Source organism: Nerophis lumbriciformis, linkage group LG06, assembly GCF_033978685.3.
Source record: "Nerophis lumbriciformis linkage group LG06, RoL_Nlum_v2.1, whole genome shotgun sequence".
In the NCBI taxonomy this organism is placed as follows: domain Eukaryota; kingdom Metazoa; phylum Chordata; class Actinopteri; order Syngnathiformes; family Syngnathidae; genus Nerophis; species Nerophis lumbriciformis.
In genome coordinates, this window is record NC_084553.2 from 36,650,410 (window position 1) to 36,722,498 (window position 72,089).

The following is a 72,089-nucleotide window of genomic DNA, read 5'->3' on the forward strand; positions in this document are numbered from 1 at the left end:
TGTTTATATATATATGGGTAATACTTGATTTTCAGGGAATTCTAGCTAAAAATATATATTTATTTTATTATATATATATATATATATATATATATATATATATATATATATATATATATATATATATATATATATATATATATATGTATATATATATATATATATATATATATATATATATATATATATATATATATATATACATATATATATATATATATATATATATATATATATATATATATATATATATATATATATATATATATATATATAAATAAATAAAATAAATACTTGAATTTCAGTGTTCATTTATTTACACATATACACACACATAACACTCATCTACTCATTGTTGAGTTAAGGGTTGAATTGTCCATCCTTGTTCTATTCTCTGTCACTATTTTTCTAACCATGCTGAACACCCTCTCTGATGATGCATTGCTGTGTGGCACGCACAAAAGTGCTTTCATCAAATGCACTAGAGTCTGGAATCTTCCATCTTTCCCTAGCATGGCCCAAAACCCGTCAATCTTTGCTTCCTGAGGAAGATCTTCACTGCCAAGCACTTGGTAGTCCACTATTTCTTCCCGGAGGCTATCCAGGTCCAATCGCAGCTGCGGCTTGAAACTTACAAGCGTATTTCTTCATCTTACTCGTCGTCGGCGTCGCCATGGCTGTATCTTCCTCGTTCTTCTGCTTCGTCTCCTTGTTGTGTGCGCAGTTGTGCACTGCACTCTCTAAAAGCCCTAGATGTTATTGTCACATATGTATGTACAGTAGATGGCAGTATTGTCCTGTTTAAGAGTGTCACAACTTTGTGACAAACTGCTTTACGGTAGACGAAAACGTGACTGCTGTTGTTGTGTGTTGTTACCGCGCTGGGAGGACGTTAATGAAACTGCCTAACAATAAACCCACATAAGAAACCAAGAACTCGCCCTCGATCATTCTACAGTTATAACGTCATTGGGCAGGCACGCTTTTTATATTGTGGGAAAGCGGACTCAGGTCCGCATGGAGCTGGAGGTGGCGTGGCCTCCAGCTCCGCCTGAATTTCGGGAGATTTTCCGGAGAAAATTTGTCCCGGGAGGTTTTTGGGAGGGGCGCTGAATTTCGGGAGTCTCCCGGAAAATCCGGGAGGGTTGGCAAGTATGGCCCAAGGCCTTCCGAATCAACAATGCAGGCGTGATAGCACTGTAAGCGAACGGGGACATACAGGTGATAGACAGTTGCGATAGCCAATCAGATCATGAGTTGTTGTCAGTAAGGCCTTCTAGCTGGCCTCACGTTGAACGTGGCATTTACACGTCCTGTGATTGGATACTCATCGGGACCGTTAGCGGATGAATTTGAGAACACATAGAGTTGAGAGACAGTTGCGATAGCCATTCAGATCACACGTTGTTGACAGTAGCTGTTCTGTTACAACTGGAAGTTGTACATTTTTGTTGTTAAAGTGTGTCATATTTGGGTCCCAAATCAATCTCAAGAAAGTCAGTGACTTCACTATAAAAGTGGGTGACATTGTTATCACCAGGAAAGATGAGGTCAACTACCTAGGTTCCATTCTAGAGGCTAATCTTTCCTGTGATAAAATGGCAACCAAGGTAATCAGAAAGGTCAACCAACGAACAAAATTTCTCTACAGAATCTCCTCTCTGGTCAACAAAAGCACCTTTAAGATTCTGGTGGGAACTCTCGTTCAACCCTTTTTTCGATTACGTTTGCACCTCCTGGTACCCTAGTACCCGATTGTAGCTGAGATAGGCTCCAGGGCCCCCCGCGACCCCGAAGGGAATAAGCGGTAGAAAATGGATGGCAATTGTTGATGACTGAAGTGCTGTTATCAACCAAACCCTCCTCATCCCACCCCCCGGATTGTAAATAAAATAAATAATTCAATGTATATACTCTGATGATTAACTTGTGTGATGACTGTTTTATGATGATAGTATATATTTGTACCATGAATTGATTTACGTGGACCCCGACTTAAACAAGTTGAAAAACTTATTCGGGTGTTACCATTTAGTGGTCAATTGTACGGAATATGTACTTCACTGTGCAACCTACTAATAAAAGTTTCAATCAATCAATCAATCAAAGTCATGCTTGTCATTTAATTAACATTGTTACATGGAGCGGTATAGCTCGGCTGGTAGAGTCGCCGTGCCAGCAACTTGTGGGTTCCAGGTTCGATCCCCGCTTCCGCCATCCTAGTCACTGCTGTTGTGTCCTTGGGCAAGACACTTTACCCACCTGCTCCTAGTGCCACCCACACTGGTTTAAATGTAACTTAGATATTGGGTTTCACTATGTAAAAGCGCTTTGAGTCACTAGAGAAAAGCACTACATAAATATAATCCACTTCATGTGGTCAGGGCAGTTGATATATCTTTGAGAAGTGTGTACTTTTAATCAAACTTTATTGACCGGAAGTTGCAAAAGCCAAGCAGAGAAATTTACGGTACATGTTTTAATTGCCGATGCGTTTTAATTGATTTTCAAATGCGCCCGAAAATGTTGTATACTGTTGATGTGATTCAATGCGCAGTAGGGTGTAAATGTGTTTCTGTATAGTATTTCTCCAGCAATGGTCATGTGGTGACATAAATGATGGTATTTTGAGAGGTAATCATTGAAGTCGGACATCACTGAAGGCCTAGGTGGGAAAGGCACGGCCCGCCACTGCATTTTAAGTTAGCGCTTGTATTGACTTTCACTGTTCAGGTAAAGTGGCCATGAGTGCAGTACTTTATTCTCTGTATATTACAGTAATTGGTTAGGAAGACCACTATTCGTCACAGAAAGGCACCAGTAGAAGTTATTTTAGCACGATGCTAGATGCTATCAGCTTTGCTATTATAAAATAAAGTGAAGACACTTTCTGGATGAGGTTACTTGCACTGTTCATTAAAGTTGTTTTTTCTGTTTGAAAAAGGCTTACATTTATCCGATATAGTGCACTTTTATGGCATCTTCATTTGCCCCTGCAGTGATGTTTTACACATTCACATTCATCAGACAGGCTTGATTAACAGTACGAATATAGCCAAGGGGCTGTTATTAAATTAATGAATCATTATAATCTAATGTGAAGAATTAAGCTTGTCGGGAGGGGAGAAAAAGAGAATAATTCAACCATGTCATGAAGGACTGAATGAAAATTATGGCCACTTGGCAAGCACAGACTATAGGCTTACCAACTTCTCACTGTCTGCTATTGACGTAACGTACTAAACACCCGTAAGGGACAAGCGGTAGAAAATGGTTGGGATGGATATATTTGAGCCTTGTTGTCACACTGCTCGTATTTGGCCAACAGGGGGCTCTTTTTGACCACGCTCAGGCTGCAAAATAACTTTCCATATTTTCCATAAATTCTTGTCACTTGTGTTTAGGACATGTATTATTATCAATTCCTAGATTTCAGAAAAATACTCTAATGAGAAGCAATGGGACGTGTTTAATAGCTCATACTGTATGTGTTTAAAGTCTTTTTCACAGGTTATTCACTGAGTCAGAAATAGGCCCAGTTGTACTGTAACTGTAGCTTGTTTTATAAATAAACACTGGCCAAAGTTCAGGATTTGCAACTCAGTGACTTAAGACTTAGAGGGTAGACTGAGTTAAGGTAAATAATTTGAGTAAAAATGTTGTTAGGAAAATCCAAAAATAAGACTATACTGTCTGCAGTGGTTCTTAAACTTTTTTCATCAAGTACAACTCCAGGAAACACTTGGCTCTCCAAGTACCACCATAATGACCACCATTAAATACAGTAGCATAGTAGCCCTAAGTATTCATTAATAACAAAGCAGATATTTTAGTTAATAAGTATATTTACTATTTTTTGGCCACTGTAACATTGCACACACTTTTAACAGTAACACTGTGTTTGAATATAGGAAAATAAAACACTGTACTTTAATCAAGTAATTATTTGGCATACTAGACTAGATGGAACTAGTACGTGTACCACAGGTAACAAGTGAACGTTATGTGAACGTTAGGAGAACGTAGTGGCATTGTTCTGGGAACGCTAGTTTGTAACGTTCAAAGAACGTGAGGTTGTGGAGTTCTTGCTTGGTTAGCAGAACGTTAGCCATGAACGTTTGGCTGGAACGTTTAGGGAACTGTTTAGGAACATGCTATTTACGTCTGTTTTTGTGCTATATTGTCAGGACTAACACTCAAACAGAAAATTCAACAATAATTCTTTATTAGTGATAATTATAATACAATAGAAATGGAATGCAGTGGTATTTACGTACTGTATTATCATTAAATACTGCCATTAACATTCTCTTAAGAGCATCTGAATTGGATGTCCTGCATGTTTAATACAAAGGTATACAAGGGCCACACTGGGGAAACAAAATAATTATCAATCGATCCATATTCTACCGCTTGTTCCTTTCGGGGTCGCAATATTCTGAGGAATGTGTAACACTGGAATAAACAAACAAAAGACATGCACCTGGGGATAGGCTGATTGGCAGCACTAAATTGGCCCTATTGTGTGAATGTGAGTGTGAATGCTGTCTGTCTATCTGTGTTGGCCCTGTGATGAGGTGGCGACTTGTCCAGGGTGTACCCCGAATGCAGCTGAGATCGGCTCCAGCACTCCACGCGACCCCGAAAGGGACAAGCGGTAGAAAATGGATGGATGGATGGATGAAGTACAGTATATCTTTTTAATTTACAAATAAAATGTCTTTATTTTACAAGAAAATTATGTAATAGTACGATCTTAAACATGTTACTGTGTTAAAATAGGGACCTTATCTTGTCAAGTTACCCTAAAGTATGATCGTGTAAGATTAACAAACAAAAAGATCATCTGTTTTGGCACATCATCACCATTATCAGATGTAAATGGGTTATACTTGTGAAGCGCTTTTATACCTTCAAGGTACTCAAAGCGCTTCGACACTATTGGCTCCCGATGGGACTGGTTAGCGCCGTGCATGGCAGCTCCCGCCATCAGTGTGTGAATGGGTGAATGTGGAAAATAGTGTCAAAGCGCTTTGAGTTCCTTAAAAAAAAGGTAGAAAAGCGCTATACAAGTACGACCCATTTACCATTACCATTTACTATTTCCACATTCACACACTGATGGCAGTAGCTGCCATGCAAGGCCCCAACCACAACCCATCTGGAGCAAGGGTGAAGTGTCTTGCTCAAGGACACAACAGACGTGACTAGGATGGCAGAAGCTGCTGGCACGGCCGCTCTACCAACCGAGCATCGCCGTCCAATGTTTGCGTTTGTTTGTGAGAAAGAACTACATCAGTGGTTCTCAAAGTTGGAGGCGGGTGCATTGCCATGTCAGCAGCTTCAGAAAAATAAAGAAATACATGTTTTTTGTGTGTATATTATACACTGCAAATTAGTTGCCACTTGCCAAGATTAAACATTTTATTTATAGAAATTCCCCAATTTTAAGAGCTATTTACTTATTTTTGGTCATAATCATAATACTTTTAGCATGTATAATTACATTTTGTCTATTGTAGTTTAAAAATTAAAAAATTAAAAAAATTATTATTCAAATAATAAGAGGCTTTTCCCCACTTAGAACATTTTGTTTAAAGATTTTGCAACATAGGCAGTACGGTGGTTAAGGGGTTGGTGCATGTGCATATGAAAGTCCTGGGTTCGATCCCCGGGCTCGGGCTCGGGCTCTTTCTGTGTGGAGTTTGCATGTTCTCCCCATGATTGTGTGGGTTCCCTCCGGTACTCAGGCTTCCTCCCACCTCCAAAGACATGCACCTGGGGATAGGTTGATGGTTGGCAATACTAAATTGGCCATAGTGTGTGAATGTGAGTGTGAATGTTGTCTGTCTATCTGCGTTGGCCCTGCGATGAGGTGGTGACCCCGCCTTCCGCCCAAATACAGTTGGAATGGGCTCCAGTACCCCCCGCAACCCTGTAAGGGACAAGCAGTCGAAAATGGATGTAGTTTGCAATATCCAGAGAATGCTTAATTTAAGAATTGCAAATTGAATAATGCTTGTTTTCAGAAGAAAAAATACTTATTTTTATCTTAAAAGTCCTGCTAATTTATACATTTACAAATCTGAATTTAGGATGTTTGACTAAAAAAAAAAAAACTAGCTGCATGGACAGATAATTTCACAAGTTTTTAGTATTTTTTTCCCCCTAAAATCTAGTCTTTATATCTCATATTTTGTCAGCTCTTCTTTGCAGTGCATATATATATATATATATATACAAATATATATATACAAATATATATATATATTTATATATATACAAACCCCGTTTCCATATGAGTTGGGAAATTGTGTTAGATGTAAATATAAATGGAATACAATGATTTGCAAATCCTTTTCAACCCATATTCAATTGAATGCACTACAAAGACAAGATATTTAATGTTCAAACTCATAAACTTTTTTTTTTTTTTGCAAATAATAATTAACTTTAGAAATTCATGGCTGCAACACGTGCCAACGTAGTTGGGAAAGGGCATGTTCACCACTGTGTTACATCACCTTTTCTTTTAACAATACTCAATAAACGATTGGGAACTGAGGAAACTAATTGTTGAAGCTTTGAAAGTGGAATTCTTTCCAAATTCTTGTTTTATGTAGAGCTTCAGTCGTTCAACAGTCCGAGGTCTCCGCTGTCGTATTTTACGCTTCATAATGCGCCACACATTTTCGATGGGAGACAGGTCTGGACTGCAGGCGGGCCAGGAAAGTACCCACACTCTTTTTTTACGAAGCCACGCTGTTGTAACACGTTCTGAATGTGGCTTGGCATTGTCTTGCTGAAATAAGCAGGGGTGTCCATGAAAAAGACGGCGCTTAGATGGCAGCATATGTTGTTCCGTAACCTGTATGTACCTTTCAGCATTAATGGTGCCTTCACAGATGTGCAAGTTACCCATGCCTTGGGCACTAATGCACCCCCATACCATCACAGATGCTGGCTTTTGAACTTTGCGTCGATAACAGTCTGGATGGTTCGCTTCCCCTTTGGTCCGGATGACACGATGTCGAATATTTCCAAAAACTATTTAAAATGTGGACTCGTCAGACCACAGCAATTGCACTTTGAGAAAAGTTGTTCTTAAACTGTTTGACTATTTGCTTACGCAGTTGTGGACAAAGGGGTGTACCTCGCCCCATCCTTTCTTGTGAAAGACTAAGCATTTTTTGGGAAGCTGTTTTTATACCCAATCATAGCACCCACCTGTTCCCAATTAGCCTGCACACCTGTGGGATGTTCCAAATAAGTGTTCGATGAGCATTCCTCAACTTTATCAGTATGTATTGCCACCTTTCCCAACTTCTTTGTCACGTGTTGCTGGCATCAAATTCTAAAGTTAATGATTATTTGCAAAAAAAAAAATGTTTATCAGTTTGAACATCAAATATGTTGTCTTTGTAGCATATTCAACTGAATATGGGTTGAAAATGATTTGCAAATCATTGTATTCCGTTTATATTTACATCTAACACAATTTCCCAACTCATATGGAAACGGGGTTTGTATATATATATATATATATATATATATATACATATATACACACACATAATTTAAATTTAATTTCATTTTAGTTTTTAAAGTTAACGTTAAAGTTAAAGTACCAATGATTGTCACACACACACTAGGTGTGGCAAAATTATTCTCTGCATTTGACCCATCACCCTTGATCACCCCCTGGGAGGTGAGGGGAGCAGTGGACAGCAGCGGTGGCCGAGCCCGGTAATCATTTTTGGTGATTTAACCCCCAATTCCAACCCTTGATGCTTAGTGCCAAGCAGGGAGGTAATGGGTCCCATTTTTATAGTCTTTGGTATGACTCGGCCGGGGTTTGAACTCACAACCTACCTATCTCAGGGCGGACACTCTAACCACTTCCTGTCACAATGCCAGCTTTCATTCATCCTTATCATCGTGTGTTTAAATAACATGCCATGAATTAGGACGTGATCTAATAGCCTCCCCCGGGCAGGGGTGTCCTAATAGCAGCCTGAGAGGCATTTGCATCACGTAGCTCATTTATATTGATTAACGGCGCATTGTCGTAATAAAATATACAAAAAACAGCTACAATAGGAAAAATACAGCAAAAAGGCACAATGTAAAGAGAAAGAGATGGAAATGTTATTATTATTTAATAGTAATGCAAAACTTTATTTAAAGTTTTGTAAAGGTTTTTAAATATGTACTGTGCAATCGTTTTTGTAGCCTTTCTACCAAAAACATATATTATCGAAGCAGCAAAGATTGGAAACCTTTGGTATTGGTCAAACTGTGTTGATCAAATACAGTATTTGACTGGTTATAGCAGCCTTGAGTCTTGAAGGATCTTAGTTATATATAGGCACCTCTGTCTCCTTTTAAGGCCTCAGGGAGCGGCAGGTGGGGGTCCGTTGGAGACATTGGTGGTTTTGTTGGCCTGCTACTTGGTTTAGGCTGACTCCCCCTGTGGATTTGAGCTGACAACCGAAGTCGCTGCAAAGGAAATCTCAAGGGGTGAGCGAAAGCTTTGTCAAAACTTTGATAATAATCCTTTTTCTCACAAGTTTTCCACGTATTTGGATTAGATCAATGTGTGTTGAAATAAATGTACACATGAGTGTTTGCTGGATAATAAAATAAGAGCAATGTATGATTTGTGGATGTGTGTCTGGGAGGAGACATTCAATAGCAAAGTTAAAGATAATGAAATGCCATTTAAACTTCATGTCACTGTCTTAATTGCATACGTAATGTTTTATACAGGGTAGGAATTTTACAGGTTTGTACAGTTATAGCTGGTTTACTGAGGTCTACTGTTACAGCTGAACGGCTCAGGTGTCTTCTGACGTTTGTACTCTTACAGTGTTGGCCTTACTCAGTTGAATTACTGACAGGGCGAGAACATAATCTACGGTTCAGTTTATTTTTATGAAAGTACCAGTAGTTTATCTGTTTGTGTTCTATATTTTATTTGTGATGAGCAGGTGAAGCGTTCAGTTTTATTTTTTTCAATTTTCAGAGCAAAATTGAACTATTGGAGGGTATTGTATAGCTAAGATTTTGAGGTTATGGTGCTGTTTATCTGATTGACAGTTTTGGGGTGCTCGACGCTTACTTAAACACGTATTGGGTCTGCAAGCCCGGGTGAATGCTTCAGAGGTGTGGGAATAGGATCATCTGTTTCAGAGACAGGGTTGTTTACAGACACTGTGTGGATTTTGGTTTGTAATGCTTCTTAGATGTTCACTAGTGTTGATTATGTATTTTCAAATAGCCCATGTTTTTCAACTATCTTTTGATTAAGGCAACATATCGACATCCAAAGTCCATAATTGTTAAAGGGGAACTGCACTTTTTTATTTTCTGCCCATCATCTGCAATCCCTATGTGAGACAAGAAAACACATCCTAAATAGTGAAAAAAAACAACTGCTAGTACGAGTTAGCTAACAATGCAGAGAATGGGATTATTATACTCTGCATGAAGCTCTCCAAAAAAAAATGTTCCATTTACATGTCGCCACCTGCATATTAACCAAGCTATAGTGACGTTGTTATTGTAGGAGCTAACAGCAAGGAACTACTTTTCTGGCGTTGTGACACATCGCCTTCCTCACACTGCTCCTCCGACCACTAGCGAGTATCCAGCTACTAGCTAGCCTGAGCTGCTAAGAACATTGGCTGCGACCCGCCTTAAAATAAGAAGAAGGATCTTGAGCTGCTTTTGCATTGCCTTTGTAAAAGTTAATGCAAAATAATAAAACATGCATCTCAATTGTATAGTAGAAGTTTGTGGCGCCAAGCTGGGAAGTTAGTTAATCCACACAATAATGGCTCTCAACAAATGGAACGTATATCAAGACCACAGCAACATCGCTAGGATTCATTTCATTTATCTGAGAAGTGAGTATTAGTCGGAATTTACCACCTTGAAGCGAGCACAAGAGCTGAAAGATACAACCATCCCACCAGTCGGGCATTCCAGTGAGAACAGACATTAAGTCACTGTTTTATGTTCTTATTTGAAACTTTTATTGCATACCAACAGTGTTTGTGAAAGTACTTTGTAAAATTAATATGCCCAGGAAAGAAGTTTTGGTAATGTTTAAAATGACCAAAATACAGTAAATGTTACATGTTATCATGAATGTCCTTGTTACTACATTACATGTATACTAACAGCATATATATCAAACTGTTTTGGAGGTTTCTGGATGGTTTTAGAGGGCTTTATAGGCGGAATAGATCATATTTCTAATACCTGCGTTGTATATAGTTTTTCACTATTGAGTATGCACAGAAAAGGTAAAGAAGTGTTGTTATCTCACGAAAGGAATGTGGATGATGGGCAAAATAAATAAATAATGCAGTTCCCCTTTAAGTGAGTGTCATAGCACTGCAACTTCTAGTACTGAATTTAGTTTTGAAAAACAGAAACACGCACAAATATATAAATAGAAAACTGCACCCCTGTCTTTGTTTATTTGTGTGAACACGTGCATCTAGTGTCACCTTGTCATAGCAAAGGGTGTCAACGGGAACGTCATGTCTCCATGTGTCTATATGTGTGAGGCAAATTCCATGTTGTTGACAGTCGCAACTCAACAATGGCCACTTTTTTAGGTACACCTACACGGTATAGTCTCTTCTCTTCCACAATTCCCCATTGTAATGTTTAGATGTGGTATGGCTTATCGCAGGTAATGGTCCGTTGTCTGTTGTAATCATGTATGTGTGTGTTGCTGGTCCAACAGGTCAGTATCTGCAGTGTCACCATGTCGGGGTGGATCAAACGAGGAAATTACAACCATAAGTACCACCATAAACAGAGCCAATATGTGGTCAAAGAGTACAGCAGGTACTGGATAAGAGCTGATACTAATATAGTGTGTTGATGATTTTAATGTTGATGCTGGTGTTATTACTAATAGCTGTGTTTATACAATAGTCAGCTTGGTTGTAAACTGTTAACCTATAAAACTGTTGTTACTGAAAACCTGAAAATGCAGCCATACTGCCCTGCAAGGGCAGTTCACATTTCCTGACAATTTTAGCCCAATCTAAAAAACAGATTAACTCATTCTAACTGTGTTTCCAAGTATTTTCCCAGCTGAGATTAAATAAAGTCTTAAATTGGATGTTATAGCTCGTGACAAGCGACACAAGGCCACATTAGGATACTGCCTTCTGTTAAGACAGCAGTCAAAACACCAGAGCGTAACCCAGTTAAAAAAAACTCCCTGCTTTTTGTAGAGAAGGGTTGTTGTGTCTATTCTGACAGCTTGCATTAAGAAAAAAGTGAGATCAAGTGTGGTTCTGAGCTGACTGAGCTCACGGCTGTCCATCTACAGTCATGTAGTTTCACAGAATAAATGTGGGTGACATTTTCTGCCACATCAATTCTCTGCCTGCAACTGCTGTTTTTTTTCTCTTGTTGGTGATATGCTGTGGTCTTCACTTACCTCTTAAAAAAATAATATTTTTTGTCAATTTTTTGATTTCTTTTTAAAGTTCTTGCAAATACACAGCATGGCAGTACTAACATTGATATATGCCTCACATAGAGCTAGTGTTCTTATGTCTAATTCATTTCCTTCAAGTTCATGTGAAAGTTATGATCTGTCCTTACTGGTTAACAGGAAAATGACACACTGCATATGTATTGAATTATCTTTCTACTGTACCTTCTACTTTCAAACAATATGAATAACAACTGTTATTGACACATACAGTAGACAACACCAAAATGTCAAAGACCACTTTCAAGGCAGAAAGTACCACATTTTACATATTCACTGACACACATCTACAGTATACCGTCACTATTTATTGGCACATTAAGGAACATTGATGGGGAAAGAATCATATTGCACTGTTAGCCAAATAAATACTACAGGATGACCCAAAAAACACAGCCCATAAAAATGTTATTAAACCCTAAAAATGTTGTTAAACCCTACAATGAAGAACACATTTACTGACCTTTAACTCCAGTCTGTGTATGATTATTCCTCCACATTTCAGTTATCTTGTTGGCTTTGTATAAAAGTAATGTTTTTTCATAAATATGCCCTAAATATGCTGTGTTCGAGGCAAACTTGAATACCTCGTGCAAACGTATTGATTACTCTAAAACATTGTTCTTTAGGGTTTTAGAATTTAAATTTTGCAGAGTCCCATACTATCTGAACTTCTGAACCAAGTCAACAATTCCACATGAGAAAATTAGCTTGCACTGCATCAGGGATATTCAACTAAATTGTTTTGGGGGCCACATTTATAGAAAGCTATAAGAACCAAGGAGGGCTAGACTTTTCCCTTCACTATTTTTTTTATTTTGTATATTCCAGAGAACTTGTAGACGTTTTATGTAGGTCTATTTAATTTGTCAGACTTACAGGAGCGCTCTCCTGCATTAAAAGACCTTCTGCAAAAAGCTAGTCAAAGATCATCTCTATGACAGCACTGTAGTGTTTTTAAGAATCTACTGCCAAAATCTGAGTTTCTCACAAGTTTTTTGAACCGAACTCAGGGGCCACCAGTTGTATTGCTCAAATGATGAAAGAGAGAGTACCTAAATTGGAACCACGAGGAACACTACTAGTATAACTAAAGAAGTTGAAGAAATGACTATTGGCTGCATCTGAAGTAAACAAGCTACAGCAATACCTTAGTTACATAAATCACATTGTGAGAAAAAAAATAACTGCCAAAAAGGAGAGGACTTAAAGGGGTGCCTCGAGAAACGCCTCAGTTATGTAAATCACAAGTTTGGACTCCAGTGTTTTATGTTTGGTAGCAAGATTAAAATGTCAATGCAAGGATCTACCAATTTGTTTACTATAGTCCAAGTTCCTCTACAACAGTGGTTCTTAACCTGGGTTCGATCGAACCCTAGGGGTTCGGTGAGTCGGCCTCAGGGGTTCGGCGGAGCCTCCGCCACGGATGTAAAGACACATCCGACTTATCGTGTAAATAAAAACTTCTTCCTATCGGCGTATTATGGATACCCCCAAACAATGTTCCCTCTAATTTTCCATCTGATTTGCAGGTTTTTTGATTAATTGATTTAAACTTTTACTAGTAGATTGCAAAGGAAGAGAATACATTATATGAAACAGTGCAGTTTACACAGTACAGTACATATTCTGTACAATTGACCACTAAATGGTAACACCCGAATAAGTTTTTCAACTTGTTTAAGTCGGGGTCCACTTTAATCAATTCATGGTAATGTGTGTAAGGTGTGTAATTTTTTGTGAGTTCATGCACTGTGTTGGTTTTGTTCTTTGAACAAGGTGATGTTCATGCACGGTTCATTTTGTGCACCAGTAAAAAAACATATTACTTTTTCTTGAATTTGAAAAAAAAAACATTTAAATTTTCACTAAAGAAGGGTTCGGTGAATGCACATATGAAACTGGTGGGGTTCGGTACCTCCAACAAGGTTAAGAACCACTGCTCTATAACAAGAGCACTTTTTAAGAGTTTGCTGCTAACATGTGCGTCTCCCAAGTTTTGAACAAGGCCTGGTCTGGTGTCATTCTTGTGCCGGTTTTGGCCCCTTGGCTGCTAGTCGAATAACCCTGCAAAGTGTATGATTAGTTGGAGAAATAAAATGTATTTTCCTTGGTTGACCAAGACATGTTGGGGAAGACTATGCTTCCAATATTTTATGCGCAAGGTTAACTCGTATACCCTGTACAAGAAAATAAGAACAATTAAAATCAACAGATTTAATTACCGGTATTAGATTTGTGGATTCTGTTTATCGTGGTCACCCTGGAGAGCTGCATGTGCACAAAAATGTAATTGGTTTCCCACCACCACAAAAAGTTTTCAGAAACATCTGCTTACTTGTTGGCAAACAAAAACCACAACAGAGTTTATATACGATGACACGAGGTGCTTTTGTTTTGTCAATTAGAAGCTATCCATGCACACTACTGGCGATGCTTAGCCATTTTCCCAGCCTGTCATTCACTGTATTTTTTTTTTTACATTAACTCAGACTCAGTGTCTTGGCTCCTATGTTGATGTGCAACATTACTGGCTTCCTATGTGTCATCACTATTGCTAATTCTCCATGGCAACATCTTTGATTGCCATCACAGACAGCCAGCTTTCAGGATCATCCCAATTCCCAAGACTGCGGCGCTCTCTTCTATATTTAAGTAGTGGCATCGGCAGCAACAATACTTCTGCTGAAGGGCATAACAACAGTCTAGACACCTCATAAGACAAACACAGTTTCCCGTTTTTGTCTCTGTTGGAAACACTCTGGAGTTTAGCTCCCTGTCATTGTTATTTAAGACTCAGTGACAGCATTCAGCAAAGAAAAAGTCAGCAAGTAAACAAAATGTATGTTTAGCCCACCTCAGTCAGTCATGTAACAACATATAGTCGTTTATTATAAATTGCATTGAACTATTTCTCCCAATTAGCTGGGTTTTTTTTGTTCTAAATTAGTCGGACTAATTGATGCATTCTCTTTGTGCACATAATGCTAGAGCATGATGTACAATTTAAAGCAAAGTGCAATCACAATTAACAGTTTTCCCACCTTGTAGAGGGGGTTGGAGTTAAGCTGTTGATATATTATTGCACAAGGTCATGTTCATCCTGGGAAGCGTCTTTGAAAGGGTCCTACATCCTTAGTATTGGCCATGTTCACATTCCTTTTTCTCCTATTTTGGGGTTTTAGCAAGAGTTGAAAGATGGGGTCACTTCATTTTAAAGGGGAACTGCACTTTTGTGCCTAAAATTCACAATCCATATGTGAGACAGGCACACATATAGTGAGAAGGGGATTCATATGGTCCCATTAGTCACGGTTTACCCGACACATGAAAGGCAACAAATTGGGGTTGCACTATCCACTTTATCCACCAGATGACAGTAGAGTGTTGAATATCTTAAAATGTGTTTTGTGGCAATTACAACTTTAAACCACAGCGTCAGTTGCTATGTGGAGTGCCGCTTTTCATCGTTTTCAGCAGACTGCATTGCCAAATGATTAACCCCCCCTCATCCTTTCATACAATATCCACCCAGCATTGGGGCCATATGTGTCCCTTCCCTACTGTATGTTTTTCTTTTTTTTATGCATTCTAACTCATAAATAAATTGAGCCAATGGAGTTGAGTGTGAATGTTGTCTGTCTATCTGTGTTGGTCCTGCGATGAGGTGGCGACTTGTCCAGGGTGTACCCCGCCTTCCGCCCAAATGCAGCTGAGATAGGCTCCAGCACCCCCCGTGACCCCAAAAGAGACAAGCGGTAGAAAATGGATGGATGGATGGAGTTGTTCTAAAAAACATCTAAAAGCCTCCATCAACTTTTATATCAATGGTAAATGGTCTGTACTTGTATAGCGCTTTGTTATACCTGGAATGATACACAAAGCGCACATTCATGATACCAAGTAATAGTTTGGTCATTTTAGGCATACAGCGGCGTATTAATTTCACAGACGCATCACAACTTTTACTTTTCTTTTCAACAACAAACACTACTTCTAATCATGACAGACTTCATGGGAGCCAACAAAGACGACTTTGGGACAAATGATGATCAGATCCCTATATTTTTTTAGCCTGAATATAGCGAGGATGAGCTCCAAGTTTTAGAAGCTGTGTGTTAAAAGGATCCAGCTTTAGTGAAACACAAGCATCATATAACACCATAGCTAAGTGTTAAACAAGAAAAACTAATTACGAACATAATATAGCAATCACTTACTGTAAAGTGTCCGCTTTCAGGGGGAAGTCGACTGATGGGACGTGCATATCTTTCCAATGAGATAGTAAAAAAAAGGGCCGCTTACAAGCGTTTTAAGTATTTTTCTCGCCAACTCTGGGTCTAGGTTGATTGTCAAGGCTTACAAACTTCTCGGTTAATGGCCACAACCTATGGCCCAAAAAGGTTTAGCTAAAGATTTTAAGAAACTACTCCTATGCAACATTTTGTAAAAAGTAAAAGAACAATTAAATAGTGTTACATATTTTACTAAGGCTAAATTATTTTGCCCTTTGCAATAGCAGGATAATACAAACATATTTCAAAGCTTTTTATTTGACAAGTATTATATTTGATGCAGATACAAATTAAATTATTAATACAGGAAATGTAATTTTGTAATTCTGATTGTTTGGAACTTTAAAATCGATTTTGAATGCCCTCAGTGCTTCATTCAGAACAAGCAAAACAGCATTGATTCAAGATAATTGTATTTAAAAAAAAATATCTTTATGAGCATCAGTTGACTTTAGAATCTTTTTATTCAACAATATTTTAACTTATATTGATTTTAGTCCCTGAAATAAAATACCTTAGAAATTAAAGAAAGATCGTGCAGCAATGGGAAGTCATCAAGTATTGCGCGGCAAGTGATAAATCTGTTTTTGAACTGACTAATGTTCTATCTACTGTTTAGTTCTGAGGAGGTGTTGGACAGATATGAATATAAAACACGAGCCCACATCCAGGAAGTGGTAAGAATCGATTCCAACTTTTAACTGATTTGAAGAAATAAATAAAATAAAAAATTCCACCAACTAAGAATTGTGTTAACCTTACTTATGTTTGATTTCCCATCTAGTTAAATATGAAAATGCCGCGCAAATACGTGCGAGAGGAGCCAACGATCAGAGGACCAACTTTCCTGGTCAGACTCAGGTCTCACACCGTGTTTGAAAACACTCCAATCAATCTCTTTTGCACTGTGGAAGGCTACCCTCTGCCTATTGTGAAATGGTGAGTAACTAAAAACAGTTACATCATAATGCTATGATAACATCTTGCCTCAGTTGTAGCGTGCCATTGTACTCTACTTCTTACTGTAATTCAGGTATAAAGACGATGTGATCCTGGACATGTCTTCTGGGAAGTATCTGGTTCAAGCAAAAGGTGGTGTCCACTCCCTGGAGATTCAAAGGTGCACTAAACACAGAAAGTGTAATGAAATTGTTAGGATCACTGAAAACTATTGGCGTCAATTCATCCCCAATTTGTACAACCCATTCATTTCAATGCGGACCCTATTCTGCACCCAGTGCACAAAGCAGGGTCCATAAAGGCATACTTGGATTCGTTTGGTGTAAAAAAAAACTTGAGAGCCCTGACCTGAACCCCATCAAACACCTTTGTTTGGGTGAATGGGATGTCAGTAAGGCTGCTGTAGCTTTACTGTGTAGGTGGCTCACTACTTACTTACTTATATACCTAAATTAACATCAGTATTTTTGGATTTAATTTAAATCTTTTATTGATTGACTTTTTGATGACTTTTTGATGATTACATCAGGACTGCAAAGTAAGTGACGTGTATCTTCGCCCTCATCTCTTGGGAAGCACAGCTGTTCAAATGCTGACCTCAGTGTAATGTGATACCCCAACATTCCAAATTCCTTCAGCCATATTTCTCTCTCTCTCTGTCTCTTTCTCTCTCCTTGCATCCAATCATCTTATCGACCAACTATGTTTATACTATAACCCACAGAAAATTAGACACTTTTAAAACATGTGGGAATTACATGATTTTGTTGGGCATACTGAACGTTTCAACCATAATCTATAGGAGAATGGCAAAAATAACTATACCTAAGGACTCTGCCCCACGTGTTTATTCAAGCGTTTAAGACACTTGTTAGAGTTCTGATGCTGGTGTTTGATACAAGATAGCGGAAAAAGAAGAATATATCAATCAATCAATCAATCAATGTTTATTTATATAGCCCTAAATCACAAGTGTCTCAAAGGGCTGCACAAGCCACTGTCCCTTACGTATCACTTTGGTATACCCATTTTGATTCTCTGATTTATATGGGTTTGTTTGCAAAAATATACTGAGAGTGGCATGTCATGTTCTCTTTTGCCATTTGAGTGTTGGTTTGCTGGCACAGGGGTTAGTGCATTTGCCTCACAATACTACTACTGAGTAGTCCTGAATTCAATCCCGGGCTCAGGATCTTTCTGTGTGGAGTTTGCATGTTCTGCCTGTGACTGCGTGGGTTCCCTCCGGTTACCCCGGCTTCCTTCTGCCTCCAAAGACATGCACCTTGGGATAGGTTGACTGGCAACATTAAATTGGCCCAAGTGTGTGAATGTGAGTGTGAATGTTGTCTCTCTATCTGTGTTGGCCGTGCGATGAGGTGGCGACTTGTCCAGGGTGTACACCGCCTTCCGCCCGAATGCAGCTGAGATAGGCTCCAGCACCCCCCCCGCGACCCCGAAAGGGACAAGCGGTAGAAAATGGATGGATGGATGGGTTTTACTTGTTTTCTTTTTGCAGATGTACTACTGATGATACAGCTCAGTACACAGTTGTGGCTGGTAATATGCATGGACAAGCCTCCAGTCAGGCCTCCGTTATTGTGAAGAGTAAGTTCACATTACTTGTTTTACAAGACTTGGCTGAAATAAGTCAATTCTGTTATTTATTTGTATTTGTTTTCATTCTTATAGGATACAAACATGAGGAGTTTTGTCCATATGGATGGGTACCTTACAATGGTACAACCGAATTTCAAATACTGGTCAGTGGTCACAAGTTGAATTGTCTTTTTGATAACCATTTTTTTTATTTACCTGACTTTTACAGCGTCCATGATTCCTCAAATCCATTACACTAAAATCAACATTACCTTTGAGGAGAAGTTTGGCCCTGTGTTTGCCTCTGAGGGAGAGTCCGCCACTCTGACTGCAACAATGAACCTGGAACCCAACCTGGCCAACCTGCAACCTGAGGCACAGTGGTACAGAGATGGTAATAGGCTACCATTGATGGTGTTTCATTACTTTTTTAGTATAATAATGAAATATTGTCTTTGTAGAGCAATGCAGTGTGATTGCATCGTTCTTTCTCCCCGTCCAGACACTCGTTTGTTTGATTCTAAATGGGTGAAGATTGAAACAGGTAGAGGAGTCAGCACCTTGAGTCTTCCTATCCTCTACAAAGATGACGAGGGCTTATACACACTACGCATGGTCACAAAAGGAGGCACTGCAGAACACAGCGCATTCGTCTCTGTTGCAGGTGAGGAATGGTGGACTAATCCTAAATGCAAATCTTAGCAAGACATTCAGGACCTGATCTACTAAATGTCTGCATATTAAAACACGTGCAAACTTGATAGCGCACGCAAAAATGATCCACAAAGCTCATTCGAAGAGGATTGCGCTCTCTATTTTGTATATGCAGAATACATTCTGATTATTAGAATGCCTACAACACTGGGGATGAGGAGATGCAGATATAAAAATGCAGAGCTTGCAATCTGATATATAAAACCTAAAATGGTTTTGCGGCTGCTGTTTTTTTGTTTATTTAGCACGTTAAAAGGGGAACTGCACTTTTTGACAAATGTTGCCTATCGTTCACAATCATTATGAGAGACAAGAACACACATGGCTTTTTGATAATAAATTCTTGCAGGATGCTGGTAATTGGATTCACCATTGTCACCTTCAAAGCTGTCTAAAAACAACTTCAAAACCGCCCATCAACGTTTTATATGCACAATGAGAGTATATACTGTATATACAGTAAAATGTAATAACAGATACGTTCAGAACAATATTTTATTTGTTCAATATTTACCATATTTTGTTAATTTGATGTATTACCGGTATTTATATCCACAGCACATTTATTTATATTCCTATAGCAACGTACTTCTGACTTCTGGCAACAAATGTGGGATTCTACTAACGGAAACAAACACTTGTGGGTTTTCTAATCCTGACAGACTTGGTAATAGACAACAAAGATGGCTATTTTTGGACAAATGAAAATTCACAACCATATCTTTTCGACTTTGAATATGCAGAGGATGAACTGCTGGCTATAGAAGCTAGCACTAAGAGGGAGTAAAACTTTAGAGCAGACGGAAGCCGAGAATATGAGGTTGGCATGACTTGGCGGTAAATGTGGCGTTTGGAGCCGAGCTATGACAGAAGTGGTGTGCTTAAACAAAATAAACCAAAACAAAACCTCCCTGGCCAGCTGGATCAGACACAAACTACTGTCCATCGAGTGAGTCACTATATTATTGATCATGCAGCACTTCATGCTTGTTCTTACAACTACAGTATATACACTGTTGAGCTAGCTGTGTACAAATAAACCATTCAATGTGGGCTAATACTTTACAGATACTGTGATATGATTGTTCATGTTTTTCCGTCAGTACAGATTGGTGTCCTATCGCATTGTGTTGTGCATTACAAACTCAAAATCCCTTCAGCTGCTGACACAGTAATTAGCTTACCTCTTGCCGTAGCTAGCTTATGGCTAATACTGTAGCGTGCCTTTGCTAGGAGATGTGTTAGTACGCTAGAAATAGAGTTACTCAGTGTTCGCTTTTACAATAACAATGTTGCTACAGCTTGGTTACCATACAGGTTACGGAACATAAATTAAGTATTGTTGCATTGGTGCATTTTTAAATTCATTTAGAGGCAGAATGGATTGCTCCCATTAGCTGCGTTGTTAGCCACCTAGAACAATTATTAAAAATTCAGAATGCAAAAAAACCCCCAAAAACTTTTGTCTTCTTATTTCTCATAAGGATTGTAAACTATTGGCAACATTCCAAACTTTAAAGTTACGTGCACACTGGCAGAGTTGCGTACGAATGGCTGTGTGAAAGGAGTGGATCGCGCTGCAGAGATGGACGGATGGATCGATGGAACTTTATTGCCATTGCACTTGAAAAGTACTACAAAATTACATTTTCAGTACAAATATTGCTAAGAACAGATATACAGTTACAGAGTGGACAAAAAGAGAACACTGATTGAGTTGCTATATGGGCGGCAGGAGGGGACAAGGGGGACAAAAAAGCAAGTCCCAAACTAAACTTGAGACTTGCAACGAGGGCAGAGGGGTGGGCATCTGGCCAAAAGCTGCCAGCCATTTGGGGCGCTGCTCCGTTTTCCGGAGTGGCTGCCAGCCACTTGGGGCGCTGTCCTGATATAATGATTCCGAATAGGTACATATCTTCAACGTCCTCGACTGCAAGGGTCGCCAGGCACGTGTCACTCTGCTTATTCCAAGAGTCCATCGTGTGTCCAGCAATAACCGTTCTGTCGGGACAGGCATGTTTCCCCGAGATCTCGTCAATTTTGTGGAGAGATCACTTGATCAATTGCAAAACGAGGCTACAAGAAAGTTAAGAGGGGAAGGGACACCGGACGATGGAGAGAAAATCCTCTGTCTGTGTGCCTGTCAACAACCGTCACTAATAAAAATATTAGACATATCGTTTATTCAGCAATGGCATTGTATAATTTCATAGCTGCTGGGTGACTTAAGCAGCCGATTAAAATGACAATTTAATTGATTACATTTTGTGTCCATTGGAATTCATTTTTAATTGTGTTAGGTTTTCCATGTAGTATAAACAACTTTTTGCCATATGCATTTTCTTTTGAGCTGGTACGTCTGGAGTGATCCAGATGCATAATCGTCACAACACTGCGGCACCTACCAGACTGCATCTTTAACGTGCTGAAATAGATTCTGCATTTCAATATAGTCCAGAAAAGGTGACCCAGATTATATTTGTGTGCTTCATGTTGAACAACATAACAAAACAGCACACTTGGAACATTTGAAGCAATAAGTGTGGGGGGAAATTAGTGTTTCCATGATGACAGCACACGCAACATTCTCATTTAAATAGGGGGGTCTGCACCACTTTTGTACTTGTTATCAGTTGTACATGCAATCTTAGTAGATCACCAACACACCATGGCCACTAGCAATTTTAAAGTTTGCACATGGTTTTTAGCACTTCTTTGGGATCTTAGTCGATCAGGCCCTTAGTTTCCATAAAGACATGCATGGAGAAGTACAGTATGTTGTTGAAGAACTTGAGAGTGCTGAATTACAATACATTTTTCAGTGCACTTTATTGATTAGATATGGTTTACCTACGTACAACAACCAAAGCAGTGTTACCTTGTCACGTCCTGTATAGACGGTCCTCCCCCAGTCGTTGGTGCGCCTGGTGCACCAATGGACATGAAGATCCACGATGCCAACAGGGACTACGTCATTGTGTCATGGAAGCCCCCAAATACCACTACAGAGGGTCCAATATTGGGATACTTTGTGGACAAGTAAGAGTTACAAATAAGTACCATAAAACAAATAAATTGATCCATTAGACCTAATTGTCTTTAATTATTAATGGTAAAAACTCAACCATTTTCCTTTCTCTTTTCAATGTACTTAATATAAATATTGTACCTCACTACAGTATCTCATCTACAGTATGTCATTCCCTTATATTAATATTATTAATGCCTTTTTCTCACTTACCTTTGCAGATGCGAGGTTGGAACAGAAAACTGGACTCAGTGCAACGATCAACCCATTAAGATCTGTAAATACCCCGTGTCCGGCCTGTTTGAGGGACACTCCTACTACTTCAGGGTCAGAGCCGTCAACTCCCGCGGAGTCAGCAAACCATCCCGCATGTCTGAGCCCATCGCTGCATTGGACCCGACCGAGTTTGAAAGGCTGCATAGTGGGTTGCACGTGTGACGTCAATCATTTATACTTTTAATGACAAGTCAGGAATTTAATTAATTATACAATTTTTTTAATAGTAAGATACAAAGAATAACAGCTTTTTTTCCATATGAAGAAATGATAATTTATTACAATCTGTCATGTCTTCTCCGCAGCCAGAAAATTCGGAGGAAGGCTGAATGTTGTGTCTTACCACGATGATGTTGAAGGTGTGTTTTATTGCCTTTATTGCCTTTATTGCTTTCTTGTACAATATCGGTCTGCAGATTCGAAGCGTAACTATTTTAAATGTATTTTTGTGTAATTACAGTATATTCTATATCTGTTTGTGTACAGCTGACGGAAAACCTCCGTGTTCTCCATCCGGAATTTATGCGTCAGAAACTGACAGGACGTACATTGTTCTGAGCTGGAAAGCCCCTTCATATTCCAACAAGGCCCCCATGTGGTATTACATAGAAAAGGTGAGGCAATCCCCCTTTCGTGTATAGAAGACTTAAAATTATCCGCATTGTCAACACACACCACAAGCTTGTTCACTTGTGCAATAAAGACATGCCATTTAATTGATGCAATTGCTCCTCTCAAAAGTTATAAATGACGTTCATTTTGGGTGTTTTGATGTATTGACTGCACCCAACTTAACTTACAAAAATATACCTTGTGTATGTTAACTAAAACTCTGTTGGTAGGAGCATGTCTCTTCTCTGAGAAACCTGGATGAGGGATGAACATAATGGAAATCTTGTTAGAATTATAACAAATTAACAAAAAACAATATGACTCAAAATCTTTCGGTTCACAGAATTACATTCATCAATATAATAAGAGGTTATACCTCAAGATGTATAGTATCCTTTTATTGACAATAATTTGAAATAAATATTACAAATTGTCATTGTGACACATGGAATGGCTTTTGACTTAAGCTGCCATGACCGTCACATGTAAGATACAGTTCTCAAGAGTGCTTACTACAGCTGAGAGGTTTGTGTTTTCATAAAGTGTGTCTCTGTGTCACAGAGCATGGCAGACAGTGAGGCCTGGCAACGTGTTAACACTCAGGTCCCAATTCGATCCCCCCGCTATGCTGTCTTTGACCTGGCAGAGGGTAAACAGTACAAGTTCAGAGTCTTGTCCGCCAATATGTATGGGACCAGCGAGCCATCAGAACCAAGTCAACCTATTGAAACACAAGAACTTAAAGGTCTGTCTTATTTCCCCTCCACATATAGTCACTCAAAAGTCTTCTTAAGCTGTCTGGTTTTCGGTCATTTTAACTGTTGAAATTCAGTTTTTTTGTTCATTCTTTGGCTTCAGGTGTGCCTTCAGCTCCCGGCCAGGTGATTTCAACCCGAGAAACAGACACCTCTGTCCTCATCCAATGGGCTCCTCCAAAAGAACCCAACAATCTGATTGGCTACTACATCGACCAGTGTGTGAAGGGGTCTAAAGACTGGACCTCAGCCAACCATAAACCACACAAGAGCACAAAGTATGTTTCCAACACTATGGACACAGTACGTATGCATATTCAGAGCATACTTAATGTCTCTCTTCGCAGGTTTGTGGTAAGCGGTCTGACAACAGGGGAAACCTACGTGTTCCGTGTCCAGGCTATCAATGAGATTGGCCTCAGTGAGGAATCCCAAGAGTCTGCACCTCTAACAGTAAAGGCTGCCCTTAGTCAGTATTTTTTCCTTTTGTCATTATAGTTAATAATTGTATTTAATAGGGTTGTTACTTTAAAATTATCTCATCTTCTGTTTAGCCGCGCCATCTGCTCCTTATGCGATTTCTGTGGTCAGCTGTGACGGACATTCAATGGTCCTGAGCTGGAAGAAGCCCCTTCTCTCTGGCGGTACACCGATTAAGGAATATTATATTGATAAGAGACCCAGCGGAACAAGCTTGTGGAGGGAGATCAATATCCCACCAGTCGCAGAAAGACTTTACAAGGTAAATGTGGTAGAACATGGTAAGCCCTTGCTTGAGAATGTCTTTCCCATCTTATAGGATACAGTCGTCCCATGCTACATCACGCTTCAAATATAGCAGCTTCACAGTCACTGCCTACATAAAAAAATAAAAAATTAAGCATATACCGTATTTTTCGGAATATAAATTGCACCGGAGTATACGTCGCACCTGCCGAAAATGCATAATAAATTAGGAAAAAAACATATATAAGTCGCACTGGAGCCCGGACAAACTATGAAAAAAACTGCGACTTTTAGTCCGAAAAATACGGTACTAAATGTTTTGGCCTAAATTAAGTTATACTTTAAGTTTAATGTATGTAATAAATGTATTAAATTGCAGCAATTGTCTTATTTTCTAAGCAGGACTTTCGTTTTCCTGGTAAAGTGTCAAACATGCTAACAACAACAGGTGGCTAATCCAGTCACTATTTTCATTGCGACAGTCTCAAATTAACCAACTTTTGGCGGAACAACTTTTTGATGGACTTCATCTTTAAATCCTGTCTCATCAATAACATATCCCCACATTGGTGAGACTTTCACGCAAGAGATATCAAAAGGGTTACCAATCGTTCCTTGAAAAACAGAATCATCCTGTATTAAGACAAAACAGTACCCAATCTGTATTTAGATAAGGGACACACTTTGTCTTGTATTTTTGTTCGAGCAAGAATATACAATACATTGTAAAATAATATCACCGCATTGCATCGAATGACAAAAGCTTTAAAACATTTTGCCACAGGATAAGTCACACTTCAGGCTAGCTGTGACTGCTAGCTGTCAGCTAACAATAGCTGTCTGGGAAAAGTGTAGATGAAGTTTCTTTTGATTCAAGATGTACTTCATCTTTGACGTCAATGAAAAAGCTTTGATGTGAGCTATGTGCTAACAAGACGGAATACTAACAAGTAACAACAAAGCTAACGATCGCAGCTGGAACTGTTGACCAAGTTTTTGCAGAACAACACATGCCCGTGGTTTCAGCACACGGAAGCCCAGTTCTAACTTAGAGGAATTACCCAGGATGTGACTAATGGTATTTCCACGTCGTCGCTGTTTTAGTGGTCTGGGGACGGCCATAGCAAGACGCTTTGAAGATCCTCTGGGCCACTGGTGAGCAGTGTTCGGAGAATTAATTTTTAAAAAGTAATTTATTAAAGTTACTTGTTACTTTCCCAAAAAAGTATTTGAATTACTAATGAAAATATTATTTAATAGATATCATTAATTACTAGGGAAATTTATTAACGCGTTACTTTTTTTAACTTTCATATATCTGGTGTATGCAGTTGATAGATGTTTCATGAGAGAAGAGTGCTTGAGTGTGTGCCTTTAAAAGGTGGTGGATGTTGCCAAGTGAAGTGTGACATCAGCGAGGATGCACTCATTGGCTGTTTTAACTCAGCTTTGGTAGTCTGCGTACTGGAAGGAGATTGTTGATGGCAACACCTGTGGAATGTTTTTACTGATAGTTATTAAAGCGCTTTAACTTAAATGGCTGTGTCTATCCTCTTCCACAAACAGGGTATTATAGGGTAATTACTGTTGATGATTGTCAATTTGTTGAATGTTCATTATTACTCCTAAGTTATAGTGACGTGTGTGTGTGTGTGTGTGTGTGTGTGTGTGTGTGTGTGTGTGTGTGTGTGTGTGTGTGCGTGTGTGTGTGTGTGTGTGTGTGTGTGTGTGTGTGTATGCATGCGGTGGCTGCCGCTTGCACTAGTAAAGAGCTACTTCCTGAAGTGAACTTGCTGGGATTCTAAAGCTGTCTTGACTACATCAAAAGTAGCGTGCCGGGTTACAGCCAACGTATCGATCACGGCGTTGTAATGTACATCAAATCATTTAATTAGATTACTTATTACTAATTGACGGCGTTACTGTAGTAATGTTATTATATAATGTCGTTTTCCCAAACACTGCTAGTGAGTTCTATAATATACAGTAGAACACACTCAAGGCTAGGAATGTATATCGTTAGGTTTTTATCGATATTCCTTATTGATTTCGGTATTTATCGGTGCTCTTATCATACTCTATAAATTTGTGGAAATAAAGATGTTAGGGAAAAAATGCATTTTAATTAGCATTTATAGGATGGATGGATTAACACGAGGTAGCAGGGAAACATTTCATCAACACCTGTTTTTTTAAGTCTGAACAAGTCAACAATGTTTGCAGTGCAAGGTGAATTGCAGTTGTAATGACATCTTCTTGTAAAGACTACACTGATGGAATGCGTTAGTGGATCGCCAGAGGAAGATTGATAAAACACGGTCATGACTCAAACTGACAGAGTGCGCGACTTTGAGGAACTTTTGGGGAGGAAATATCGTTGCATTACCACCTTTTGTTTGGTGTTGCTTCTGTATTTGTCATTATTCAAAGCTAATTTTATAGTGGAGTAGCGGCAGCTGAACTGAATGTAGCTGCGTGTCATAATTCCGTCAGTCAGATGGAACAAACAATACCGATAGCAGTATCATTAGTCCGGAATCTTCACCAAATTAGGAACCTGTACCAAAAATACCCGTACTCAAGGCTACTACTATATTGGATAAAACAAGTGAAAAGGTGACTATTTGGGTGTTATTTCATGTTTAGAGGGCTCTAGTAATGTTTTTGTTGTTAATGCTCTTACTATAAAAATAGTCAATGTATTAATAGTGATCCTACTTTGCGGAATTTAATTTATCGTTGTCATGTCCGGTACCAATTAACCGAGATAAACGAGGGATGACTGTAATTGCATTTTGCACCATATTGACAGTGGTACTGCTCTCACTTACAGGTGGAGGACCTGACACAAGGAGAAGTTTATCAGTTCCAGGTTTATGCAGCCAACCTTGTTGGCCTGGGACCAGCGTCCAAATCCTCAGCCGACATCACTTGCGAAGCATGGACTATGCCTGAGCCAGGTTTGTTGCTGAACTATACTATTCCAAACATGTCTATTGTGAGAATAATGAACATTTTACTACAGGCCCCGCATATGATCTGTCTACTTGCGAGGTTAGAGATGATTCGTTGGTACTTGAGTGGCAAAAGCCAGTCTACACTGGTTCTGGACCCATCAATGGTTATTATGTGGAATATGCTAAGCGTGGCACTAATGAATGGACCGCAGCCAATGATGAAGCCACCAGTCAATGCTTCCTCAAGGTGAGAATACCTTTTGATGTATTGAGGTAGCAATACTTATCCATTTATGAGATATTTGTTGCATTATTATTGTTATTGTATTATATATTTTACACAATTTTCATCAGACATTACCTTTTATAATCAGTCTAATAACTAAACGTTGGTGCTTGTAATGACCTATCAGGGTTTCTTTTGTCAGCCCCTGATATATATAGTTTTTAATTGTGTGTAATATTGTTTTCAAAGTGTTGTGCAATGTTTTATGTGTGTCAAGTCTATTGCTGGGACATCTACCTGTGCGACACTGACATCTGCTGAACAAAGTTGGCAATTACATGTTGGTTTTGACACTATTTTCATGTAATGATAGTAGGAAATAGTTCAGTTTATTAACTTAAAGTGTACATTATGTGTGTTAACAAAAATGCATATATATAAACATTACTCACCACTTGTCATCAACATTTGGTCTCCTAGGTAACAGGGCTGGAGGAGGGCTGCACTTATGACCTCAGGGTGCGTGCTGTCAATGATGCAGGTGTAGGCATGGCCTCGATGCCTTCTGAACCCGTCACTGCTAAAGCTGTGCCAGGTAACAACTAAAAATGCTGCAATAGAGCAGAACGGGGTTGGTTGTCACATTTTTTAATCCAGGGTAAATTGCTCATTATCAAAAACATCTTGTCTCATCTTATCGACATGAAATCAAGTCTAAGGTGTTATAATGAGATACTGTATGTATTCTCTTATTTTTCAACTGACTGTAACAAAGAGATAATTCACTATCAAAGACACTTCAACCTCATCACGGGTATGGTTGTCACCACACTATGGGATTGGCTGCCACAATGCTATTTTAATGGGAAACATCTTTTAAAAAAAGCAAGAGGGCAGAACAAAATTTGAGAGTTTAATTGCATTGACAAAACAAATGTGTAACTTAATAGGGCTATTTGCTACTTAGATGGCGCTAACTTTCCAAAGTGTTATAAGCATTATATTTCGTCGTCTTCCAGCTTTTAGCACGTAATGACATCAACTATGCTCTATGTAACGCACAAAATAATTGTGTGTGTTGTCAGCTAGTGATAGCGATTTGATAGCTTTAGCTGCTAACGTTGACTGAGAAATATTATATTTTTTTGGTTTGCAAAATTTTACTTTTAGCAAGCTGCAAACAGCCTATGTATTGGGTCTTAATCCAAAATGAGCAAGTAACATGAACAGGAAAGACCAGTTTGGGCCAGCTACTGTATTTGTGTATTTGTGATATCAATGAATTTTGATTACACATGACAACCAACCCCAAAGCCCCAAAGAGAATGTGACGACCAATCCCAACTGGATTTTTTTTTGTGAGTATCAAGGCTAACAAGTAGTAAGCTAGTTAATAACAATCTAAACTAAAGGTGTCAAACTCAATCTGTGTCAGATAATTTTTTGTAGCTCGCTATAGCCTGAAAATAATGTGTCAATAAAGCACTTAGTTTTTATTGCTAAATGTATTTATTATTTTAATTTTGACCTAAAAAACTGACTGTATGCAATTGGATATCTTCTAAACTTATATATTATCTGCCTGTGCAACAAGAGATTCCAAACATTTTTTTGCTATCTGCTAGTCAACTTCTCTTATGATTTCAAAGCAAGTAATTGATCAGTTTGTTAGTAAAATAAATACAATAATCAAATGCATTAGCAATTTTAAGACAATATAATGAGGCAATTATGTGTTTATATTAATTTATATGTACTGTTACATTTACTCAAGGCAGCTAAAAGTGTGACGTGGTCCTGTATGAAAACAAGTTTGACACCCCTGATTTATATTATTGCTTTCACACTTTTTAAGAATATATTTTTTGTTATAAACTCATTGTGTAAAATCTATAATATTTACAATTTCACATGAACAACACAAAAAGTCCTCTCATCTCAAGTGCAGCTGCCATTCTCAAGAGCAAGATGTTTTTTAACCTTTTTAACCTGGGGGTCCATCTTTTCCAGTACAGAGTAGTCTGGGGCCCACTCAAATATTTACAATGAATCAGTAATCTTACTCTTGATTTGAATCATATTCAACAATTATATCCAACCTACTTAAAGTTGAGCATGATCAACCTCGTCAAATGATATGAAACCATGTGTTAATCACAAATAATTTTATCAAGACTTAGGTCAGGCTGATTACAAACATAAATACTAATCAAATATACTGCAAAAGAAGTGACTTACAATCACTTACAATTATGTAGTACTAAAATACATAGACTCTAATTTAATTAATCTTTAATGATAATAATATATGTTTCTTAAATAAACTAAACTAAAATGGAAGTGCAAATAAAAATGTATGTTCACCACTTTAGTCATAATTGTTGACTTTTAAAAACTTCTCCATGACTTAAGATCGAGACTTCTTTTTTGTGTTTGCTATTGTCATTACTGCCACAAGAGGTGGAAGAGTGTATTACAACTGAGTACCACTGCGACCCAAAGAGACAACAGCTGAGAAACAGATATTTTTTGGCGGTCCTATATGGGTTAAGAATATGGTAAGGGACACTGTTTTAAAGAAAGCTATGTAGGTGAACTCTGATCCTAATTTATGAAACTGCAATACCGCAATTTGAGAGACAGAGAAATAATGAGTGTGACAACCTACCTCGTTCTCCCTTATAGGTAAATGTTTAAGTTCAGAAAAAGAGGTGAACAACTACATTAAAAAGCCACTAAAATGTCGAAATAACGAAGTCACAGGACAATGCAGTCAACGCAGCAATGGTTGTTTGTTTGTGTGTGATCCAGGCTCCCAGGAGGTGTCCTGCTGTGTGGATGAGAAGACGGGCGACATTGTTTTCACATTTGAGTCTTGCCAAATGAATGCAGGCTCTCAGTTTGTCTGGAAGAAAGATTATGAAGAAATCACAGATTTCTCTAAAGGGGTTTCGATTAAGACCGAAGGCAACAAGTAAGATCACACACACAGACACAAACTCTCTGATATCCGAAATGTGACTCAACCCTCTTTTTCGCTGTCTTTGTCTCTCTAATACTTTGCTTTGTAGAACCAAGCTTATCTTTAAGAATGCGGATAAAGAAGACTTTGGGACATTCTCTGTCTCTGTCACCAACACAGAAGGCGTTTCATCCAGTTTTGCGGTTGACCCTGATGGTACGCTTCATGGTTTAGTGCTGCTTAGCATGCAAGATATACCCCATACAAATACAATATTTATACTATACAGCAGGGAAGGGAATCATAAGGCCCCATTCCTGGTTAGATCTCGCTTGAGAGGAAGCGGGGTTATTTATTTTGCAATGTAGTCTGCTGAAAATGATGGAAAGCGCCACCCTTCATAGCAACTGACGCTGTAGTCAAAGTTGGAAATGTCACAAAGCACATTTTAGGATATTCAACACTCTACTGCCATCTGACAGCTAAAGTGGATTATGCACCCTCCCACCCCCCATTCGTCACGTTTCATGTCAGGTAAACCGTGACAAATGGGGCCATATGAATCTCCTTTTTACTGTAGCATCATACATTACTATATAATGCAAATATTGTTTATCTATTTTACCAATTAAAGTATAGTGTTACTTGGGCTTTTGAGTGCCCCACCTCACAAGTTTTTTGGATACAATCTGTCTCTCTGCTAATTGTTATGCCATAAATTTCGATAAAAAATTCAGGTTACGAGCCTCCTCAATGCTAGTTGGCGTAGCAAATGTCGCAATGAACACGGCGAAATCTAAAACAAAAAAAATGATCCGCTTTCTCACTCACTCGCAGGGGCATCTAAGTGGGGGCTCATGTACTTTGGTAAAGTTTGAAGATTGTTTTTTCTGCTATTTAAATATGTAAATTGTAAAAAATATATATATAATATATATATATATAGCCGTGCAAGTTCAATAATCTGGTTGCTAGCATCAAATTAAGAATTGTGTAACTAACCTTTACCTCCTACCAAAAAATACGAAATGTTTCAATCCACCTCGATAGCAGCGAATTTAGCTTCTAACAAGTCATAGGATTTATGGCTCTTTGAAATGATCTCACGAGGATTTATGGCTCTTTGAAAGGATCTTGAAAAACAATTTTTCAAAGAGCCGCTCATAATTCTATGTGTAACAGATACTCTCTACTTTACACTTGAAGTAAAAAAAAAAAACCTTGACACATTTATAATCATATTTAAGTGAATAATGATTATTTAAAGTCATATTGTTGGCAGTCTTTTTTATCTCTTTTTATCTAGATATGTTTTAGATATGTTAATCCCATCTTTAAAACAGAATATCATTTAGCTTTAGCAGAGATGCTAACACTCTCTTTCACAAACTATAAATTGTTGTGCTTTCTTCAACCATTGCTTCAGTTCTGCTTGTTGTTACATTTTTTAATTAGTTTACAATAGAGAGGCTTCTTGTGTATTTAGTTAGTTTAACCATTGTGTTTTCCAATATGAAAAAGCTGTGAATGAATTCATATACTTACAATTCATTCTGGCCCTTTGATTTTCTTCATGTTTTTTGTATTTTTTTGTCCATACAGATGTGAAATGGTCATAAGTTATATTCATTATGGTCTCAAAAAAAGTCTAAAATTTGACATGGTTTAACCTGCAGAGACCCTGTAAAAAGTCAAAAACCTAATAGGTCCCCTGTGACGTTTTACCCAAGTGTGACGTCTGCGGATATCTCCATTTATGGTAGGAGTTCACCCGAAGTGCTCTGCTCAAGTCCACCATTGTAGCCCGATGCTGTAGTCAAGCTACTTCTTTTCCGCTATCCCCTTGTTGATGGGCAGACTGGCTCGTACATGCGCATGGATTCTTAGCTTTTGCCATTTCTAATACAAAGTAGTATATAGTTCAAATGTATATCTGTTAGTAGACTTGATATGGAAGCGCTACACAAAATTTAGGAGGAAACGACCAGATTTAAAGAAAAAATGCTAAAAACTATTGCAATTAACTAGCTGCATGGACAGATCATTTTACTTGATAAGAAATTCTAAATTGAGATTTGTATATCTCGAAATTAGCAGGATGTTTAAATTAGAAATAAATATTTTATTCTGAAAATAAGCATTATTCAACTTGGAATTCTTAAATTATGCATCCTCGAGAGATTGTATAATATATAAACACGGTTTTCAATGTGGGGGGGAAACCAACATTTCTTATAGTATTTGAATATTTATTTTCTCAGTTTTAGCATTTTAAACTAGAATAGAAAACAATATAATTATTAATGCTAAAATTAAGATTAGTCAATGGCTAAAAATAAGTAAATAGCTCTTAAAAGTAGGGGAATTTCTAGAAATAACATTTTAAATATTGACAAGTGGCAGATAACTTGCAGTGTAAAAACTACAACGAAGTGGAGGCACATAAATAAGACTAACAAAATGTCGGAAAGCGGATGAAAAACATAATATTTGCAAAATTTTGACCAAAAAAAACACCATTGCATGTTATGTAGAGAACGTTTCTTAAATGTATAAAACATCACAATATAACCCCTGTAAAGTTTTTACCTGTGTTTAAAAAAGCTGTTTTTAAACAAATCCATACATTTTTTTTATAAAAGATACAGGACAGCACTCCAATTAGAGTGTGCACAAGCAACAAATCTATTCGATTATTTGTTGTTCAATGCACGTAAATATACCAAGTGTGTGTATAGGGCGGCGACGTTGGGTTTAGGGTGGTATGGGGGCCTTTTAGGAAGTCTTGTATATGGGGACCCAGAATTTGGTGCTACAGCCCTGCTCAATAGCATTAAATAATAATTACCACGGCATGTTTTTCCAACCATGGGAACAAAGTAAGTGAGTGTAAAGAACAGTGCTGAGAAGAAGAAGCGGATGATAATCATTGCATTTAAGAAAAAAACATGGCTGAGGTCTGCATGTTGCTGACTTGGCAAAGCATTGCTAGAGTAGCACTGCTACTGAAGCAAAAGGAGTCAGAAAAAGGCTATTATATCGCCACCTAAGGGCGTTAAAATCATTTCTAAATGATAAGCAGTAAATAAAAATACACACACTGAAATATATACACACACATTAATGAACTGTACAATTAGTTCTAAAGTGTGAACATATGTTGTATGTTTCAGAGATGGCAAAGCTGTTGGTACTCAGCTACGACGTCAGACACCCAAGTAGGTTCCTTTTGACCAACTCCCTCAATCTTTTACTCCCCCTGTCTCTCTTCATTACTTGTCCTATGCACTTCTTTCTCTTTCACCCCTTCTCTACTTTTGTGTTTCACTTTGAAAACAATTCTGTTTTTTGGATCCAAACACACCTTACCTGCTTTTGCATCACCTGCCTAACCACCCTACACTCCTGCGCCCCAACTGACTGCCCTCCCTTTGTCTCCTCTCCTGTGAATGCTGAGAAATGCTGTCCTCAGGCCCAAGTGCCGGAGAAAGAAATGAAAAGAGGACTATAATGCTTTTTCTGTACCTCTTTTAAACGTTTTCCTCTTTTTTTCTAGTCATCCCACTGAAGTCGGAGCTGGCCTACAAAATTTTGGAGAGAGGCAGAATGAAGTTCTGGCTTCAGGCTGAAGAAATTTCCCCCAACGTCACCTACAAATTCTTTGTTAATAACAAGGAAATGTCGGGAGCTAGTGTAAGATGTAGCTTTAGTTTAAGAGAATCGTTTAAAAAAAATGCCCCTTGACGATGCACAATGTGGATGACTCAGTAAGCTGTGCAAAAGAAGGATGTACTCTGAGATCAATAGTTCCAACAACGTTTCATAAGATTATTGCAGCCTTTTACAAGCATTCTGGATGTAACACAAATAACCTTGGTTCCTATGTTCTGCAAAATAAAAGCACATTCTCTCTTTGCAGCCCAACAAGTTGGGCCATGACGTGTCTACAGGCGTCATTGAATACACCATGGACCATTTCACTGAAGACAATGAAGGGACGTACACCTGCCAGATTACTGATGGAGGTGGCACAGCACAGAGCTCTCTGGTTCTGATTGGAGATGGTAAGAGAAGCCTGATGACGCACTGCATGTGACATTGATTCTTTCACATGCCTATTTCAATGTTAAGTACAGTTTGCAAAAGCACTTCAACGCTTTGTCAAAGAGGGTACAGAACAGAACATATCACAGTGTGTTTGTGTGTGTGTGTGTGTGTGTGTGTGTGTGTGTGTGTGTGTGTGTGTGTGTGTGTGTGTTTGTGTGTGTGTGTGTTTGTAACTAAACTTGATATTGCTACATAGACCAAAAATGTGTTGGATGGATCTTTATTGTCATTGCACAAGTGCAACCACATTTTCTTATGCAATTTATTTTTTAACTGACTTTATCACCGGAACTTGGTTCAACTTGTATGCAACATAGGGCTGGGCAGTTAATCAAAACAATGATAAAAAAGGAAATGTAGACCTTTAATCCAATGAAAAACTGTCATGCCGATTATTTAGTTTTTTCCCAAAAGGAATTTAGTTGTTATCTTTGTGAGCACACTTTGGCTTTACTAAAGATGATGTCAAACAAACAGTAGTAAGCAAAGTTTTGTTGCCAAATATAAACACTGCATGTCACAAAAAAGAGACGGATTACATATAAATTCCCGACAAGTATTGCCATAGAGCAGTTGTCTTTAACTAAATCATTTACAAGTATGGAAAGGATTGTGAAAAGAACTATAGTAACAATTACCTTTTTAATAAGGCGAACATTATCCAGATTTCTGCACACAGTAGTATTTAAATGTGTTGTTTTGAAAGAAATATTTGGTTTTTGTTTCCGTTTTAAAGGGGAACTGCATTTATTTGTTATTTTTTTGCATTCTTACTTGTAATAATCAGCTCGTTCTATGTGGCTCGCAATGCAGCTAATGGGTTAACTCGATTTTGCCTCTAAATCACTTTAAAAATGCATCTAAAAACTGCCAACAATACTTAATTTGGGGACGGCGTGGCGCCGTTGGAAGAATGGCTGTGTCAGCAACCTGAGGGTTCCTGGTTCGATCCCCACCTTCTACCAACTTCGTCATGTCCGTTGTGTTCTTGAGCAAGACACTTCACCCTTGCTCCTGATGGGTCGTGGTTAGGGCCTTGCATGGCAGCTCCCGCCATCAGTGTGTGAATGTGTGTGTGAACGGGTGAATGTGGAATTAGTGTCAAAGCGCTTTGAGTACCTTGAAGGTAGAAAAGCGCTATACAAGTATAACCCATTTACCATTTAATTTACGTTCCGTAACCTGTACAGTATAGTTACCAAGCTGCAGCTACATTGTTATTGAAAGAGCGAACACTGAAGAACTCTTTTTCTAGCGTAGTAACACAGTGCCAAGCAACGGCATGCTACGGCATTAGCTGTAAGCTAGCTACGGCAAGAGGTAAGATACTGTAGCTACAGCGTCAACAGATGGTTGTAATGCACAACACAATGCAATAGGACTCCAATCTGTACTGACTAAAAAACATCCATCCATCCATCCATTTTCTACCGCTTATTCCCTTTTGGGGTCGCGGGGGGCGCTGGAGCCTATCTCAGCTACAATCGGGCGGAAGGCGGGGTACACCCTGGACAAGACGCCACCTCATCGCAGGGCCAACACAGATAGACAGACAACATTCACACTCACATCCACACACTAGGGCCAATTTAGTGTTGCCAATCAACCTATCCCCAGGTGCATGTCTTTGGAGGTGGGAGGAAGCCGGAGTACCGGAGGGAACCCACGCAGTCACGGGGAGAACATGCAAACTCCACACAGAAAGATCCCAAGCCCGGGATTGAACCCAAGACTACTCAGAACCTTCGTATTGTGAGGCAGATGCACTAACCCCTCTGCCACCGTGACATGAATAATCATATTACACAGAGGTGTACGTTGCGACAAATTTACCTGCAAATGCGAGTAAATATAGACTGTGGGACTGGGAAAATAAAAACCTGTCGCACCTGTCAAATGTTTTTGTCGCACAACGAACATTCTACACATTTTAAACAAAAAAAGCTTCTCCAATGCTCTATATTCATCTGCAAAAAACAATAGCAATAATAAAAGCCCATTTAATAGAAACAAAAACAGTGTGTGTATCCAAAATAGATACAGAGCAGGAAGAAGCAAAGACTTAGATTGTCCCCCATCACTCAGATAATCTGATTATTAATCATCAATACAATATGTAATCATCTGATGCTTGACAGTATTAGGTACTTTAACAGGATACATATCGTATCATATTTAATTTAATTCACATATATTCAGAATAACATCCCACCCAATATAAACCATCAAACAATTATTTGAGAGTTGAGTAATTGTGCTTCAACCGGAATCAAAGTAGAAGCTTCAATGAATCGTGAGTTAGATGTTTGCCAAAATTGCCCAGCCCTAATACTACTTATGCAATTTGAGGATGCGGGTACCGGTATGCTTAGTGGTTGTCCATTACCATACAATTCAGGTTTTAATTGTACATGCGCATGCTTGATACAAAACACAACAACATTTTGACAAGAGAACTATCCCATTTTCTGGACAATAAGAGACTGATATTTACCCAAGCTTTCAACCTTTGTAGTTTAAACAAAGGTGCGGCTAATCAATGGATTTTTCTTCGCTAACGGCTAAATCATGGAATGAATTAAGCAAATAAATCAAACAATGTCCTAAAACGATCCACTTTAAGAAACTGTTTACACTTAGTGTTTACAAAGTACAAGGAAGAAAAATCCTGATAAACATCTTGAACCTTGTTAAAAAAGGAGAAAATGTTGTCCGTTTCACTGCTGTGTTACAGGCACCGTTTGGAAACAATAAACATTTACAAACTCTTTCTATCTAATTTCACAACGTACCAGTAGGCACTGGTACATCTGCGGTTTATAGTCTAGTATGGCTTATATACTGGTGCAGCTTATAGTTCAGAATATACACTAAGCCAAACTAAATAAATAGTTTATAAGGAGAGCAATGTGGTACAAACACATGCTTGATTTTATAATTCTTGGAAAATGTCCACTCACTCAAAAAGGATGCACAGTATAGGGAAACATTTGCAGACCTGTTTAAATTATTCTCTGTGTGTACAGCTTTCAAGGCAGCGCTGGCTGAGGCTGAATATCAGAGGAGAGAATACATCAGAGTCAAAGAGGGTAAGAAACACTTAGCCCTGTACTTCACTTAAATAAGCCTTTAGTTTACACAAAAGAAACACATACTTCAAATTAGAAGTAACTTAAATACTCCTCATCATCCTCGCACCGTGCATTGTACATATTACACAGAGTCAGATTCAAGGGCAACAGTTTTTACCTATTGTAAAAGAAAACCCTCTCAATATGATGCTAAACCTATACAATATAATGATTGAGCATCATTATCCTTGTAAAATCAGCATTTTTGATACCACTCTTGTACTGGATGGCATTTGATGGTGGAGTACACCAGTGTACAATATAGGCGGCCACACTTTCCATATCAGAGACAAGTTTTGCATTAAAAGATGCTAAATCACCTTTAAATTATTCATATTTATTCCGGTATGCCTGCAGTTGAGGCTATAAAGGGCCACAAGTAGTTAAACATAATTATGTTTCATCTCTGTGTTTTTGTGTCCCATTGCGTCACAACAGGCCCCCACTTCAGCGAGTTCCTGTCCCTTCACGTGGGAGATGACTGCTCAGTCACACTGGCGTGCAAGGTATACTCAGCCAAACTCAATTATTGAACATTTGCACTTGAAACAAACACAAGGCTCACTTGTGGATCCCCATGTAGCCATTCCTCTCAGAGTTGGTGCAGGGAATAATAGTCTTTAACGATCAGGTCCAAGGAGAGACTTCACAAAATTAGGCCTGATTTCCTTTTTGCCTTTGTGAATAATATAGAAAAACAAATGAACATACAATATATTATTATATGTATGTATATATGTATAGGTTATAGCTTTACAGATAATAGTTACTATACATATATATATATATATATATATATATATATATATATATATATATATATATATATATATATATATATATATATATAGGTGGGTAGTAACACGCTACATTTACTCCGTTACATTTATTTAAGTAACTTTTTGGATAAATTATACTTGTCAGAGTAGTTTTAGTGTAACATACTTTTTACTTTACTTGAGTATTTTTAAGAAGAAAAAACACAACTTTTATTAGTTTACATTGAATTTCCTTCTGATCGTTACATTTATTTATAGAACAATTATTTATAATTATTGATTAAGGCTTACAATATACAGTATACTGTATGTATATATATGTATATATATACACATGTATATATACACTTGTATATATATATATATATATATATATATATATATATATGTCTTAATAAGGTTATCCAAAAAATAGTGCTCGATACCGTAGTAGAGCGCAATATATGTATGTGTGGGAAAAAAATCACAAGACTATTTCATCTCTACAGGCCTGTTTCATGAGGGGGGGTTCCCTCAATCATCAGGAGATTTTAATGGGAGCATTCACATACCATGGTTTATATAGGGCACAGAGTGGGTGGGTACAGGCTGGCGTAGGGGCGTGGTGATTGGCTCATGTGTTACCTAGGAGGTGTTTCCGTCTGTGGCGGCATGCTGTTACAATTTCACTGCGCTTGTTGAGGGATGACAGGTCTGGACGGTAAATAATAAACAGTTTCTCTTTCAAGCATAGGTTGCATCTTTTATTACCACTATTGTAAGGTGTGCTGGATGCAAGAATTTGCCATGTTATTGAATATTCAACATTATTGTCTTTGAGGTCCCAAATGTGTTTGCTGAGTTCTGTGGTATTCCGCAGGTTTTGGTTCCTGAAAGAAGCCTTGTGATTGTTCCATCTGGTTTTGAATTCTCCCTCGGTTAATCCTACATATGTGTCGGATGTGTTAATGTCCTTGCGTGTTACCTTAGATTGGTAGACAACTGATGTTTGTAAGCACCCCCCGTTGAGAGGGCAATCAGGTTTCTTTCGTAGCTGTTATTTCTCAGGTTGAAAGTGACGTCAAGGAAGTTGACGGTTTGCTTGTTGGCTTCAATCGTGATCCGTAGGCCGTTCTCTTTGAAAATTTAGCATATGAGCTTCTTGGTATTCTCGCTGCTCCTTGGCGAGGCGCGACACACTGCCAGTCCTTCATCACGGTAAATACCAAGGTTCAGATTGAGGCTAGCGAGCTGGGAGAGGAGGAAACTCCTAACAGCTACCAACCATTCACGAAACCCAACACAACACTCCAATACGTGCACCATGACAGCAACCACCCACCCACCACCACGAAAAGAATACCTACCGGAATTAATAAAAGGCTATCGATGCTGTCATCTAGCAAAGCTGAATTTGACCAAGCAACCCCTTGTGAGTAACTTCTGATGTATCAAGTAATTCTTTTTTATTGGTTCTTGGATTACAATTGTAGTTGGTGTGTGTGTGAATGTGTCTGTGTGTGCGTGTTTTGGGTGTGCGTGTGTGTGAGTGTGTGTGTGTAAAACATAATTTTACACTTTACTTCAACATGGTTTCTCTAGTTGGAAGTATAACTCCTGTAAGCTGAAATGTGAAGATTCTACTGACACACATGACAGCACATGATATAATTGTATTTTTACTATAGTTTAAAAGTAATCATTGAATTTTTTTTTTGCTGCCCAGTCTGACATCATGTCACTTTTTACAGTCAGTATGTTTATATGTATTAAATTAGTCTGATTTGTTAAATAATTCAGTTTCTTCTATTTTCACAGCTACGTGTGAAGTTCTAGTTTCCGTGCTCTTATCTCTAATGTGACTGATGGCCATACCCACTGTGCCTCTGGTACAGTCGGGGGTAATTGTGGTCATTTCAGCTTGTTTAGTTATGTGGAAATGTAAATACAGTCAAAGAAGATAATGCTACATGCTAATAAGCTAGCACTAGTAACTTTAAAGCTATGGATCTAACAGATAAGTACACATTTCCACTGCTTTTTGAAGTTGTTGGTAATGGTTTAATGTGTTTAAATAATACTTGTGGTTATTAGGATCATCAGAGACATACAAAAAGATTGTTATTTTAGTCAACTATTTTAGGAGGTTTCTGTTCAGCAGTTCTCTCAAACTGCAGGGATGTGTTGGCGTCATGTCACATAATTAAAATGTCTTATTTGGAAACATTCTGATACTTATTAAACAAGTAAGTAGGTCTCTTTTTTATCATATACTTTAAATATACTGACCTATTTTGGCTTCCTACAGCTGTACTTTGTGCTTGTTTGATTGGTGAAATGGAATCAAACGTCACTGCTCGAAGCAGGGTCGCTGACATAAGAAAATGTCTTTGCAAGCCTTCATCGATAAATACAAACACTTGTGATATAAATAAATGTAACGATCGGAAATTTTAATGTAACGTAGTAAAAGTAGGGTTTCTTTTACTAAAAAATACTCAAGTAAAAGTAAAAAGTATGTTACATTAAAACTATTCTGACAAGTAAAAATTCATCCAAAAAGTAGAGTAAGTGTAGCCCAATTTTAACATGCTTTGAAAAAGAAAAACATTTTGTACGAAAAAAAATGCAATAAAACGTACTATAGACAACTACAGCAGTTTTATGACATAATGTAATATTCATGTTAAGTATTTGCCTTGGAGAATGGACTTCTACGATATTTCCTTCAGGCTGCTTCTTCGTCAAACACACCATCAGTGGCTTTTCCATATTTTCATTGTCGTTTACATATTATTTCAATGTTCTTGACTGGCGTTATTTACTCACTCTGCTTCAGTATGGTGTAGACTAGCAGTGATACGCTCAAATTGCTTTGCCAAGTTGACTACACACTTTGTTCTGTTATTTAGGATTTCTTTCTTTAATTGAATGAATACCATCCACTTCTCCTTTACATTCGCTTTCTTCCTTACCAAGGTTAGAAAAACAAAATTATGTCGCTCTTTGAGCATAAGCGCATGCCATCGAGTAAGACCAGATGTTTTAGTCAGATCTTATGGAGTTCACTGTGGCATTTGCTATGCCAACTAATGACAGAGTTGCTTGTAACTCAAATTGTTGCTTGCAACTTAAAGCATAGCAATTAGCCATGAGACAGCTCGTATCTCAAAACACTCTTAGTACTCTTTAGTTGAGGTACCACTGTAGATTGAAAGAAATATTTGCAAATGAGAATCAACTCATGGGAACGCATACTTTACCATTAGATGTCATCCTGCAAATAATGTGGTTATTGTGTGTGATTAGTTAAGAAGCACTACATTATTTAGGGTGACTAACTGCAGGTTATAACTTTAGGGTGACAGGGCGGCCTTTGTCATCCCTTTGAGTGTGAAAGTAACTGCCCGAAGTGACTCTTAATGAACACCCACATGCACTGAACCTAAACACACTTAGCAATGAGTTATACAGCCTGAGGTTGCCTACATTAAAAGCATTAGAGCAAGATTTACTTTTGACATTTAAATGTACCCACAAAACATTTGGAATGGAGGTATAACACTTTTAGCTTTGAAGCTAAAGAAAGATGAAGTCGACACCATCAAAAGTGCCTTAGAGACATACCTGCCAACCTTGAAACCTTCGAATTCGGGAGATTGGGGGGGCGGGGGTGTTGAGGTGTGGGGGGCGGGGTTGAGGGGCGGGGTTTGGTGGTAGCGGTGCTGTATATTGTAGCCCGGAAGCGTTAGGGATGCAAGGGATTCTGGGTATTTGTTCTGTTGTGTTTATGTTGTGTTACGGTGCAGATGTTCTCCCGAAATGTGTTTGTCTTTCTTGTTTGGTGTGGGTTCACAGTGCGGCGCATATTTGTAACAGTGTTAAAGTTGTTTATACGGCCACTCTCAGTGTGACCTGTATGGCTGTTGATCAAGTATGTCTTGCAGTCACTTTCGAGTGTATGCAGAAGCCGCATACAACATATGATTGGACCGGCACGCTGTTTGTATGGTGAAAAAGCGGACGCGTCGACAGGTTGCAGAGGACGCTAAAGGCAGTGCCATCACGGCATGCCCTTAATATTGTTGTCCGGGTGAAAATCGGGAGAAATTCGGGAGAATGGTTGCCCGGGAGATTTTCGGGAGGGGCACTGAAATTCGGGAGTCTCTCGGAAAAATCGGGAGGGTTGGCAAGTATGCTTAGAGAGGTAGATTAAAGGAGGCAGTACAGACAGTTAGACTCAGACCTCTGATTGAGAAGCCTATTTAATGCCTAATTTCCTTTGTTGTTTATTGACAACAAAGAACATACTAGTGAGCTGAGCATATTCCCATTCAAACCAGCTATAACCAAACAAACTAAATCCAGCATTTACATTCTTGGTGGTCACGATATAACACAACACTGATTACAAAAGCACTGAAGAAGCTTGGATGCAGAAATAATAATGCAGTAATTTCACCAGCTGGGGAAAGCTCACTCAATTCTCCACTAGTTTGTAATTGTACAGTACCTAGATAAATTGTTTCAACACCTACAACAAATTTGGTTATTGTCATGCACAAAACCTTAATTGCTCTCCTGCTGTTCATTTTGCGTTCTCATTGATCTTATGGTTGCAAATTAGTTAGTCATGAATTATTTACGCACTCTGATGTTTTTTTGCCATGCGGTACTTTAAATGTTGTGTGTTGCTATTTTGTTTTTCATTTTAGGTTGCTAACTTGAAGAAAGAATCTGAGTTCCATTGGTTTAGAGAAAACGCAGAAATAATCCCCGATGTAAAACCTGACTTGGTATCAGGAGTCTGTAAACTGGCCATTAAGCTGGTGAGTACAGTTTTGTACAGTTGTCTATTCATAAGTGGGTAGGTCTACAATGCTACAGACATATATGCAAATAGAAGTTTTCCCAGTGTGCACAAACATCTAAAATGTCATTTTTGCAACATTTGACAATTAGTTAATGTGTCAAAAAATGTAAGCCATATAATCATTTCCTACTTCTGTTGTCCAGTTTTCTCTGAAAACAACAGGAATTTACAAAGCCACCATCAGTGATGATAGAGGAAAGGACATGAGCCAAATTGACATTTCTGGAAAAGGTAAACAAACTGAATTATTCACTGCATTTATTAATAAGGGCAAAATGAAGATCAACTCACACAATAAATGTATGCACTAATATGGAGCTAGCTCATTAAAAAAAGGGTGAAGAACAGAGCATATTTTAGGTAGGAACACTGCATCTGTGGCTATGCCATTCACTTTAAATCCCCATCCAATTTCAAATCCTGTAACCTTTAACTGCTGTATAAAAATAGCAAGATGTGACAGCTTGTTCACCCACAGGCCTGGAAGCATTTCTCAGAAAATATGATATAGTTATCTATTTTTTCTCATATAAGTTTAGGGTTAAAATCATGGTTAAAGACTAATTCTGTAATGTCACCAGCCATTTCATTAGGTACACTTAGGTACACAACACACAATTCATCATCAAACACACTCTTTTTTTGACAGTTTTAGATACAGAACTGCATCATTGTGATAAGTCCTTGCAATACTTATTTCATTCAGCTACACAAGAGCCCACATTTCAGATTCATTTGTATTGCTTTGTGCAAGCGAACCTAATGAAGTGTCCAGTGGGTGGACATTCCTGACCTCTGTGTGCTGCTGTATTTAAATGATTAAATTGTATTTACTAATGTCTGCAGTTCATCTATCGCTATGGTTCAAGATACCATTTAACATGAATAACAACAAATTGACTTCCTAATAGCCAATTAACCACATGGCACATGATTCTCAATTGCAAATCAACACATTAAGTTTAATTGTTTTCATCCTTTTAAGCAGCAGCCAGACGGCAGCTTTGTGACTTTACACCATCTTCATTTGTGTGTCTTATTTTTCTAGTTTTTGAAGAGACCATAAACCAGATCACCCGACTGGCTGGTAGGTGTCTTGCCTTTCTACACACATAAAAAGTTGTGTTATACTTTGTACCTTTTTTGACCCTACAAAAGCTACAAATTGTTATATTCGAGTTCAATAATTACCCTTTTGTAGCGCAGAAATGTAAAGGAAGAAAAAGAAAAATGCTTCATCCAAAATACTTTCTTAAAGGGGAACATTATCACAATTTCAGAATTGTTAAAACCATTAAAAATCAATTCCCAGTGGCTTATTATATTTTTCGAAGTTTTTTTCAAAATTTTACCCATCACGCAATATCCCTAAAAAAAGCTTCAAAGTGCCTGATTTTAACCACCCGTCCATTTTCCTGTGACGTCACATAGTGAAGCCAACACAAACAAACATGGCGGAAAGAACAGCAAGCTATAGCAACATTAGCTCGGATTCAGACTCGGATTTCAGCGGCTTAAGCGATTCAACAGATTACGAATGTATTGAAACAGATGGTTGTAGTGTGGAGGCAGGTAGCGAAAACGAAATTGAAGAAGAAACTGAAGCTATTGAGCCATATCGGTTTGAACCGTATGCAAGCGAAACCGACAAAAACGACACGACAGCCAGCGACACGGGAGAAAGCGAGGACGAATTCGGCGATCGCCTTCTAACCAACGATTGGTATGTGTTTGTTTGGCATTAAAGGAAACTAACAACTATGAACTAGGTTTACAGCATATGAAATACATTTGGCAACAACATGCACTTTGAGAGTGCAGACAGCCCAATTTTCATCAATTAATATATTCGGTAGACTTACCCTCATCCGCGCTCTTTTCTTGAAAGCTGATCTGTCCAGTTTTGGAGTTGATGTCAGCAGGCCAGGGAAGCTAGGGTCGATGTGAGCCAAGACATCCAGGGGGTTTAGCTCGCTCGTCTGCGGGAACAAACTGCCGCCATTGCTTGCCGTGCTACCGAGGTCCTTTGTCCCTGAATTGCTCACACACTCCGGCAGATTCAATGGGGGTCTGGCGGCAGATTTCTTTGACTTTATCGTTGGAAATGCATCTGCTTTGAGTGTCGCAGGATATCCACACATTCTTGCCATCTCTGTCGTAGCATAGCTTTCGTCGGTAAAGTGTGCGGAACAAACGTCCAATTTCTTGCCACTTTCGCATCTTTGGGCCACTGGTGCAACTTGAATCCGTCCCTGTTCGTGTTGTTACACCCTCCGACAACACACCGACGAGGCATGACGTCTTCAAGGTACGGAAAACAGTCGAAAAAAACAGAAAATAATAGAGCTGATTTGACTCGGTGTTTGAGAAAATGGCGGATTGCTTCTTGATGTGACGTCACGTTGTGACGTCATCGCTCCGAGAGCGAATATTAGAAAGGCGTTTAATTCGCCAAAATTCACCCATTTAGAGTTCGGAAATCGGTTAAAAAAATATATGGTCTTTTTTTCTGCAACATCAAGGTATATATTGACGCTTACATAGGTCTGGTGATAATGTTCCCCTTTAAAAATGATGATTCTCTTTTAGTCTCTTCATGCATGTAGGCTAGAATTGAATTGCACTTCCTTTTATGTTGGGGGAAAGTGCAAAGTGGCTCTCACCAGTGCAAAAGTGGCTGTGTGATTTTCAAAAATGACCTCTACAACCCTCCCTCACCTCCATCCCTCCCCAGGAGCAACTGCACAGGAGTTGGTGATCCACTGCACAGCCACTGGCATTCAGCTGCAATGTGCCATGAAGTATTATACCTCAGAGATGAACATCACTTGGTACTACGGGTAAGGCATTGTTTCAGTGCGAGCCTCTCACCGCTTTAAACCCATGACTGCAATCACTGCTACTGCCATGGCAGGAATAATGAAAGTAGAGTTGCTGATAACAAAACACGAGTTGTTTGTTTTTTCTCTGAAGTCGAGGCAAAAACAATACACTTTGGGAGGGCTGTTGCAAACACTTTCATTATCCCTGTTATTGCAGTAAAATTGGTCTGTTTTGTGACAAAAATCACCCCCTGTCATTTTCTATGAAGAAGCGAGGACATTTGTGCACTTAAAAGCACTCCACGGGGCCCTAGAGAATGTGAAATGTGGACACGGGTGGAAATGGTGTACAAGAGCAGGCAGGGAGCGGATGGAAAGAATAAAGAAGAAAGAAGGCAGAAGGGTGACAAGGGTTAGTGGAGGCTTTTCAGGTTATTTAATTATTCAGAGAACACAAATTACGGAGATGAGATTTGTAACCTATGCTCGCGCCTTCTGTGAGTGCACATGAGAGAGAGTGACAGATCGCAAGAGAGGGAGAAATTGCTATCCCTAAGCGTAACATTAGGCTGGCATGTAAACATGGTTTTCCATTACGTCTGAAGTAGACTGCACACACTCACATATAAACAATAATTACATACAGACTCGCACAACCCTAACCTCTCTCCCTTTTGCTTGTGTCTCCACAGTGAGAAGAAACTCTCCCCCAGTGACAAGATTGTAATAGGAGGAACCCCTGCTATGGCAACAATGGAGGTATTAGCTTTTTCTTCTCTACATTTAGGTGCATTCTTCCGTGGGTGATTTGCATGGGAGTGCATGTGCAAAGGTTAGAGCCCGATGACCTCTAGGTGAATGAAACAAATCATCTCCACCTCATACTTTTTAGGTTTCATTAAAATAAATTATTGAAACTCCATCTTCTATTTTTTTTTTTTACCTTGTACCATAAAGTGTCATCATCATAATTACCTGCAGAATGAATAAAACATGAGTCCTAGTCATACAGGTAAAATGAAACAGACGGACACTGATGAAATGATGTGGCTTAATGGACTTATTGATGCTTAGGTGGTTGAACCAACCGACAAGGACAAAGGGAAGTACTCCATCGTGATAACCGACCCTGAAGACTCACACAAGCGCACACTGGATCTTAGTGGTGATGGTCAGTCCTCTTGTTTATCATTTTCATCATCATTAGTCTTCAGTGCTGCCCACGCTGGTGTATACAAGTGAATGAATGCTTGGCGGTAGTGGTTGGCGCAAACTGGCAGCCTCTTTACCGTCAGTGTACCCCCGGGTAGCTGTGGCGACAGATGTAGCTTACCATTACCAGAATGAATAAAGGGTTATCAGCGTAAAGGGCTTTGGGTGTCCAGAAAGGCACTGTCGACTATTTGTTACCATTATTATTGTTATCAAACAAGGTCCACTTCACACAGTCTATATCAGCAAGCCATCCTCAAGAGCACCAAACAAAACCAACCAAGCGTTCTGCAGGCTGCTCAAGGTTGGAAGTAGACCTTGAAAAAAAGTTAGGGTTTTCCTCTAAGATAGTGACAACGACACTCTGGCCAGGCATAATCCTGTGGTTTCTAACAACAAAGCTGGATTGAGTCATGGACCTGACAGCGCCATAAGAAGATGGAGCTTTTTAGAGGAAGAACAACACATTTTCTGACTTAGTTGCAGAATCATCTGAGAAATGCTGGCTGAAATCATTTTTCAAGCAGAAGTGGAATGCCGGGGGTTTGTTGCTACATCTACCAAAGCCGTATCAAGAAGTGCTGCCAAAAAAAGCAGCAATTGGCTCTGAAAAAGGAGGAATGATTGCAGTGAGGCATACACCTAGCTTAGGGATAACGACCCCACTGCCACGCAAAGTCCATCGAGGTACATATGAGGGCATATCAGGGAAATACTTTGGATGCCGGGTATACCATTGCACTCTCTGGAGACATTAAAATTTCAATGAAATAGGTTGCCCGTTTAATAACCTCAATGAGATACAGTATCTTTCGATATGACCGAAAAATACAATCCCCATTTTTTTTCACGAAAAGTTTGACTTACGATTCTTTTACCTATTTTTTAAAGAAACTAATAAATATGATAAAAATATAATTCAAAACTATGTTTTCTTTTATTTGATCATAAACTAGTAGTTTGAATGGAGACAATCAATGGCATAAACTTACAGGATACATAGCATGAACATCCTACTCATTTTTATAAAGTTGGTATTTTTAGCAAATATTCAAATTGCGCCTTTGTATGTAATTTTTGTTTTTTAAATAAATAAGAAACGTGCTCTATGAGGCAAAACATCTGTCTTGAATAAAATACTTCTGTAAACAGAAAGGTAGCATTTCACATTGCACACTAATGAATAAACTCCAATATTGAGGTCAATAAAGTGTGAACTTTAATCTTCCGTCCTGAATAAAATTATACTTTAAACAAAATTATAGCATTGTACATTTTTTGCAAATAATAAAGTCCAATATCGAGATGGCTCTATACTTTTAGTGGATTAACACAGACTTTTCCACTGTATGGGCGCCACATATGATTTATCTATTTGGTGATGGTTCTCTTGTGCTCTTTTTTACTAAACTTAGGAGTTTGTTCATGCCTATGGGGGCGGTATAGCTCGGTTGGTAGAGCGGCCGTGCCAGCAACTTGAGGGTTGCAGGTTCGATCCCCGCTTCCGCCATCCTAGTCACTGCTGTTGTGTCCTTGGGCAAGACACTTTACCCACCTGCTCCCAGTGCCACCCACACTGGTTTAAATGTAACTTACATATTGGGTTTCACTATGTAAAGCGCTTTGAGTCACTAGAGAAAAGTGCTATATAAATATAATTCACTTCACTTCACTTATGTTGTTACAGTCTTGTTCGCCTTGTACCAAGTAGCATGTTTCCACTTGGCTGGATGCCTCTTTTTCATATGCTGGAATACGTTTGTGTTGCTGCCTTTTTTAAACAACCTCTGCAGCGTCTAGTCACTTGTTACAAGCTTGTTGCCGTAAATCCAAGCCACTGACGACACAGTGTTTTTCTGTGGAGAAAACTTTCTGCTCTTTTTCGTGTTAACATTTGCCATGTTGTTGCTATTGTGTGTGAATCACCACTGACGAAATCTTCCAAAAACTTTAATTTATCGATGAAATCAATTTATTCCCCAGGCCTAAGAGTACTAACCTCCCTTTCACCACTCAACTACGATGGCTAACATTCAGAATGCCAACTATCCAAAGGGATTAATATATCTAGTGCAGTGGTTCTTAACCTTGTTGGAGGTACCGAACCCCACCAGTTTCATATGCGCATTCACCGAACCCTTCTTTAGTGAAAAATAAAATGTTTTTTTTTTTTCAAATTCAAGACAAAGTTATATGTTTTTGGTAACACTTTAGTATGGGAAACATATTCTAAGTAACAAAGACTGAATTTAGAGTTTTTTGGACACTAGGGGAACATATTCTAAGTAACAAAGACTTAATTTTGAGTTATTTGGTTAGGGTTAGGGTTAGGGCCAGGGTTAGAGGGTTAGGGTTATAATAAGGCCATGCCGAATAAGGCATTAATAAGTACTTAATAATGACTAGTTAAGAGCCAATATGTTACTAATTTGCATGTTAATAAGCAACTAATTAATGGTGAATATGTTCCCATACTAAAGTGTTACCATGTTTTTTTACTGGTGCACAAAATGAACTGTGCATGAACCGTAATACGTCGATAGGGAAAAGTTTTTATTTACACGATGAGTCGGGTGTGTCTTTACTTCCGCTGAACCCCTGAGCCCGACTCACCGAACCCCTAGGGTTCGATCGAACCCAGGTTAAGAACCACTGATCTAGTACTATTTTTCTCTAACTTAGTTCGAACTTTAAAGCAAAATCAATCACGCTTGAATAAATTGTTGTTGTGTTAAATTAATGTAATTAATAACAAATTAATCTGGGAAAGTCTGAAATTGTCACCAAAAACATTTTAATTTCTATTGATGAAACCTTTTTTTTGAAAGAGTCTGCAACAAAAGCTATTGTTGAATTTGTTTGAAGTAAAGTTATGTTTGTTTTTTGTTTTACAGTTTATGACAAAGCATACGCTGAGTTCCAGAGACTCAAGTAAGTCAATGTTTTCAAATTAGATCCATATCAGCATAGTTTAAACATCTTTGACATTGTGTGTTATCTGGACTAAAATACATTTCCTTTATTTGTTAGGGCGGAGGCTTATGCTGATAAGCGTGAGTGTGCATCCTTCATTCTGTTTTTACAACAAATACAGTTTAATGTACACAATACCTTTTGGGGGTATATTGTGCATTACGCTGGAAAATATGCACTTTTTGGAATTATCGATGATTTGCTGCAGATCGTGGTAAGGTGATTGGTGGGCTGCCTGACGTCGTCACCATTATGGAAAAGAAGGTAAACACCTGAGTGGTTGTGATAGGTTGTTGTTGTGCAGTGTGAACATGTGTGTGCCTCTTGTAGACTCTGAGCTTAACGTGCACAGTGTGCGGGGACCCCAAACCTCAGGTCACTTGGCTAAAGAACGGAGTGGAGGTTGAGCGGGACGATCAGGTAATACAATATAAAGAAATACAAACATCTCTCTGGAATAAAACCAGCACCTTTATATGCCCTTGTTTCAGATCTCCTTAATAATTAAAACACTTTGTTGCTGCTTACTGGACATGCAGCATGACACACAGTCTGGTCGTTTTGTTCTATCTAGCATCCATCTGTGCATCCTTTAAAGGCCTACTGAAACCCACTACTACCGACCACGCAGTCTGATAGTTTATATATTAATGATGAAATCTTAACATTGCAACACATGCCAATACGGCCGGGTTAGTTTACTAAAGTGCAATTTTAAATTTTGCGCAAAATATCCTGCTGAAAACGTCTCGGTATGATGACGTTAGCGCATGACGTCACGGATTGTGGAGGGCATTTTGGGACTGTATGGTGGCCAGCTATTAAGTCGTCTGTTTTCATCGCAAAATTCCACAGTATTCTGGACATCTGTGTTGGTGAATCTTTTGCAATTTGTTCAATGAACAATGGAGACAGCAAAGAAGAAAGCTACAGGTGGGAAGCGGTGTATTGCGGGCGGCTGCAGCAACACAAACACAGCCGGTGTTTCATTGTTTACATTCCCGAAAGATGACAGTCAAGCTTTACCATTGGCCTGTGGAGAACTAGGACAACAGAGACTCTTACCAGGAGGTCTTTGAGTTGGATACGCAGACACGGTACCGTGAGTACGCATGCAGCTGCGGCTTCCAAACATTTGATCGCTTGCCCGTACGTGCGTGCCGCTATGTGCATGTCACGTACGTAACTTTGGGGACTTTAGGGAAATATATGTGCTGTATGAACTTTGGGGACGTGAACGGTACTTTGGGCTGTGGGATTGAGTGTGTTGTGCAGGTGTTTGAGTTGTATTGGCGGGTTATATGGACGGGAGAGGTGTTTGTTATGCGGGATTAATTTGTGGCACATTAAATATAAGCCTGGTTGTGTTGTGGCTAATAGAGTATACATGTCTTGTGTTTATTTACTGTTTTAGTCATTCCCAGCTGAATATCAGGTCCCACAAGCCCCTCACAGCATCTTCCCTATCTGAATCGCTCCCACTGCCCTCTAGTCCTGCACTCTCACTTTCCTCATCCACAAATCTTTCATCCTCGCTCAAATTAATGGGGAAATTGTTGCTTTCTCGGTCCGAATCGCTCTCGCTGCTGGTGGCCATGATTGTAAACAATGTGCGGATGTGAGGAGCTCCACAACCTGTGACGTCACGCTACTCGTCTGCTACTTCTGGTATAGGCAAGACTTTTTTATCAGCGACCAAAAGTTGCGAACTTTATCGTCGATGTTCTCTACTAAATCCTTTCAGCAAACATATGGCAATATCGCGAAATGATCAAGTATGACACATAGAATAGACCTGCTATCCCCGTTTAAATAAGAAAATCGCATTTCAGTAGGCCTTTAAAATCATAGCTTGGATCTCCACACTTAAGGTGCTGAAGTCAATACAACCAGACAAATAAAAAATAATCCCTCTCTTTCCATACTTTAATGGCCTACTTGCCAGCCTGCATCTACAAATGTGACAGTGTGTCCCTAGTCAGTCAGAGGGGGTTCCTGCTATTACATCATCAGCATTGCCGTGGAGCTTGGATGCTTTGAAGTGTTTAAGTCAGAGAAATGGCACAGGAGTAGTTCCGCAAGGAATACGTATTGAAAGTTGGCTCTCGTCTTTATTTATTCCCTCACCTGGTAACAATGTGTGTCTAAAACAAGAACTTCCTTGTCCTTGGTGATGTGTTTGCCAAACCTCAGGGTGCCTCACCGCAACACAGCTACCACCACCACCACCAAGGCTTTTGAAGCTGATAAAAGAAACACAAATAAACATGTATGTACTTCATACAGTACATAGGACAGATGAATAGTATAATGTATAGAATACCATATTTTCCGGCACATAGGGCGCACCGGATTATACGACGCACTGCTGATTAATACGCTTGACTATCACACTATAGTGTGATAGTCAAGACTGATAGTCATATTCATTCACCACAGGGAAGAACATGTCCTATTTTGGGTTCATTTAATAGTTAAAACAAATTCATACAGTATAATAAATCCCAGATTTCAAGACATCATTATTATCTCATCTAAATGCAGTTTTCTTTCCAACGATATCATCTCCGTAGCTTGTGATGTCATTATGAGTTGGATGACTGGTTTACTGATTTCTGCTGAGAAATGTGTAACTATGAAATAATTGTAATGCATAATATTCTATTTTGTGTCAGTTGCTTCCATGTGATATATATCAACACTTTCCACACAATCAATAGAAACCGGTTAGGAATTTAAGGGGTTAATTGCAATATAATACCACTGTGGTGTATATTAGCATACTTTTTTAGCAGTAGCTCATTTGACCACAGACAATAATGGTTAATCAATACTTATACGGTATATTGATAGTTAACAAAATGTTTACTTTGCGCTAATGCCATTTAAACATTTTTATACAGTATAACACTTTTTAATGTATTGTATATATTTGATCCAGAATAAAGAGCCACCGTTGACACTTTCTTTTCATGTTCCAGTACGTGATCTCTGTGGACCAGGGAAAGTTCGCCAGTCTTACAATCAAAGGTGTGACCATGGAGGATTCTGGAAAATTCTCAATGATTATCCAGAACAAATTTGGAGGGGAGTCTGTGGATGTTGTGGTGAGTTTTAGCACTAAACCCATATTTTCTATGAAGAATAATGATAAAATAACGCTGTGGTACAAATGTTTTCTGATTGTATTCGTAAATAATGGTCTCTCGTACTTCAGGTCAGCGTGTATCGTCAAGGTGACAAAATCCCAGAGGCAAAACCGACCGTGACGACTAAAACAATAATCCCGCCCAAACTGCCCATTGAGCTCCCTGAAACCAAGACCTCGCCAGCCCCAAGCCCCGCCCGCCCCGCCCGCCCCGCTCATAGCCCCACCCCTCCCAGGGCAGCCCCGGGAAGAGGTGTGAAGAGTCCCACCCCAACTCGGAGGAAGTTGTAAAAGATTAAGAAAGAAACCATAACAACAAACTGGTGCTCATTTTTTGTGCACTTGTATTAATGTCTTTAGATATCAAATGGAGCAAATTCTGTGACATTAATTTAGAGTGTTGGGAAATTCATGGTAATTGAATAATTCTTATAAATGTATCACAAAAGCAGACGTATAATAGAACATTAGAAAAAAAAATGCCAGCGTGGGATGTTTGAATTTGGGGAACCAAAATATAGTAAATTATTGAAATCGAAAATGTGTGTGATTTGATTAGAATGAAGCAGAATAAAAGTGAAACTTGAAAACCAATTTGATGTGTTTAAATTAACACTGCAAGCAGCACTGTCGCAAGTTTTGTAATAGTCAAAGCACTGTATTTTCATTTTGTACAATCTACCAAAGGGTAAAAAAATATGTATATATACAAATGATTTGAGATGCTTTGCATATCTTAATCTCCCTCTCACACCGCTTTGAAGACGTAGCCAAGGGGAGAGAGGATGGTCCACGTTGTCCACAGGGAGGGCCTGCTGTGGAAATGATCAATGCCTTGGCCCTCTCTCAGTCACAACACATGTTTTATACAACCAATCATCATTTATACATTTCAGGATGTAAATGCATAACTTTCTTTCCAGTATGTCAATATGAGCGTTCATACTTTCTCACATAGTCATGTCCTTGCTCTAATGTTCTCTCTGAATATGTCAACACACATGAAGAAATAGGCATCCTCTTCAAGCCATGCAATTATCAACAGCAAATACATCACCACAATGCCATATTGACCTTTTGCATCATCATAAAAGAAGACACACTGGAGAACATATGTGCGATTGGAGCACACAAATAAATATCTACTGAACACTTCATTAGGTACATCTAATGAAAGCCATCCAATCTTTTCTGCTTTGACAAAACAATGATGCTCAGTTATTTTTTATTTCCATTCGTCCATTTTCTACCGCTTGTTCCTATCGGGGTCGCTGGTGGTGCTGGAGTCTATCTTAGCTGCATTCGGGTGGAAGGCGGGTTACACCCTGGACAAGACGTTGCCACCTCATCATTTTATTTTTATTTCAACTTTATTTAACCAGGAAAGTTCCATTGACATAAAACAACCTCTTTTTCAAGGGAGTCCTGGCCAAGAGGCAGCAAAAGATACCGTTACATAAAAATACATGTCATACACATAAAGAAAAACAGTTACAATTTAAAAACGTCATCTTAAGTGCTCTCAATCTGAAGGGGTATGAGAAGTGAGAGGTATTGTGTCAGAACAGCATTATTGTTGTGCTATAGTTGCATGGAATGGCAATTTCTTTCACCAAGTACTTCCTCAGAAAAAACTTGGCTCTCCAAGTACCACCTCAAAATTCAAATACAGTAGTGTAATAGAATATAATATAATAGAATATATATTATAGGCCTAAGTAATCACGCAAAAACAAGGCAAATGTTTTTTTCAACAAATATATTCAATAGTTTATGCCAGTGTAACATTACACACAGTCTGAACAGTAAAACTGTGTTTTAATATAGGAAAATAACACTGTACTTTGGCGTACCACTAGATGAAGCCCACGTACCACTAGTAGTACACATACCACCGTTTGAGAACCAAAGGCATAGCAGATTTAAATGCAATCAATAATGATCTTGCTTTTATTTGCTAAAACATATTAGAACTACAATATTGCACTTTTTTGCAAGAAAATTCAAAAGAAAAAAGAATATGGACAAAAAGATCAACTTGTCGGTGTCACATGGTGAAACAGTATCGCACTTACGATTACAGTAAACACCCAATGAAATTCTTCTGATGTCTCCATGCTACAAGAAAGCATACATATCTTACTTATACTTTTAGAATACTTGTATGTATTTGCATGTTATCCCAAGGTTGCTATGATTTGCTGTGATGTATCAACAAGTATTTAGATACATTCATGTTACTATAAATGCTATTATCCAGTGTCTGGTGCTGTGTGTCTTAGGTTGCGTGGCATACAACCCTAATCAGGTCGAAAAACATTTACCGTATTTTTCGGACTATAAGGCGCACTTAAAATCCTTTCATTTTCTCAAAGCTCAAGAGTGCGCCTCATAACCCGGTGCGCCTAATGTACGGCATAATTCTGGTTGTGCTTACCGACCTCGAAGCAATTTTATTTGGTACATGGTGTAATGATAAGTGTGACCAGTAGATGGCAGTCATACATAGGAGATACATGTAAACTGCAAGATGACGCCAGTAAACAACACCAAAACTTTAAATGTTCCATTGAGAATATAGAACATTACACACGGCGCTCAAAAATCTGTCAAAATGTTTTTAGTACGACTTTGGTAAGCTATCGCTTGATGGATTGTCGGCACATTAAACATACAAGTATAATTATCTGAGTTCCAACACCATATTCAAACTGGCACAGAGGTTTCTACAGCAGCAAAACGCTTCCTCATTATCCACCAATCACTCTCACGGCAAAGTGCCTTCATCAACATCGCATCACAACAAGCAGGTCGTTACGCTATAACTTAATTTTGCTCAATCAACACACAACTTCTGCATGTAGGATTATGTATGTATAATTAGCTATCAGTTATCAATTTCTGCTTGAGCTGCGCATATTGTAAGCCCTATAAGTACTATTGTTTTTTAAAGTATAATCATTTTGCACATAATATCACACAATTTGTTGTGGATTTGTATTTCATATTGGTGAATTTAGTAGTTAGTGATAATTATCAGAGGTGATGATGATGATTGTTTACATGGCTAAAGATTGTAGGCAAGTGAAAGACTCCTTCAACATGGATGCACGGTCAGGGAGCCACAAGTACATTTCCATAGTCCTTGTTACACACATGCAGGAGTTGTATAAATCCCAGGAGGGTGCGTGTCTTGCCAGAACACCGGTTCAAATTAGAGCGCAATCTGCAATGAACGTGTAGTCTATCCAAAGTGCGAAGCAACTTCTGAAATACTAATCCTCACTGCTTTGGCGGAAATTAACTACGGTTCATCAAGGTAACATTATCACTGGAGGACTAGAGGAAAAGGAATGGCTAAGTATGCTAGACACACACACAAACCAAGCAGGACAACACAAGAAGCTAACCGCTAAAGCTTCAATGTAACGTAGGGTTGATCGTTCCTGTATGGCAGTGGTCCACAATCCCCGGGCCACGGCCCGGTACCGGTCCGTGAATCGATTGGTACCGGGTCGCACAAGACATAGTTAGTTATTTCCGTTGTATTTATTATCTGAGCCAAAACGATCTTTTATTTTAAAAAGTCTTTTATTTTTAAAAATGACCGGATTCTCTCGGTTATACTCTAGAAAGAGGTTCCGCAGCCTCCGAAGCAGAACCTCCAGGTTCTGTAACAGCTTCTTCCCTCAGGCAGTAAGACTCTTGAACGCATCATGATTAAATTATCCCCTCAACTCCCCCCAAAATAGATTAACTTGCTGGAATAAAAAAGACAATATAACATACATCCATGAACGTGGACGCATGTGAAAAAGTGCAATATATTTATCTGTATAGTAATCTATTTATTTATTTATGTATATTTATATATATTTATTTATTTTATATATATATTTTTATACTATTTATATATATTTATTTATTTATATATGCACCTTATTGCTTTTTTATCCTGCACTACCATGAGCTTATGTAACGAAATTTCGTTCTTATCTGTGCTGTAAAGTTCAAATTTGAATGACAATAAAAAGGAAGTCTAAGTCTAATATCTTGGTCACTTGAGCGGCAACATTTAACCCAGCTAGCAAAATGAGTAAAAAAAAAAGACGTCTTTGGAAAGTTTCTTTGTGAAGGGGAAAAGGCACAGTGAAGAGAGAGAAGAACAGCCTACGACTTCCAACTAAAAGAAAGCTTTTAACAGACAATACCATGAGTCCTACTTGAAATATGGATTTATCGCAACAGGTGATTCCCACGCTCCAAGCCCGATCATACTTGCCAACCTTGAGACCTCCGAATTCGGGAGATGGGGGGGGGGGGTTTGGGGGCAAGGTTGGGTGGGCGGGGGGGTGTTGGGGCGTGGTTGGGGGGCGTGGTTGCGAGGGCGGGATTGGGGGGGGGCGGGGTTGAGATGCAGGAGATCGCAAACTTAAAAGTGTGTTGGAGACAACAACTCTGCCGGTGTTCTGGATTAAAGTCATGGCAGAATACCCCGAGATCGCCACCACAGCACTGAAAACCCTGTTGCCATTTCCGACATCCTATCTGTGTGACGCGGGATTTTCTGCAGTGACAGCCACCAAAACAAAACAGCGGAGCATACTGGACATAAGCAACACACTTCGGGTGTCTTTGTCTCCCATTACCCCCAGTTGGGACCGTTTCGTTGCAGAGAAACAAGCTCAGGGCTCCCATTGATTGAGTTAAAATTATCATGCCGGTCTGTGGTAAAATTGTCAAGCCTTGACCGGTCCGCAGATATAAAAAGGTTGGGGACCACTGCTGTATGGTATATTAATGATACTAAAGTGATTAGGTCGTTGTTTTTCTTGTTCTTAATATTACTAAATATTTTCGGGGGATGTTTTTGTTTACAAACTTGGGTAACAAGTCTCTGTATACAAGAAGGCTTTGAGGGGAAAACCCAAATGATTAAAATGCAAGTCAAGTGTAACGGTACAGTGGAGAAGAAGACGGCACAGAGGCAGGGACGTCGTTAGTTTGCAGCGTGTTTATTGAAATATATAAATGAAGTGTGTGATTAATCCAAATTTATACGGTGTGACTATGTGTAGCGATTATATGAGGAGTGTTACCAGGTGGTGTTGAAGGTACGTGTTCAGATCTGTGCGGAAGTCCAGAAAAGGCAAGGTAGGCTCCGAGGTCCAGGGACAGGCAGGAGGTCAGGGGCTGGAGCGAGGCGTCGTTGTCCGGGGGCAGGCGTGAGGTAGAGATCCAGAAAGGCAGCAGAGAGTCCAGAGGGGATCCAGGGAGACGAGACACACCTTTCGAAACCAGGGGATGATGGAGAGCTGTTGGATGACGACACAGGACAAAGCACAATGAGCACAACGAAGGGGAAACACAAAGAACGAGGAAGTACATGAGCAAGGAAGCGAGAGGCGTGTGAGGCTTACTGTACAGGTACAAGTAGCTACGTTCTGGCACTTGGAACACAGGACGCACTGGCTTATGAAGGCAGGTGTCTCATCAGCGTCAGGTGTGTTGATTGCAGAATGATTGCAGCAGGAGAGGAGTGCCCGTGGGCATGTCCCGAGGCGCACTCCGCATAGCAGAGTGAGAGGCGGCAGGTGTTTGAACCATAACACCAAGAGCAGTTTTTGGGTTTGTTTAGTTATCGTGCTGTAGCCACTTTATTTTGTTCAAAAAAACGCATGTAGCATTCAATACCACAAATTAATCTGATTTACAACGATGATATCAAATTTAAAATTTAATAGTTAAAGCTTTATAAAAATGTGTTATCTTTACTTACTTGCAAAAAACATTTTAGAGCTTGATACAAGGCCAAAAGTGTTGAGACATCCCTAATAATTAGCATGTATTAATGTATTATTACACTAATTACCTGTTTAACTAACATGTCACACAATTCCATAAAAATAAAAAATGTCCTGAAAACAGTCGTATATTATTGTTTTTTTTACGTATCGGTATTTACCATTTAAGCATTTTATTAACACCACATGGTGGCATTTCTACAGGCATGAGTGGTCAGCATCCGGCAGCATGCGCCTTAAAATGTTGGTTGCAGTGCTCAGCTGTTGGTGTGACACTTATGTGTGCTACATAAACCTGGAACAGCAATAATAATGCTGAGGGGGTCATTTTCTCCTTGACAATATTAAACATTGGTTCTGTCGCCGCTGTCATTTCGAACTGAGCACCCATATTTTTGGCTTGCATTGGATCTCATTGGCTTGTGCAGCATGCTGCACTGAATGTTGTGGTGTTGGTCTGCACACGGCATTGAGGAGAGGAAGCATGCTTGGGAAGAAAATGAAAAGATGACTGATGAGATTTGCGCTTTGTTACTGCTGATGAGAGGAGAGCAGCAGAGATGAGAGAGGAGGAGAAGGAGGAGGAGGGAAGTCATTGACTGAATGTTTGCTGCATGCTGCTAATAAAAGACGAGAGATTACACTTTGCTGTCAGCTGTTGGCGCAAGAGAACGGTGGTGAGAGTGAACAAAGTACAGCTGGTGCTGATATTGATGATCAGTCTAGTGATGCACATTATGGAAATATATACTTGAATGTAAAGCAGACAATGCATGCATATACTGTGCATGTGTGCGTGTGTGTGTGTGTGTGTGTGTGTGTGTGTGTGTGTGTATGTGTGTGTGTGTGTGTGTGTGTGCGTGCACGAGATGAATCATTGTGATGTTTCACTGATCATCTGCTGTGAGATAATTTCCATGACTTTTTAATTAATTTGCACATTTTTAATCAGCATAATTACTGAGAATCTAAATGTGGCCATGGCAACCAACTTTCTGACTCAACGAGGAAAAGAAACAAAACAGAAAACTTGAAAAGGCACTGGGAAACACACAATATGATGCATAAGGAGGAGAGAGAGTGCACATCATAAACACACACACACACACACACATACATATATATATATATGAACACACATATACAGACAGACGGCAGCTATCTAAATGGAATAGCTAGCCAGGACTGATAGCATGAAATTGGGTTTCCAAATATAACACCGTGTCATTGGAGTGTGTGGCTCTCTGTATTTGTGCGTGTGTGTGTGTGGGTGTGTGCGTGTGTGTGTCTGTGTGTGTGTGTGTGTGGACTACGGGATGCTAGTCCTCATACAAAGCTCCATACGGGGGCACTATTGTAACAGGGATTGGAATTTCTCACATGTTGGACACACACACACACACACACACACACACACACACTGGCGTGTCCTAATTAAAACAGTGTTGTTCAAACAATGGAATAAAGTAGGAGCACTGACATTTTGGGGATGTGCACACAGCCATTTTTTTAATAAACGCATACAACGTTATTGGTATAGTGGGAGACAATTATTCTGACGATGATATTGACGACAACTGATTAGGGGAAATGCACAAAAGGCTACACCGTGGCCTTTTACTTCTGTTAAACTAGTTAAACGATACAAAGCAGAAGTGTAGTGCAGAAGAGACTTTGCTGAAGTGAGAAATTGTTGGGTGCATCATAAAGTCTCATCGTCTGCAAGAAAAACTATGAAATTAAATCCTGACAAAAGTTGGCTGTAGTGACACCTAAATTTACAGGTTGCATCTTACTAAGAGCTGTCCCCAATATTTTGGCTTCTGTAGTTACTGTCCAGTTGGTGTGCAATAAAATCTCGAAAGTAAAACCCCATCTGAAGTTATAAAAAAAAGTCACACTTGACTTTGAAATTCAAACTGCCGCATCAGCATATTGTACCAGACTTTAAACTACCCTTAATCCCAGGGACATTTTGCTTACAGTAAAACATGAAAATAAATGCTGTTTTTCTCTGCATCTACAAGGTCTACATCAGGGCTGACCAAACGTGTTCCATGAAGGACCACAGACAAAAAAAATGGAAGACTGTGGCCGATCACTTTAATTTATTTCACCTTTTTGTATAATAAAAACACACACGTTGACATTCAAAACAATTATTTAACCCTTTGTAGGGTGGAACCTCGATTTACAAACAGGGTTTGTGAATAAAACATTTTGTATAATTAAGCAACTTTCTCCCAATGTAAATATGAATATTGGGATCTAGCCTCGACAAAAGTTTGTCAAAGTCAAAAGTTTGTACAGTGTGAACTAGTGCCGATACCAATATTTTGGTACTGGTACCGGTACCAAAATTATTTCGATAGTTTTCGGTACTTTTCGGTACTTTTCTAAATAAAGGGGACCACAAAAAATTGCATTATTGGCTTTATTTTAACAAAAAAATCTTAGGGTACATTAAACATATGTTTCTTATTGCAAGTTTGTCCTTAAATAAAATAGTGAACATACAAGACAACTTGTCTTTTATTAGTTAGTAAGCAAAAAAAGGCTCCTAATTTAGCTGCTCACATATGCAGTAACATATGGTGTCATTTTCCATTCTAATATTTTGTAAAAATTATTGACGACAAGTGATGAAAAATTAATTTTTAATCTACTTGTTCATTTACTGTTAATATCTGCATACATGTTCTATCTACACTTCTGTTAAAATAGTCACTGATAATCACTTATTCTTCTGTTGTTTGATACTTTACATTAGTTTCTTATATTTATCTGCCCTCTTTTTAACACCAATTATTTTAGATGACTATATCACTGTTCCCTCCACCAACACCCCAACTCCGACATACTTTAAATTTTCGTTTAAGCATTTTCAAAATGACACGTCCAATCAAAATCAAAAATCAGTTTGATATAATTCCAGTTGTCTCTTTTTGTAACTCTTTTTAAATTCAAAGATATTCTTGCAACTTTTTAAGTCTTTGTTGAGAGAATTCCATGCTTTTACACTAGCAACAGACAAGCACATTTGCTTCAAATTTGTTCTCACTTTTGGATGTTTAAAATCATACGGCCTTCTGTGGTTCTCATCTTCAGACGTGAACACAAATAACGTTTGTAAGTCCTTCGGAAGAACTTTGTTTCTAGCTTTGAACATCACTAATAGAGTATGCAATTCTACAATGTCTTTTAGTTTTAATAATCCTGACCTAATGAAGAGTGGATTTGTGTGGTCTCTATATCCTACTGTAAAAATGATACAAATTGCTCTTTTCTGTGAAAGAAATAAAGGCATTACAGTGACGTGCAGTGAGGTTCATGGCTGGTGAGGCACTGACTTCATCACAGTCAGATTTACAAACATATGAACCCTAAAGAGTATCTTATTCACCATTTGATTGGCAGCAGTTAACGGGTTATGTTTAAAAGCTCATACCAGCATTCTTCCCTGCTTGGCACTCAGCATCAAGGGTTGGAATTGGGGGTTAAATCACCAAAAATGATACCCGGGCGCGGCGCCGCTGCTGCCCACTGCTCCCCTCACCTCCCAGGGGGTGATCAAGGGGATGGGTCAAATGCAGAGGACACATTTCATTACACCTAGTGTGTGTGTGACAATCATTGGTACTTTAACTTAACTTTAACTTTACACATCCAAACTGTAGCACACAAAAAAGCACATTTAATAAAAAAACGTTATTATGGTCTTACCTTTACTTATAAATGAAGTCCATGCGCAGCTGTTGTGCTGGATTAATGCACCCCCTGACGGGAGTGTTATATCAACTAAAGCCCTCACTTAAACGTTCCACGTGCAAGATTGAATCTATTTAAAAAAGTGTAACCGAGGGTTTATAAATGTCGCCTATACTGTATGAAACTACAAAATAACAAACATGGAGGCTCCAGTTTACACGAGGACCACTTTATTTACCTTCTTTCAAAAACCTCCGCTCCACTCCAACGTGTCATCACTTCCGCTCTTAGCGCCTTCAAAATAAGAGCTCAAGGCATATACTGTATAACAGCGCATAACAGTAGCTTAACATCACAAAGAAAAAAGCCCATAAAAATAGGTTACAAAAGTTATTTAATAAGAAGCCAAAAAGTGCAAAAACAAAATTGTTTGTGTTGGAGGAAGTGTGAATTAGGTACACCTGCAGTCTGCAGGTGTACCTAATGTTGTGGCCCTGCAGTCATTCACAACTCCTCCAACACGAACATTATTGTTTTTGCACTTTTTGGCTTCTTATGAAATAACTTTTTTAAATAGATTCAATCTTGCACGTGGAAAGTTTAAGTGCGGGCTTTAGTTGATACAACACTCCCGTCAGAGGGTGCATTCTTCAGCGGGGGTGCAGGAGGCGGGATTACTGCGAGCCTCAGCCAGTGCGTCTTTTGCAGCCGTTTTATGATCGCTCAGCACAAGAAATACGTTACACACATACAGTTGTTGACAAAATACACTGTACATTATATACCTCAGCTAACTAAACTATGGAAATGTATAATATAGTTCATATAGCAATACGGTCTCACTGCACAGCAGGCCAGCAGTAAGCCGAGTCCGCAATCCATGTTGAGGCACAACGCAGTGACGTGCCTCAACTGGCTGCTGTTCACCGCACCGTCTCTTCTCAGTATTTGAACGGCAAACGTGAAAATTCAGCGATATTGAATAAAAATAATCTAAAACTGGTGAAGTTAAATGGAAAATAACTTTATAGTATAATCACTGGATACATATAACAATTTAATAAAATGTTTTTCTTTTTACATTTTTTTTCTTTCCATAATTGCAGGTGAGGCCTCGCCTCACCTGCCTCTAGTGACTGCACGTCACTGAGGCATTATGTTGCTGTGATATGTATTTCTCCATATTTCTGCACAATAATTGAAATAAGGTAGAATAATTGAGCAATATAACATTCTCATTGTAGTTTACGGGAAACTGTATTTAACCTTGTTCAAAATAAATAAGCTTTTAGATACCTTATATATCATAAGCAATATATGAGCTTTCCATGTCAAGTTTTCATCTAAGATGACCCCAAGAAATCTGATTTCATACATTGGTCAGGTGGAGGTTGGCAGACCGGTACTTTTCAAAGGTCTTTATAGTACCGAATATGATTCATTAGTATCGCGGTACTATACTAATACCGTATACCGTACAACCCTACTGTGAACTCTATATGCTATACGACAGGGGTGTCCAAACTACTACGGTGCGGCCTGCCGGAGTCTTCGGTGTGGCCCTCGAGACATTACAAGTTTAGCAAGAGGATTGATCGGCTAAATTTATAGCCTGTGGGTTAAAATGGAGTGACATTGCTGCCCTTTGGGAACAAAGATAGACTATGACCGATAGTTTCATTTAGATGAGATTTGGGCACAGCATTTACAGTATATGACCTCGTCCAAACAACTTTGTTAATTATTAATGGCAAATCAAGTCAACACACAGTCATACATAACACACTTCCTGCTCACTGAACTATGTGCACATTATAAAACACATATAAGCACAATATATATATATATTAAAATAACACTTATATAAATCCATTACAGTGCATGATAGGTGATATGCAAACCTACTCTCTCCACACTTCCCCATGTTCGGCGCATTTTACCTGCTTGATATTTCTGATTGATTACACAACTTTAAGGAGGTCGTCAGGGAAGTAAACAAGGTGGGAGTCAAACTATCAAATACTCTTAATATTCAATGTTGTGTTATGATTTGTCACACCATGTTTGAGTCTGTGTTTGTGTTAAGTCTCCTTAGTTTAGTGGCCTGTTATGTTTTCAATGCTCGTTTGATCCCTTGGTTACATGTTCTTGTTGCTAGGTGGCTGATTAGCCGCACCTGCTTTCTGGTTTTTGATTAGCGTCCTCACCTAATTCTGCCCCTAATCACTCCCCTTTATATTCTGGTGTTTTCCCTGTTCGCAATAGACAACGGTTTGTGTGTTGGTTTTGTTGTTTGTTTCACGCGACCTATGTGTTCACTTTCAAATCTTTTAATGCTACGCTAAGCTAGCACCAGTCTATGTTATGTTGCCTTGTGTATTGAAGTAAAGACTCTTCTTACCTGCACGCTAACTGAGGTCCCTCGGATCTTTTGAATCGCAAACACTTAACATGCCAGCCTACAACATGTTTTATCATGTATACTTCTTATTGCATTGTCGTCAGGGTCTGATGTGGGTGGGTTGTTCAAGTCCAAGTAGTTGAAGTTATGTGATGTTGTTCAGTCTGTTAAAGCTTGCTTTAGCCAATGCAAACTGAAGTGTTATTTTGGTACAAAATATTGTTGTTACATCACAATCAAAGCTGTACTCTGTGGCCAAAAAAATAGGGTCGTAATGTGTGTAGTTGTGTATGCATGCCTATGTGTGTGTTTATACCTGTGCACACATCCATTGTACATGGTATTGCCGATTACCCTCGAAAACATGGCTTTACCGCAGGTTGTGCTGTATTCTTACATGTTTGGCAAACTTCCCTCTTCAATTTGGTATGAAATCAATATGCAGACCTAAAGCATGGCGATCACAGATTACGTGTAAAAACAGCTGTGTAAACCTGATCACTCTGAGACAGCACACAGCTGCAGTAAAACAACTGACGTTACTGGAGCCATTTTGATATCAAATTTAGATGCTTATTTGATTACATTACACATGTTTACTTATCGCAGGGCCAACACAGATAGACAGACAACATTCACACTCACATTCACACACTAGGGACCATTTAGTGTTGCCAATCAACTTATCCCCAGGTGCATGTCTTTGGAGGTGGGAGGAAGCCGGAGTACCCGGAGGGAACCCACGCAGTCACGGGGAGAACATGCAAACTCCACACAGAAAGATCCCAAGCCCGGGATTGAACCCAAGACTACTCAGGACCTTCATATTGTGAGGCATATGCACTAACCCCTCTGCCACCGTGCTGGTGGCGACTTGTCCAGGGTGTACACCGCCTTCCGCCCGATTGTGGCTGAGATGAGCTCCAGCGCCCCCCGCGACCCCAAAGGGAATAAGCGGTAGCAAATGGATGGATGGATGGATGTTTAATACCTACATAAGTACACTAACTTCAAAACTGTAAAAATATGTGTATGTATATACAAACCCCGTTTCTATATGAGTTGGGAAATTGTGTTAGATGTAAATATAAATGGAATACAATGATTTGCAAATCCTTTTCAACCCATATTCAATTGAATGCACTACAAAGACAAGATATTTGATGTTCAAACTCATAAACTTAATTTTTTTTTTGCAAATAATAATTAACTTAGAATTTCATGGCTGCAACACATGCCAAAGTATGTGGGAAAGGGCATGTTCACCACTGTGTTACATCACCTTTTCTTTTAACAACACTCAATAAACGATTGGGAACTGAGGGAACTAATTGTTGAAGCTTTGAAAGTGGAATTCTTTCCCATTCTTGTTTTATGTAGAGCTACAGTCGTTCAACAGTCCGGGGTCTCCGCTGTCGTATTTTACGCTTCATAATGCGCCACACATTTTCGATGGGAGACAGGTCTGGACTGCAGGGGGCCCAGGAAAGTACCCGCACTCTTTTTTTACGAAGCCACGCCGTTGTAACACGTGCTGAATGTGGCTTGGCATTGTCTTGCTGAAATAAGCAGGGGCGTCCATGAAAAAGACGGCGCTTAGATGGCAGCATAGGTTGTTCCAAAACCTGTATGTACCTTTCAGCATGAATGGTGCCTTCACAGATGTGTAAGTTACCCATGCCTTGGGCACTAATGCACCCCCATACCATCACAGATGCTGGCTTTTGAACTTTGCGTCTATAACAGTATGGATGGTTCGCTTTCCCTTTAGTCCGGATGACACGATGTCGAATATTTCCAAAAACAATTTGAAATGTGGACTCGTCAGACCACAGAACACTTTTCCACTTTGCATGAGTCCATCTTAGATGATCTAGGGCCCAGAGAAGCCGGCTGCGTTTCTGGATGTTGTTGATAAATGGCTTTCGCTTTGCATAGTAGAGCTTTAACTTGCACTTACAGATGTAGCAACAAACTGTATTTAGTGGCAGTGGTTTGCTGAAGTGTTCCTGAGCCCATGTGGTGATATCCTTCAGAGATTGATGTCGGTTTTTGATACAGTGCAGTCTGAGGGATCGAAGGTTGCCATCATTTAATGTTGGTTTCCGGCCATGCCGCTTACGTGGAGTGATTTCTCCAGATTCTCTGAACCTTTTGATGATATTATGGACCGTAGATGTTGAAATCCCTAAATTTCTTGCAATTGCACTTTGAAAAATGTTGTTCTTAAACTGTTTGACTATTTGCTCACGCAGTTGTGGACAAAGGGGTGTACCTCGCCCCATCCTTTCTTGTGAAAGACTGAGCATTTTTTGGGAAGCTGTTTTTATACCCAATCATGGGACCCACCTGTTCCCAATTAGCCTGGCACACCTGTGGGATGTTCCAAATAAGTGTTTGATGAGCATTCCTCAACTTTATCAATATTTATTGCCACCTTTCCCAACTTCTTTGTCACGTGTTGCTGGCATCAAATTCTAAAGTTAATGATTATTTGAAAAAAAAGTTTATTAGTTTGAACATCAAATATGTTGTCTTTGTAGCATATTCAACTGAATATGGGTTGAAAATGATTCGCAAATCATTGTATTCCGTTTATATTTACATCTAACACAATTTCCCAACTCATATGGAAACGAGGTTTGTATATTAATATCATGTATACATCATATATGTATATAATATATTAATATAATATGTAAACATATGACATATATATATATATATATATATATATATATATATATATATATATATATATATATATATATATATATATATATATATATATATATATATATATATATATATATTTGTGTATATATATTTATTCTTATTTTACATGCAGTCAGCTTTCGGCTACCAGTCAATTTTTTTAGCCCAATACGGCCCTGAGTCAAAAAGTTTGGACACCACTGCTGTATTGTAAATGGTCTGTATTCATATAGCACTTTACTCTGCCTAAAAGCAATACCCAAAGTGCTTTACATTATACATTACATTCACCCATTCACTCACACACACTCTCACACACTGCAAGGCACTAACCACAACCTGTCAGGAGTATAGTCGGTGAAATGTCTTGCCGAAGGACACAACAGCCGTGACTAGGATGGCGGAAGCAGGAACCTGGAATCCGGAAGCCGCTGACACGTTCACTCTACCATCTGAGCCACGCCGGCCCATACATTACTGTGTATAAATTTTTTTTAAAAACAATAAAATAACAAGGGGTTAATGGATCAACTTTCTATTCAATAACACAATCAAAACAACTCGCTTAACTGTCCTCATTTTCAGCCACCCTGCTGACACACACACACACACACACACTCACACACACACACACACACACACACACACACACACACACACACACACGCACGCGCATGCACGCACACACACACACACACACACACACACACACACACACACACACACACACACACACACGCGCACACACACACACACACACACACACACACACACACTGTCACTAGCACTGTGGTGAGCAGTTTGAAATCACAAATTTCCTGAACGTTAACAGCCAGGTTGCTACAATGATTAGGAATAAGAGTATAAATCAACTTCACTTCGTCAGTTAATTTTTTTTCTTAACTAGATAGGGGGAGGAAGCAGTGTGGACAACACTGTGGATACTTTCTGATTATTTGAAAGAACACAATTGGTGGATGAAACACACGGAGACAAGGTAGGACAAAGCCTATTTCTATTTGATCTGCAGTTTGTAAATCAAAAAGTGTGTACAATGAAGGGTTTGTAAATCGAAGTACCATTATACGTATATCTTTGTTTTGCTCTAAATTTAGGTGGCCTCTAATCCTCCTCTGCATTGTTCTGAGGTGGGTCATTTCGGTCATCCTTTCATTTTCACAATGTGCCAAACAAGCTGAGGGATTGGCAAATGGACCCCTAGCAAGGTTTTGGACCACATTATAGAGATAATCGTGTTATCAAAATAAAGGGCGACTAAAAGGTAACCACAGATGTAAACATTTATAAATCTAAATGCTACAAGTGTAAAGGTGCATACTATTATTGCCTTTTAGCTGGAGAAATAGATTTTCAAAAAGTGCCACATTTGTTGCATTAATATTAATGTATGAAATGATTTAGCACATTTGCTGGTCTCTGACTGCTTTGTTTTGTTTAAATTATCTTCTGTGTTTTAGTTTCATGTGTGTTTTTTTTTTTTTATAGCTTTTAGCTGATGTCCTTCTGGTTATGTGGACGTATAACATTCCAATATAAATATGATTTGCATCTTGATAATAAAGATGAATTATACAGTACGTCAATAAAATATTAATTATAGGACAACTCTGCCATCTTTATCCCAGATATTAGATGACAGGTATAAATTTATATCAGGGGTGTCCAAACTTTTTCCGTGGAAAATGTGAAAAAACACAAATAGGTCAAATAAAATGTATTCACACAATCTTGACATGTGCATTATGCAGAATGCAGTAACATTAAATCTGCAAAATGTATCTTTTTTATGCAGCTCAATCTGAAAGTGTGCATGCATATCTGATATTGGGACTAGGTGAATCTATCTACTCTTTATGAAGTTTACTCTCTGCTAAAGAAAAACAGTGATAATATTTCTTTGTAAGATATATGTCACGTTCAAAAACTGAGGACATCTATTAAACAAGACAAAAGGCAAGGAATCAAACAGAGACAGAATTCAATTTGGACTCAATATTGAGGAGAGACATGGCCACTGCACTCTCTGTACAGTCCTGCACCACGCTCTGACGAAGAAGGTTTTTGTCTCCTCTTTTATTTAGATGTTCAATGTTCAAGCACCAACACATGTCTCAGCAGGAATGGGAAGTATATAAAACAGTCATTGTTTTCGGTCACTTTGAAGACCAAGAAGAGGATGTCTCGGGCTTGGGCTCTTCCTGGATCCAGCTGGGGCAGGTGTTGGAGGACAATGGATAACCCCTCCCGTCTCCTGACCACAGCGACTTCAAGAGGGCAGCGGGTCGTAAATAGCGTTGACCTCGGTTACCAAATAGTTGGAAGAGAGTTTGTGAAATACTTCAAAGAGAGTTCGTTTAACACTTCAAAGAGAGTTCCTCTGGAAGTTGAGCAGATCCTGCCATCTGTCCATGTTGAAATCACAGAGGAGTTTCACAAGCCTTCTTCCTCTTGTTAGGCCTCGGAAGACAGCCTTCATCTTCTTATCAGGAACATAATGTAATACAACGTTTGTTTTGTGATAATTTACAAAGAATTATTCCAACATTTCCCTCCTGTTTATCGCAAAAACGTTCCCATAATCTCCTTATCCCTAATAACTTCTTCTTGCAATTTTCAGTTAATGGTTAATATCCTTACGACAAAGTTATGTTTACACTCAGAATTGAACATACATCTTTCCTCATATTTATGACATTTCTGGAAATAAATCAGGAACACCATCCTGGTAGGTATCCTCGTCTTCAGATTCATCTTCCTTGTCGTCCACCAGGAAGTACATCTGAACAGCTTTATCATCTGCTGGGCTAATCGCTGTGTTAATCAGACGGTTAAACAGAGAACAGACAGGGAATACAACAACATCCACACAACGTCAGTATTGCTGAACACGGCCATAGATACTAGAATTGATGATACTAAAGACTTGTATTTGCCGAAACCGTCCATCCACCCATCCCACATAGATGTATCTATGCCTGAGTGCTCTTTCATTTTACCGTTGAGGGTGCGAAGGCCTTCCAGTGCTTTGGTCAGGCTACCTTCTGCATCGGTGTTGTTTGGTATGAACGTGCAACACTGTTCACCAAATATTGTGCACACACCCCCTCTTTCCGCTAACAACGTGTCCAGCGCCATACGGTTTTGAAAGGCCATAAGGGAGGTGGCGGCGAGTTGATCATTGACTGCTTCAAGTCCGGCCTGTGTCCAATTTCCCAATCTCTGTACGTTGTAGTGGACATAGTTTATTCTGTCAACATTCTTGTTAATCGTACACCACCAGTAGACGTATGATTGAAATCTAGCTGCAACTTGATTTACCAATTTATAGTCGTCAGATATACTTCTTTGGACACCCATCAATATAAGTTGGATCTACAGCACTTTGCCAGTTTACATCATGTCTAGTTATTTTTCAATGTTCAGATATCAAACTGTTAAGGCGTGTTAACAATTCTTGTACAAATATTGATACTTTTACTATGTGTATGCAGTTATCTGATGATACGTTTCCTAACTGTTGTACAGAGCCTTGCATGTTAATGCAGGTGTAATTAGCTTTTTTCACATATTTATCAAATATTGGTTTCTGTTTTGTCTCTTTAGCTACAGGGTCAATTTTGTTTTGCTCATTACTTCAATTCAACTTTTTTTTTTTTGACTCATCTTGAGTAATTGTCTGGGCTTATACATACAACACAATCAGTTTTTGTAGCCTTTTCCACTTGCTCCGCCATAAGGAACAAATTAATTACCAAAACAGGAACCAATTATTATCAAACTTTGAC

The 72,089-nt window shown here is 38.9% G+C and overlaps 1 protein-coding gene across 1 annotated transcript; it reads left to right on the forward strand.

The window, feature by feature from the left end:
• The first annotated feature begins 8,474 nt into the window (after positions 1-8,474).
• Positions 8,475-54,215, forward strand: myom2b (myomesin 2b). The gene is made up of 39 exons (XM_061963532.1): positions 8,475-8,520; positions 10,760-10,863; positions 16,439-16,496; positions 16,604-16,758; positions 16,853-16,939; positions 18,296-18,384; positions 18,469-18,516; positions 18,605-18,769; positions 18,878-19,039; positions 21,987-22,128; positions 22,339-22,538; positions 22,699-22,752; positions 22,880-23,007; positions 23,567-23,750; positions 23,864-24,038; positions 24,108-24,229; positions 24,315-24,502; positions 27,320-27,446; positions 27,512-27,690; positions 28,150-28,264; positions 30,481-30,643; positions 30,741-30,847; positions 33,805-33,849; positions 34,188-34,324; positions 34,551-34,695; positions 37,765-37,827; positions 38,308-38,375; positions 43,343-43,456; positions 43,644-43,731; positions 44,549-44,587; positions 46,235-46,340; positions 47,015-47,081; positions 47,397-47,493; positions 50,429-50,465; positions 50,565-50,587; positions 50,716-50,771; positions 50,838-50,927; positions 53,489-53,614; positions 53,725-54,215. Exons 2-39 carry the CDS (start codon positions 10,781-10,783, stop codon positions 53,944-53,946), a joined length of 4,254 nt encoding a protein of 1,417 aa, XP_061819516.1. The 5' UTR covers positions 8,475-8,520; positions 10,760-10,780; the 3' UTR covers positions 53,947-54,215.
• Positions 54,216-72,089: the final 17,874 nt, after the last annotated feature.

Bases quoted from the DNA above. Each gene is read 5' to 3' on its own strand.
- myom2b (XM_061963532.1), top strand. From the start codon at position 10,781: ATGTCGGGGTGGATCAAACGAGGAAATTACAACCATAAGTACCACCAT. The intron at 22,539-22,698 runs GTGGGTTGCACG...TCTTCTCCGCAG, and splicing joins CGAGTTTGAAAGGCTGCATA to CCAGAAAATTCGGAGGAAGG. The intron at 24,503-27,319 runs GTAAATGTGGTA...TCTCACTTACAG, and splicing joins TCGCAGAAAGACTTTACAAG to GTGGAGGACCTGACACAAGG.